Source organism: Triturus cristatus, chromosome 4_1 (genome assembly GCF_964204655.1).
Source record: "Triturus cristatus chromosome 4_1, aTriCri1.1, whole genome shotgun sequence".
Classification (NCBI taxonomy): domain Eukaryota; kingdom Metazoa; phylum Chordata; class Amphibia; order Caudata; family Salamandridae; genus Triturus; species Triturus cristatus.
In genome coordinates, this window is record NC_140585.1 from 972141421 (window position 1) to 972213509 (window position 72089).

Here is a 72089-nt window from a genome sequence, read left to right on the forward strand (position 1 = left end):
GCAGGAACTCGGGAGAAGGTAAGCAGGAGTGCCTTTTTCTGTAAAAAAGAAACAGGGGCACTTCTCTGAAAAAAAGCCTTACTCTGCTTCCTAACATATGAATGCTGTCTAATTCCTAATATCTTCTCACTCTTGAAAGCTGCACATGTAAGGAGGACACACTATGCAAAACCTTTGGAACAGTGAACTACGGTTCCAGCTGGCCACAATCCTGCACGTCTTTTGGAGAGATCGCCATCTTGAATATCAGGGTATAACATCATGGCTCACATCGACTTTGCTAGCCAATCATGACACAATATTGCTGCAGCTACAACCTCGCCACATGGATATTGGAATTCCTTATTAAGATCTGTTGTTTCCTATTTATTTATTTTAATGAACATTGGGACCACAGAGAAGTATGAGGGGCTGTGGTGAAAACAAACCGAACTATTCCTTGATCTTTTAAATGAACTCTTCTAAGACTTAGGTTTGTCACATTTTACTAGAGTTATCCTGTGGGGGAGCACAGTCTTTTGTGTGAAGATGAGTTGACTTCTGTATAACCCTAAAATAACCAATACTGTTAATATATTGTTGTTCCCTAATCTTAGCAATTGCATATGCTTACTAATACACTTTGGGGCATATCAGCAACGACGCGATAAATAATTACCGCCGCTTTTGCGTCCATTTTCGGGCGAAAAGCAGTGATAATTTTATCCCCTAATCAGCAAGGTCACGCTATCGCGTGAAACCTTGCATTTGCGCCTGAATTCTGAACGCCCAACTTTGCATCTCTAATGAGATGCAAAGTGGACATTCCTGCCCTGACATGACTGGAGAAATGTCGCTAAGCGACATTTCTCCTATCATCAAGCCCCATGCTATGAAGCATAGCGGCAAGAAAAGTAGCGATAACCCCTGTTATCGCTACTTTCCTTACGCCTGCTTCAGGACTGACTTAGCCATGATATCCTATGGAAGGTGGATATCATGGCAAAGTTTGCCTTACCCTATCATCAAGCTAACGCCAAACTTCGTGAGATTATCTCACGTTTGGCAGGTAGCGCTAGGATTTTCTCTCTTATGCCATTTCCTGTTCCTGGTTCCTAACGCTGGTCCTCATATCTCTGTGTATGTGGTCACAGGTGGAGGTGGTGTGAGAGAAACGTGGATCACTCTCGATGGGATTCTAGCACAAAGGGTAGGGCATCCTGACAACCGGTCTTTTTAGATTCTTTTTTGTGTCTGCTTTTGCACCCCAGCCTTCTTAATTTCAACTGTTTTTGGTCACTAACATACACCAGAAATCCTTCGAAATGTCCAATCGATGAATGCAGTGTTTGCTTCCTGGCTGAAACGCCCATGAGCATTTTAACACAGAACTGTGGAGCTGTACAAATTATTATTTTTTCAGTTCTATTCAAAATGGAGAGGCCACGTAAACGTATGGGTGCAAGAGGCAAAATCGGATTGCGCCCTTGCCCGGCTGCCTCTATCAACCTCCAGTGTGAATCGGGGAAACCAGTGGTATCCCAGACACACGTGCCTCAGTAACCAACTTTCCATTTTTGGCTCTGTTGTGAACGACCACTGAGGAAGATATAAACATCCAGAGGCCCAATGAGGGTGAGCTTCATCTGAGAACCAAAAGATATTTTTATAAAGTTTTTATTGCAGATAGAAACCAAGGCACAGAAAAAGTTGTCTTCATTGGGGACTCATACGGAAATGGTGATGCAAAAAGAGGAAAGGTGAAAATGCAAAATGGAAGGAAAGAGAATCAAGAGATATTTTTGTGAAAATATTTTACAGGTCTGATGTCATGTACAAGCAAGTCTGTGACAACATGTCAGAGCTGAGATTACTGAAAAATAATGTGGCTGAAAATGTCTTCAGCTTGAGTCTGAGATGCAGTGCTTCCAATCCAATCCAGGTTTTGGAAAGTGCACGCTCACATTTTTCAAAAGGTATTTGCTGAGTTAGCACAGAATTTGAACAGCAAGAAAATACATTTTTGATTCTTTTGATTGGGCAGAACTGATACTTCACAGAGTCTCTGGTTTACTTACACCAATGTAGTTGGAACATGGATAAAATGGTGCATGGGGATTTCTCGGCTTTTCATCAATGCTAGAGTGAGGTCGGATTAATGTATATTGTATCAGGTTCAGCAACAACATTTTCTGTTCACTTTAGAAGAAAGGGAGGAAATCCATCGAAGACAACTTCTGCATGTTCCAACCTCATCACAATAGGTTGCTAATCGGTGGCTCCTTTTATACCATTAAAAGGATTATGATGGTAGCAGAGCATGTGTGATATTTGTGGAAATATGATTTTTTATGGTCAATTGTGTCCCCTATCTTAGACCCCAACGGCTCCATGTACATGCTATAAGTACATGTATGTTCCCTCCAGTTCCAGCTATGAAGACGCAAATACATGTGCGTCCAATGTCAACATGCCCTCTTTCAGATCCGCCATGAATGGGTCGAATATTCCATTCCTAAGTATGAAAGGCCACCGACTTTATGTGGTTCACTTTTCTAGTTTTGTAGTTAAGGCGAGTAGGCCCTGAATTCTGCCATCAAGCCTTTTTCTGTTTCTGCCTCTGAAATGCTCCAGCTTGGACCTGCATCCGTGTCCATGAACTTTGTCTTACTCCCTGCGGCCTGTTGCCTGCCAAAAACTGTATTCAGCCTTCAAGTTATCTGCTCCGCTCCTCATCCAATGCATTCCTGTCTAGTAGTTTAGGTAAACATCCCTCCAGCTACCGAGCAAAAGGCTCGGCCTCGCTATCTCTATGCAAGTAATTCATAGCCCCTGTTACTATGGAAGATTCCTGCCCCCTCGCATCACATGTAGACACATAGACGCTTGTACACGCACTAACAGTCAGTATAGAATAGGATCTGTCCGAGAAGACCCTTCCTTCCAGATAATATAGTTCCTTAAACACGAGATATTAGATATGATTTAGGACTAGGTTGTCCTGACACCCCAGACTTCTGTCTCCACATGTAGGGCCAAATGTCAAGTTCCCTTCACCCTCTAGTTGTGCGTCAATCACACGTCATGCGGCTGCGCGCGCATCTCTGTCAAATATTTCTGCTGACACTGCAGGATTCTCTTATGGATCCACCCACTTGTGACATCATTTTTTAATGACGTTTCTAGTATACGCCTATTTTCATTACGTATGTGTATTCTTATCTGTATTATCAGCTGTTACGCCTCCTGCATCTGTCCTAATGCAATGCTTTCCATATAAATATTGTTACTTGTCAATAATGTATTGCTGATCCCTTCCTGAACCTTCGTGGTGATGGAATATGATTGCCTAGTTCGAACTATAATTCCTTTGTAAGGAATAAAGCCCTTTTCAGAACCTCTAATACCACGGATTCTGCCTCTTATTTTGACTGAGTTATTCTTACTAGACTTTACCGCATAAAAAATAGTACAGGTAATTTAAATATTTACCACATAAATTGGCGCCCGAACAGGGACACTTTCTCATCTCACGCGCCGGAGGTGCGTTGCAGGCCCGGTCTCCTGCCACAGCCGGACGGACAACAACGCGTACCCGCAGGATTTCCTGTATCTCCCTCCGACCAAGCGGGGGTGACTGAGGCTGCGATCAACACCCAGACGAGGCGGTGAGAAGTGCGAAGTATCCCGACCAGAGCCTAGCTGAGAGAGCAAGATCCGAGGTATACAGAGGCCCACCAGGTTCCGAAGTTCCGAGTCGAGTCGAGTCCAGTCCGGTCCAGTTCAGTTCAGTTCCGAGGCCTTCCGTTCCGTGCTACCCGGTGAGTACCGTTGCTGGGGAGGCAGTTAGACGTGCACATTAATTTGTGCCGGTCCTGACGGGTTTGGGTACACAGATCCGGTCTGCACTGTTTTAGCAGTGTATCTGTACTGTTTAGCAGTATATCCAGTATGTTCATGTATATAATTCAGTATTATCTAGTATTAGTATTATGTCAGTAACGAGTTTTTCTTCTAATTATCATTGTTCGTTAAAAGTTAAATGTTAAATGTTAAATGTCTTAGTGTGTTCAAAAAATTGGGGTATGAATGAGTGTTCAAATATTGTGTTTATCGTATTAATTGTGTTCAAATCCAGTTCGAGTAAGAACCAAGTAACAAGGTTTAAAGATGCCGTTCTTTTCAAAATTAAGACAGATCAAAACTAGAAAAGGAGTACTCGAAGAAGCTGTTCCCATTCCACCTAGGGACACTCCAGGGTATTTTATGTATCATAAACATGGCCTAGATGCCGTATTATATCTTGACTTATGGGTGGACTACACCAAGGATCTAGCAGAAAGTCAGAGGTGGCCCGCAGCTGGGACATGGGATGCAGATTGCATCATGAGAGTAGAAGAAGAATTATGGAAAAAGAAAGCCAGACAGTCACAGAAAGATGCTATTGAGTTATGGCGTAAAGAATCGCATAGGCGTACAGAGAAAGCGCTCAGACTGGAAGAGAAAAGTAGGGAGAACTCAAATAGAGCCCGAGAAAACGTATTAGTTGAGGAAGGTATCCGAGTAAAAACAGAACAAGTAGACAGACAACGAAACACTCTTATGAATGGTATGTATCCTCTTTTGGCCGAAGGTTTACCTAAGGCCACCCCGGAAATACCGAAAGATTTGCCACTCCCATTACTCCCGACTAAAGCACATCCTAAGACCGCAAAAGATATTTTCCTTTCCTCCTATTTAGACGACGTAGCTCCCGAATATGTTAATGATCCACCACACACGCCACCCGTCGTTGGAGCTCAACACTGAGATCATCTGCCCCCACCTCCGCAACAACAAACTCCTCCGCACAATCCAACAGGTCCATCTGTTTCCACCGCTTTTCCTGCATCCACAGTCTCTACCTTACACCCCACAAATCCTTTCATGCCTAGCACCTCAGAAGGTGCGACAGCAATTTTTGCCACACCACCATCAAGAAGCAAATCGTCTCTTAGAGATTTAGCAAACCAACGTACACCCCAAATAGCAACATCCGACATGTTTAAGGAACATCTTGTAGATTGTAGATATGATCCAGTGCCCGGTAAAAATGACAGAATGGTGCTCTCATCACTACGTATACGACGAGCCTCAATATATTTAACGACGCTACCAGGAATGATTAAACATTTAGACAATATATATCGCTTTGTCCAAACAGGGCAAGGCCCTGAAAGTATTGACGAAGCCATGGAATACCAGAAAGCGGATATACAGAGACAACTGTTACGTTTCTTCATAAACTGCTTGATCAGAGACAGAGATAGGTCCGAGGTAGACCAGGATGAAATGCAAGTACTTACCCGATGGGGTCAGAATATATCCGAGGGAAAGCATGATAAACAGACATGCATAGTAGTTATGTGCCGAAAGATCCGCAAAGAAGTAGAACGAATACATAAAGCCAGATTAGAGGCAGACAAAACTGAATCAGAGGGAGAGGAGGAGGAAGAATCAGAAATGCCCACAGGACAATTAGAAACGATAGCTTATGTAGGTAGGGGAAGACCTTGTAACAATACCAGATACTTTAATGACCCGATAGCCCGATACGTCCAGAATGTAACAGACATTTTCAAGCCCCTATGTTAAATATGAAGTCCCCTGAACACTTATTCCAGGCTGCTGATAAATTACTCCGAGACCGAAGGGGGTATCATATGCTCGATTCTATGGATGAACAAGAATTAGCCAGGTCAGCAGTACAATGGGCTGACAGTTCTGAAAAATACAGTGATGATGCGTTGGCACACACGTTTTTGAATCTTACCCCAGACGAACAACGTTTAGCTGGTATATACATGATACAACATCTCGTTATATTATATAGAAGCCAACACTCCGATCCCGGTCCCCTGCCTGATATACTGATAGAATTACTCACGAATAAATGGAGAGGTTCAGGTACTGATTTAATTAAGGAAATTCTAGAATATCGACACCAGTACATTGTCTTCGTATGCCCAGAGCATGTTTCAGTTCCCCCCAAGTTGGAAAGAAAAACGTATCACATAGACAGACAGAATCCCTTACGCGAAGTGCACCCAGTCAGAGGTGAGGACAATATTTTTAAACGCGTGTTTGTGTACGCGCCCATAACTAAAATTGAATTATTAGAGATGAAGAAAGTAGTACCTAGTCATGACAAAGACCCAGCAGGTTTCCACCGAGAGATAAAAGACATGTTACTCTTGGGAGAGTATACTTACCCGGACCTTATGAAAATATTAAAAGTCCTATTACCCGCCGGTATTTACGAGAAACTCAAAGAAAAGGAATGGGAGGTGGGAGACCAAAAGATAGATTGGACAGTATTAGAAAACGTAGAAAAGGCCCGAGCTGCGGGTTCAGGGCTTGGGGAAAGGACTACAGCATTACCAGGATTATTAGTGCAGGTACTACCACGTTTATTAACTACGAAAAAGGAAGATTGGGGTGCAATCTCAGCCTGTAAACAAAAACAAGATGAAGACACTAGTGATTTCTATTCCCGATTTGAAAAATGTTTTGGTATTAATAGTGGCATAAAAGCAAGTAGTGAATCGTATCCACATCTGTTTGTGACAAAATTAGTTGAGAATTCCCTGCCCCAAGTCAAGAGTAGAGTACTGAAATTCGAGAGTACCTGGCAAGGAAACACACCGTCACAGATGTTACAAATGTTACAATATCATCACAATAGAATTAGGGAAGAACAAGAACATGAACAAAGACGTATGAAAGACGTATGAAAGACACAAAAATGAAAATGCTTGTTGCTCAGTCAGTTCCAGTTGACGGTCATAAAAAGGGTATGACACAGTCCAATGATTCAGTAGGTCCTGTTAGAGGGACATGCAACTATTGTAAACAGCCAGGTCATTATATACACGATTGCGCAGTTCTGAAACATAATATCTCTATGGGTATAACGAAAGAGAGACCACGTCCGCCTAGACAGGATCAGATCCAACAACAAGTACCTCAGAATATACAGCCTATGCCAGCTGTACAACAGACCGCACCACAACCACAACAACAATTACAACAACAGCCACAGCCTATTGCTGCAACACAAAACACGACACAACAGATGTACCAGTATGCACAAAATGACTATCCAGAGTATCAGCGCTACACATGAAATAGCCTAGAGAGGGAAGTTGGCTTACCCTTTATTGAGGTTCCAGTAGACCAAGAGGGTCCTTATGTACAAAGTCAGTTATTAGGGAAAGATAGAAAGTTTCTACTCGATACAGGGGCAAGCAGAACTACTATCCATCACAGCGAAGTCCCAGGGGTACCCCTCTCGGGCTCACAAAATATTTCCCTTGGTTTTTCAGGAAAGCCTACTGTTAACGAAGTATCGCAACCACTTGCATTTACAGTCGGTCCATTAACACGGACTACAGATCTATTACTTACGAAATCAAGTCCAGAAAACTTGTTAGGTATAAAAACATTGAAGGCTCTAGGAGCTGTAATATGTTGTTCTCCGGAAGGAGTACGACTATTTTTGCGTGACTTTAAAGGTCACTACGTGTCTAGAGACATGGATCACCGGTTACAGAATCTACCTGCACATTTATGGGCACAAGGCCCCACTGATGTAGGTTGTATGCACATTACACCATATCGAGTCACACTCAAAACAGGAGTGGTACTACCACGAATGCGACAATACAAATTACCGCCAGATGCTGTTGTGGCTTTACTGCAAATCATTGACGAGCTCATCGCACAAGGAGTGGTTGTAGAAACCGACTCCAATATATGTAATTCCCCGATAATTCCGATTCTTAAACGAACCGATCCAAAAGCACCACCAGTATATCGATTAGTTATTGATCTGCGAGAATTAAATAAATGCATTGTACCACAATACCCCGTGGTCCCAGATATCTCTTCATTATTAACGGCCATAGATTCAGAAGCAACGTTCTTTACTGTAATTGATCTCAAGAACGCTTTCTTTAGCGTCCCAATCGATCCGGAAAGCCAATATTTGTTCGGATTCAGTTTAAATGGACGAAGTTTTAAATTCACACGTGCACCTCAAGGATTCACAGAAAGCCCCAGCATCTATAGCCAAGCACTGAAGAGTGAACTTGACAGTATTCACATGCCAGCTAACACTGCCCTGCTTCAATACGTCGATGATCTGCTGATCACCGCACGAAGCGAACCTGAATGTGAAAAAGCATCACTGACGGTTTTACATTTCTTAGCCGACAAGGGGCACAAAGTGTCCCCTTCGAAACTACAATTCTGTGTACAGCAAGTTGTGTACCTAGGGCACTTGCTGTCCAAATGGGGGAGACAGCTCACACCTGATCGCATCCAGTTAATTGTAAACATGCCACCACCCAAGACACAAAAGGAGGTACGGGCCTTCATAGGCCTCACTTCGTACTGTAGGCAGTGGATTCCCCAATATGCATTTTTAGCTAAACCACTCATTCAGTTAACAACACAGGAGGCAGCGACACCGACTGTCCTCCCTTGGACTCAGGAACATACACAAGCTTTTGAAAGCTTAAAGAAAGCTTTATGCCAAGCACCTGTTTTAGCAACGCCATGTTACAGCAAACGTTTTACACTTTTTGTTACAGAACGTGAAGGTACTGCTTTGTCAGTACTCACGCAGGAACAAGCAGGATCACACAAGCCATGTGCTTATTTTTCTAGTACATTAGATCCCGTAGCTCAGGCTCTTCCTGCGTGCCTGAAATCAGTCGCAGCAACAGCTTTAGCAATCAGACAAAGCGACGCCATAGTGTTAGGACATCAATTGACAGTACAAGTACCACACGCAGTAGAGGTTCTCCTGAACCGGACCCAAACACAACATTTGACTATAGCAAGACTGACGGGTTACGAATTAACATTGTTCCAGCCACACATAGAAATCAGACGCTGTAGTACATTAAATCCTGTCACACTTTTGCCATTAAATGGAACAGACCCATTGGCACATGATTGTATTGAAGTCATTACTATTACAACAAAACCCAGACAAGACTTGACAGATATTCCATTATCAGACCCAGACCTGACATTATATGTAGATGGTTCATGCATGAGAACAAATGCAGGAGAATTAGTGGCCGCTTATGCAGTCACAACAGACACTGAAATTATTGAAACAAATTGTATCGATACCTTGTCAGCTCAAGCAGCAGAGCTCATCGCTCTGACACAAGCCTGTATTCAAGCCAAAAATAAGAAAGTCAACATATACACAGATTCACGTTATGCATTCGGAGTCGTCCATGACTTCGGCGTACTGTGGCGAGAGAGAGGTTATTTAACTTCTCACGGTGCCCACATCCAGCACGGTCCCCTTATTCAAGCTCTGTTAGATGCAATACATCTGCCTACTTCAATATCTATCATGAAGTGTAAAGCCCATACAAAAGTAACTGACATTATTTCTCAGGGTAATGACCTAGCTGACAGAACAGCTAAACAGACTGCTCAGAATCAGACTCGTCCAATTGACACGACAAAGACAATAGTTCCGACACCAACACACTGCATGACAGTTAAGGATCCCGCCCTTGATGTAATTGACATACAGACACATGCTACACCAGAAGAAATAAAGAGATGGACTGAATTAGGAGGGATCCAAACGGATCAAGGATGGATGACGAAGGGAAAATCTATATGGTTTCTCCCCGACTCAATGGTTCAGGTCATCATTAACACAATACATAGTCCAGCGCACCTAGGAGAGAAAGCTATGCTAGACAGTATTCAACACATTTGGTTTAATAAACACTTACGAGCAGCGGCTAAACAGAAAGTACGTACCTGTATGATTTGTTGTCAGTTCAATCCAGGAAAAGGCGTACCTGTAGACCAGGGTGGATTTCAACCCCCCGATCACCCTTTTGAAGTCCTCCAGATGGATTATATCCAGATGGAACGTTGTCGAGGATTCAAATATGTCCTCGTAGTTGTATGCGCTCTTTCCTGGTGGACAGAGGCGTATCCCGTCTCAGATTACACTGCCCCGACTACTGCCAAACAGTTAGTTCGAGAATTCTTCCCACGGTATGGTTTGCCCTGTATCGTGTACTCAGATAATGGCCAACCGTTCTCATCCGAGCTCATGAAACATGTTTCACTTCTGTTAGGCTACCAATGGAAATTCCACTGTGTCCGACATCCCGAGGCAGCAGGTCTCGTGGAACGACATAATCAAACTCTGAAAATTAGACTGTCGAAAATATGTAGAGAAAAAGGTGTCGACTGGATAACAGCTTTACCAGTCGCGCTCTTTTACATGAGAATGGTAGCACACTCTCGAACAGGGCTATCCCCGTATGAGGTGATCTTCGGTAGACCACCAAATATGTGGGGGACGCCTATACCTCGTAAAATAACTGATGTTGATTGTAATATGCTGACAGATTACCTGGCTTCCTTGATGTCTGCACTACAATCTTGTCGTTCACAGGTAGCTGCAGCTTTTCCCGACAACACTGAGGTGAAGCCCCACGACGTGGTTCCGGGGGACCTCGTGTTTGTGAGGAATTTTGACAGGAGGAGCCAGCTGGAGCCTCGGTGGCGGTCGTCGAAGCTCGTCATTTTAACCACAAGGACAGCCGTGAAGATTGAGGGACGTAAAGGGTGGTTGCACTCGAGCCACATCAAAAAATTTTATGGACTACCGTCCGACGTGAACCCTCAGCCCTGCATTCCCTCACAGACTGATTCAAAACTACCCCTGGTTGAACAAACCAAGAGTGAAAACTATAAACTGAAACTAAGGTCTAGCAAGTCAGACAATTTGATTGTTTAAGTCCTCTCCAAGGTGAATCGGTTGAATTTGTCTCTGACATGTATCCTCTAGACCGAAATAGAGAGAAAAATGGACAGAAACAGCTCAGGACACATGCGTACTGTAAATCACTTCGTAGTCACTGCATAGTGACATTGTTAATTATGTTTTTTCTAAGTCTTCTGATTATTATCTCCAGTATATTATTACACATGTATTACCCTATCTCCAAGCGTGCTTCCAATGCTACTACCGAACACTCTTTTAGCGAATTACCCCCACATGAGTTGTCCTATAGATTTGCGCTGCGCAACAACACATTCATTAGTATGTTACATCATTCTCATCAGACCAGCAATGCTACAAATTGTTGGATATGTGGCCGACTCCCTCCCTATCAGAAATACAAGGGAGTTCTGCCCCTCTTTCCGTATCCATTCACACACAATGGCTCCTGTGGAGCATGGTTTAGTTTGATTAATTCCCTAGATTCAAATACAGTAGTTTACCAAGACAATTGGGTATGGGGAAACCTGAACCTAGTTTTACTTAAAGTCTGCTACCCTAACAAGGAGGGACTTCCCAAAAGAACAGGAACTGATCTAGAAAATGAAGTATATGGATTAGGTAACTTTACACTTAATCTTATGATCCTGAATATTGAATCCGAAGCTACACCAATCTTGCCCGCTATGTCAGTATTTCCAGTTAGAGGCGAATTATGTGTAAGAAAGAATGGTTCAAAACACATGGGCCATAGTAAATGTACCACTGTAATAGAATTCAGTGATAAAGGCAAATCTACATTTAGAGCTTCCCGTCACTCCTACTTCATCTGTGGTCACACCGCATACATACGCCTACCCCTAGATTGGGATGGTACCTGTTACATTGCATTCCTTCTGCCACCTGTTTTCCTAGCCCCGCCTGATTATCATAGGAACACCCATTTAGTACACAATAGACAGCAGAGAGACCTCCCGATTGTCGACTACACTGAAACTGCATGGGAGAAATACACAGATTTCAATAAAGGTTTCTTTCCCTACATAGATACAGTCACCAATAGTAAGCTGATACGTAGATTAACTAGAACCCTTGAAGCAGTAGTGAATGAAACTACTTCCGCTTTGGGCAACTTAACGGAGGAGCAGTCTGCGATGCGGATTGTTGTTCTCCAAAATCGTCTTGTCCTTGACGTCATTCTGGCCGATAGGGGCGGAGCTTGTAGGGTCATCGGATCAAGTTGCTGTGTTTTCATACCAGAAAACGCGCCGTCAGTATATAAAGCCATAACTCGACTTCATAAAATCGTAAGCCAGATACACCAGAATCCAGGCACCTGGACTTGGTCCGGTTGGTTCTGGAGCGTGTTGTCAGCCTGGGGATGGAGGATCCTATCCTTCCTAGGTATTGGCTTTCTCATACTATTCAGTTGCTGCTTGTGTCTACAATGTGGGCCAGCGATTTGTGGTCTGTGTGCCACATCGTGTATCCCGCCTTCAAATTTTCATTCAAGATCTCGGAAGAAGAAAGAAGAACAAATGATGCTATATGAACAGATTGATGGATTGATGAAGATGGATATTTCATGAGGGTCCGTAGGGGACAAGGAGGGAATGTGGAAATATGAATTTTTATGGTCAATTGTGTCCCCTATTTTAGACCCCAACGGCTCCATGTACATGCTATAAGTACATGTATGTTCCCTCCAGTTCCAGCTATGAAGACGCAAATACATGTGCGTCCAATGTCAACATGCCCTCTTTCAGATCCGCCATGAATGGGTCGAATATTCCATTCCTAAGTATGAAAGGCCACCGACTTTATGTGGTTCACTTTTCTAGTTTTGTAGTTAAGGCGAGTAGGCCCTGAATTCTGCCATCAAGCCTTTTTCTGTTTCTGCCTCTGAAATGCTCCAGCTTGGACCTGCATCCGTGTCCATGAACTTTGTCTTACTCCCTGCGGCCTGTTGCCTGCCAAAAACTGTATTCAGCCTTCAAGTTATCTGCTCCGCTCCTCATCCAATGCATTCCTGTCTAGTAGTTTAGGTAAACATCCCTCCAGCTACCGAGCAAAAGGCTCGGCCTCGCTATCTCTATGCAAGTAATTCATAGCCCCTGTTACTATGGAAGATTCCTGCCCCCTCGCATCACATGTAGACACATAGACGCTTGTACACGCACTAACAGTCAGTATAGAATAGGATCTGTCCGAGAAGACCCTTCCTTCCAGATAATATAGTTCCTTAAACACGAGATATTAGATATGATTTAGGACTAGGTTGTCCTGACACCCCAGACTTCTGTCTCCACATGTAGGGCCAAATGTCAAGTTCCCTTCACCCTCTAGTTGTACGTCAATCACACGTCATGCGGCTGCGCGCGCATCTCTGTCAAATATTTCTGCTGACACTGCAGGATTCTCTTATGGATCCACCCACTTGTGACATCATTTTTTAATGACGTTTCTAGTATACGCCTATTTTCATTACGTATGTGTATTCTTATCTGTATTATCAGCTGTTACGCCTCCTGCATCTGTCCTAATGCAATGCTTTCCATATAAATATTGTTACTTGTCAATAATGTATTGCTGATCCCTTCCTGAACCTTCGTGGTGATGGAATATGATTGCCTAGTTCGAACTATAATTCCTTTGTAAGGAATAAAGCCCTTTTCAGAACCTCTAATACCACGGATTCTGCCTCTTATTTTGACTGAGTTATTCTTACTAGACTTTACCGCATAAAAAATAGTACAGGTAATTTAAATATTTACCACATATTAATGAAGGCTCCAGTTTTGCAATTGCACATCCTTTTTTTTAAACCACAATTTTATTACTTTTGAAAACAAATGTGCAGATAAAAATATAAGGCTAGATACCCTATACATCAGGACTGCATCTTTCCATACAGTGGAGTCATCACACAAGAAGGTACCGGGTGTTGCAAGAACATTTTCCATTGATTAGGTCAGTTTGATTCGTTACCATTCAATTGGCTAGACAAGCACATTATTTTCCTGTACCATAAATTTGGCTGGGCTGGATACTCCTTTATTTTCTATTCATCGCCCATCTAAAATGATTATATAACTTTTATTTAACCATGATCTTGAATTTATTGCTAGGGACCTCAAATCCTTTCGAATTTCTGCTGGCAACCTCTTGCCCAATATACCACCTCTTCAGCCTGCATGCATCATGTAGCAGTAATACATCCACATAGAGGATAACGTTGAAGAGTAGTTTAATGGAGCATCCACCTTCTGAAGAGCAGCAGAGTAACTGAATAGAAACTGCTCTCAGAATCTGGAACAATAACAACATATTCAAGAGGATACAGACAAGGCATTACAGAAACAGTGAGCATGCAGTCATGGCAATAGAATACAATACGATAAAAACATTCTACTACCACATAGCTTCCTTCCTTACAAAAGAAAAGGAGACACAAAAGTGACTAAATAATATGATACAATTAATATAATACAAAATCTTTAAATCTTTTTGGTAACAATTTCTGTCTCTCTGTACCAATCGATCTGGAAGAAGATGAATTGGAATAAGAGATAACATCATCAACATTTAATAAAGACTGTGAACTTTCTGACTCTATTCCTTTTTCCCAAATCACCGAATCACTAGAGGAATCTGGATTGGAAGAACACAAAGATGTTTTAGCATTGGATATATTAACTCTGGCAATTTTAGAAATGCTCCACCAAGAGCCATTGTTCAAAAGAACAGATGCCTTACCAACCTTCTGAATAATAAAAATATTAGAACATTTTGATTGGTCTTTTTTTACATGTACAGGTAATCTGATTTTGACCTAGTCACCTACTTGCAATACAGGTTGTTTAGGAGAAACAGTGTTTTTGGAGTTGTTACAATTCTGTTTGGCTAACTTATGTATTTTACCCATATCCAAACAAGTTTCAGAAAATTTTTGTCCATGTAAGCAATAATTCTTGTCTGTGTTTCCTACCTCTTAATAAAACAAAAGGTGAAAACTTTGTGGTACAGTGTGGAGTGCATAGATAGGACTAAACCAATTCTGCTACATGTGTTTTAACATTAATATGAGCTTTAAGGGCTAATTGAATACCCTCCACTAAGGTTTTGTTAAACCTTTCTACAAGGCCATTCATATTTGGAGAATAAAGAACAGTTCTAATGTGGGAAATATTGGCATTTTTGACAAAACTACTAAACACATGCGAGGTAAATTGAGGTCCATTATCAGATTCAAATGTTGATGATAAACCTTTTTTTTTTAAATTTCCTGAAGAAATGTAATAATAGACAAAGAATCAGTTTGGGTAACCCATTTAAATTCACTTTGAGAAATAATCAATAGCAACTACTATATACACTTTTTCCGTTGAAATTCCTTCGTAAGGACCTAAGACATCAATTGCAATTTTTTGCCCATGGATTGACTGGAACTTGCACCAAATCTAAGTGTTGCAACTTTAAAACTTTATCAGAATCAGCAAACAGGGGACAATTTTTAACTAAGTCCACAAAGCAGCTGTCCATATAAGGTCACCAAAATAAGTCCCTAACTTTTTTAATAGTACTAGACTGACCTAAATGACCCAAATGAGCAATAGACATAAGTTTCTTTCTTATGGCTATCTGGGGTACAAAAGTGTACATTTTTAGAATAAGACCTTCATTGATAGATAGCTCTTCTCTAACCTTCCAAAACACAGCAAGTTCTTTAGGTAGATTTATTTCTGATGGCCAACCTTCAATGATATATTTCTGTAAGATTTCTAAATCTTTGTCCTCAGACATGGCTTTTGACCATACCTCTTTGGAAATAACCTGAGACATTGAGAGAACCATATCATCAACAGACGCTACAACACACTCTTCAAAAGACTCTACTTGACTTGGGGGTTGAGAGTCAGACAACAACCTGGACAAACAATCAGACCTCAGATTTTGAGAACCAAGAAGGTAAATGACTTCAAAATTATACTCATAAAGTTTAGCTAAAATGCGAACCAATCTGGAAGATGGTTTCCCAACACCATTGTTAGATAGAAGGGAAATTATAGGTTTGTGGTCAGTTTTGAGTTTAAAGGATTTGCCCCACAAATAGATTTTAAAATGTTCAACTGCCCAGGAGCAACCCAAGGCTTCTCTTTCAATGGTGGAGTACTTTGATTCAGCAACATATATTGGTCTTGTAGCAAAAGCAATGGTGACTTCATTACCAGCTTTAACTTGACGGAGAATGGCACCAAGACCAATGGCACTTGCGTCAACCGGAACAATATTAGTGGTAGATGATGAAAAGGGAGACAAAGGATTGCATCTAATAATTGCAGCCTTAATGGCAATAACTGTTTGCGAGTGATCCAAATAAATGTACTGCCTTTTTTAAGCAACATTCTTAACGGAAGAACTATGTCAGCAAACTTTGGAAAAAATCTTGAATAATATTCACATAATCCTAAGAAGGATTTAACTTGTTCTTTGTCTTGAGGATCTTTCATATTCTTTATGGAGATAAGGAGATCCTTCTTAGGAAAAATGCCATTACTATCAATTTCATGACCCAAATATTCAACATTAGACGAAAAAAACTTACATTTGTCTAGACGAATGGTCATACCTTTATCTTCTAAAACAGATACAACTTTATCTACTGTTTCATGATGCTTGTCAAAGGTTTCAGAAAATATCAGGATATCATACTGAAATACCACAGCTCCATCAGTGTCTCCAAACAAGCAATACAACAGTCTCTGAAACACTGATGCAGCCGATGACAGGCCAAAAGGCATTCTAATATATCTGAAGGTTCCCTCAGGTGTAATAAAAGTGGTGATGTGTCTTGAATCATCTGTTAACTCTATTTTGATGGTAAGCTGATTTAAGATCGATGGTGGTAAAAAAATTAGCACCATCCAATTTAGCCAATAAGTCTTGTACCTTAGGTAAAGGGTGACATTCCATAACAATTTGTTTGTTTACTGAGCTCAAATCAATGCACATTCTAAGTTCTCCATTCCGTTTCTTTACTAAAACAATCGGAGAAACCCATTCAGAAGCTTTTTTTTTTTTTATAAATCTGTTTATTATTTTGCAAGTTTTACAGGTTATAGACAAGCACTAGAATTCGATTAACAGCGACCAAATGAAGCAATAGATTAACCAAAGGAGTCGAATCATGGGACAGGAGGAGCACTCACTCCGCAGTCAAAGGATTTAACAGCCAGGCAATGATGATACGAACCCCAGTATGATACACCGTGTCATGCTTTGGTATGATAGGACCAGCGGCATAATGCACATAGTCTACACAAATCCATCAGGATACTTGCAGGCACAGATAATGAAATGTAACATTAACAGGAGGCGGAACGTCCAAAGACCCCCCCATCAACCAAGAAACAGCTGCAGAGTCCGACCTACAAAGGTACATTCCACGATACTTTACAGTAGCTCCCCCAGGCCCCCCCCTCCCCAGCACCCCCCAAACGAATAGTCCCACATGGGAGAAATGACACCGACTACCCCGAGCATCAGACATTACATTGCTGACTAATTGGCAGATTAACTGACCACATGTACACGCTCAACCGTGCCCGGGGGCACCCCTTCCTCTTTGGCAGTGATACTCTCTGTAGAGTCCCCTTCGATCCGCACCAAGGCCTGTAGGAGACTGTCCCATTGTGCTGTGATAGGTGTCCTCCTAAGTCCCAGTGTTTCCTCCCTCAGGAGAGCTATGCCCTCCGCCTTAGCCCATGCCTGAAGTGAGAGCCACCACGCCCGCACGTGTGGCGGGCCTGATGCCTTCCAGTGTTTTGTGAGCAGCCGTTTAGCCACCACCAGTTCCAAGTCAAGGAAACGGGAGGTGACCTTCACGGCCGGTGTTCTACGGAATAGGTGCAATAGGTAGACGGGCCACTCAAAAGATATGGTGCGGCCCGTACACATGTGCAGTCTTTCGTGAACTGACTCCCAGTATGAACGCAGCGCATGACAACTCCACAGCGCGTGCACCAGCCCCACTCCCGGCTCCGCACAGCGGGGGCAAGCTGCATCTATGCGGTGGAAATATCTATTAATCATTTCGGGTGTGAGGTACGCCCTGTGAAGTATGAACAGCTGTATCTGGCGGAATCGCATGTTGCGCGGCACTCGTGTTGGGCTCCGCAGTATCTTGCCCCACACCCTATCGTCTAGTGGCCTCCCCAGGTCTGCTTCCCATTTACGGCGAAGTGGTTCCAGGCTGATTGCCGCGTGCGCGCGCAAGGAGGACGCAAACCACCGAATCAAGTGGCTACCCCGCCCCATCACAGGCAGATACTGTATTGTGAGGTGTTGTCATGGTTCCACCGACATGTCCCCCCAATTAGCCGCCAATGTCGTGATCAGGGAACGATGTGTGAGGAATTGCCCTGGTGGCAGGCCCGTCTCGTTGACCAGGGATTCGTAGCCCAAGAGAGCACCCTCCCGGTAGAGATCGCCCAAGGTCTGTATGTCTGCTGTATGCCACTCCGTTAGTTCCGTGGCAGTGAGTACCCTCCACCCGCTCGGGGAGCCCTCCAGTGGAAAGGCCGGGGCATAAGAAACAAGCTGCGGCAGTAGCATTTGTAGGCCACTACCATAAGAAGCGGTGTCGGCATGTGAGCTTTTGCGGGCGGATGGAAGAGCTTAGTAACGTCCGCTATAGACAGGGGAGACGCTGTTGTTGCAGTGTCATCTAAGCTCCATACCCGCCAACCAACGGGCTACCCACTGGAGCTGCGCTGCCACGTAATAATGTTCAAAGCATGGCGCAGCCAGGCCTCCCTGGTCGGTAGGCAGGTAGAGCTTGGGCAAAGCCAACCTATGGCGCGAGCTACCCCAAATAAAATCCCGGAGTGACCTTGTGAGCGTGGTAAAGAAGGCCGTTGGGATGTATATTGGCAGATTGGCAAAGTAATACAGCAGACGGGGAAGTATCACCATCTTGGCCAGGGCCACCCTGCCGGTGACCGTGAGTGGGAGCGTGTTCCAGAAACGCATCTGGGACCTGATTGCCGACACAGCCCTGCCCAGATTGCCCTCGATGAGGTCCGCCGGCTGGCGATATATCTGGACTCCCAGATAACGGAAAGTGTCTGCGTTCCACTGCACGCGCACACCATCCAGGACGTTGCCTGGGTCCGGGGTGTCCCCTCCAAACGCGTACAAACAGGACTTCGCGGCGTTTACCTTAAGCCCCGAGATGGCGGCAAAGTCAATCAATATGCGTTCTAGAGCGACCGGAATATTTCTGACGTCCCTGACGAATATCAGAAGGTCGTCAGCATATAGTGACACCTGATGCGTCGCGTCCCCTAGAGGAATACCGTCACCTAGTAACGAGCGCAGTGCCGAGGCCAGGGGCTCCATTGCCAGTGCAAACAGGAGGGGTGAGAATGGGCACCCCTGCCTGGTGCCCCTGTAGATTGGTATCGCAGCTGAGATGTAGGGCCCCATTTTTACTCTCACTGTTGGGCTCCTGTATAGGAGTGCACCCATTCAGAAGCTTTAACAGGTTCTATCACACCATCAGCACACAATTTTTTGATCATGTCTGCCAACACCTTTCTGACAGACAAGGATACATTCCTCAACTTGTGTTTAGAGGGTATAGAGAGAAACCTTTGACCTTTCCTAACGCCTTTTTAAACACATTTTTATGTTTGTTTAGTATCTCGTGTACTGCTTCATCATTATCTTATTGCCCATTATGAAGTACTTGTAACTCTTCTACCATACACACCTGTACCTTGGCATTAGGACACAAGATAATATTAAATTTGTCCTGGTGTTTCCACCCAAGGACTTGTAATCCATCAATGGCAACATAAACCTTTCCCACTATAGTTTTTTGTTTAAAAGAAATGTCGGAAACAAAATACCCCAACATTTCAATTTTTTTACCTCCAATACCTTACCCTTGAATATCATTGGGTTCTAATGTTTTGTCCTTCCAAGACTTGTTGAAAAAAGAATTAGAAATAATAGTGTAGGGGGAGCCAGAGTCTGCTATAATTACAACATTATTACCATCAACATCAATGGTTCACATAGGAGGGACATATAGTTCAGAATCAATGTAATTATTAATATTGCAAGTAACTTGACCTAACTTGTGACAATTAGTATCACCTTCTGTTACACAAACAATGGTATTATCAATCAATCAATCAAAATGCTTTATTCGGTTTGTACAAGTACAACCATATAGCAACATACATCAATACGGTTAGAAATCATATTTATGTAAGTTAAATAATAAAACGTTTAAAATTACATCACTATCCATGCCGATATTGTTAAATCAATAAGGTATATCTCTTTTGGGTACAGAGTTAAATTTGGTCACTGTATACATTTTAGCAGTAGTTATTGAGAAGGAAGTTAATTCACTTTAGACATTTTAGCAGCAATTTGTTTGTGATAAGGGTGTGTGCAAACGCCAGTGCAAGAATAAATACACATACAGACAATATAACTCAACAGTAAATCACGAATAGTCATAGAATGTAACGGCCAACGGGTGAGCGGGGATAACGAAGGAAAGAAATCATATAATTATTGATTTCCTGTGCCAAATACATTTTAGAATGTAGGTGGCCACACGATAACACACATTCGGGGAAGCCAAATCAAACAACAATTGTATTGCGGCTCTTGTATTGTACATGTTATGTTCTAAAAATAGTTGCTTCAAATAAAACTTTCTAAAACCAGTATAAAAATTACAAAAAAGTAAAAAGTGGCAGATGCTCTGTTTAGATTTCCCATCGCATGGGCACAGACATAACCCGGGTTTTTTTACGGTAGGGAAAGCCACCAAATGGTGGACTATACCCAGCCTCAGGCGTGCTAGAACAAAGCGATGAGAATTAATGCTAACGAATGTAAGATAGGATGGGAGTCTTGTGCTAAGGTTGTACTCCAAGTATAATTTGAACGTACTTTGCATTGCATACTCCTTCATTCTGGTCCCTTTTGCATGATCCAAATAGGTGGTTTTGAGGTCACGCTTTGTTAAAACCGATTCTGTTAAAATATCTTTAAAAATATCCTGACCAAAGAGAGTCTTATACCAGGAGTGAATGTGTTTTAGCCAGGGGATTTTCGAATGTCGATCAAGTTTGATACAGTCCAAAATTACTTCCTGGGTAAACCTGGTTTCTTCTTTGGCCCATATGGACCGCCATAGGGACAGGGGACGCAATGCAATCAGGTCTGTGACATAATTTATGCCTAGCTCTCTGTGGGTAATCTCGTTTGAGGCAGAAACGGGGAGGTATAATAGTCGTTTCAGGTACTTATTTTCCTCTTGCTGGATGGACAGGGCAATCTGAGGATTATATCCCCATATCCCTGCTCCATACAGGACAGAGGACATGCACCTTGAGTTGTAGATGGAAATCATCTCTCGGATTCTACGACCCCCCAGTTTAGAGGCGAATCTGAAGATGCAATTTGTATTTCTGGTCATCTTCAGGCCAACACAGGATTGCTCGTTTACCCATCTCCCATCTCCTGAAAAGGTAATACCTAAGTAGCAAAAATGTTGGACAGCCTCAAGTTTATCCCCATCTAAAAAGAATGACTTGTTTTTCTTTATTTTCTTACCACAAGTCATGGTCATAGTCTTACCCTTGTTAATTTTAAGCTTTCTGCCCTGAATAAAAAAATATGAAACTTCTCAATTAACTTTTGCAGCCCATTCGCGGTCCTGGAAATCAGGACCGCGTCGTCCGCGTATAAAAGGACGGGTATTTGCTTTCCATTGATGATGGGGGCATCAGCATAAGATTCTTGTAAAAATTGATCAACCTGATTTATAAAAAGGGAGAATAAAAGGGGGGCAAGCACGCACCCTTGTCGGATCCCTCTTCCAATTTTAAAAAGGGGGGTGCATTCACCGTCTGTTCCGAATCTAACCTTACTTGAAAGACTACTATACATTCTAGCCAAGAGGTGGATGATTTCAGGTGGTGCGCCCATGGCAAGTAGTACTGGCCAGAGCAGTGCGTGTTCCACTAGATCAAATGCGGAACTCAGATCGGCAAAGCACATAAACAAATTCCCCTCCTTGGCTTTAGTGTACTTGCCGATAATAAGTTCAAGGTTCACGCACTGCTCCATGGTTCCTAGACCCCTTCGGAACCCAAACTGAATAGGCGAAAGAACATTGTTGTCTTCGGCCCAGGACTCTAGTCTCACCAGAAGTATACGACTCAAAATCTTTAACGACGAGTCTAAAAGTGAAATTGGGCGATAGTTTCGTGCTTCAGCCCTAGAACCCTTTTTAAAGAGTGGCACTAAAATGGATTGACCCCATGAGGTTGGTAACTTATCCTCGATTGCAGCATTAAAATAACGGGTTAAAATGGGGGCCCATAGAACAATCTCAGATTTGAAAAAGTCCACGGGGACCCCGTCCGGACCCGGGGCTTTCCCCCCCTTACTCTTTTCAATTGCCTCAATCACCTCACTTAATGTCACCGAAAACAATAATTTCTCCCATTTAAAACAGGTTGGTGTATCAGTTAAAACATTAAAATTAAAAACAGAAATAAAATCAGGGATAAAATCAGAATTAAAAATCCCAGTGAAGTGTGCTATCCAGGCCTGACAACTAACATGCGAGGTTAGTTCAGGGATGTTGTCGTTCTTCAAGAACGGGCTATTTACAATGTCCCAAAAAAGTTTATGATCTTTGGTATCTGCAGCCAGATCTAATTTTTCCCATGCCTCGTCCTGCAATTCCTTCTTCCTGGTGGAGAGTGCAATTTTGTAATTATGGCGCTCTTCCCTGATCTTACAAACGTCTCTTGGTGTGGCATCAAGTGAAATTTTTAACCTTTTTAATGACTGAGCACAATGGTCATCAAACCACACCGCCTTGACTTTCCTTGATTTCCGAGGTTTATATGTCAGGGATTTCTCAATGGTTTTTGTAATAGTTAGGAATTTGGATAACAGGATTCGTGGGCATGGTTCCGGCGATAAGCAATACTCGACCTCTCCACAACAATTTGTGATCACGTTGGCAACAAGTTTAGTGGGGTCAACTTTTGTCCATTTCACCCTCATCCCATTCGGTCTTTCTGCAGCAATATCCTGAATTGGTTGACCGTAGGTATTCCTTTTGATTCCCCAACCCAATAGTTCAACAGATACACTGTTGTGATCACTGACCGTTTGTTCAATCACCCAAACATTGATATAAGCTACGGAGCAAGATATCATAATATGATCAATAAATGATTGGCTGTTCCTCCCATGGAATGTCGGACATCTAACATTGTTTGTGTTCTTATTGCATTCTAGGAGGTCCAGGTCATATTTAGCCAATAGGTTATTCAGAGCGCTACCATAGTTGTTATGCGGGAAATGATTATATACACATGTTTTTCCCTTCCCGAGTACTCCTCCCTATGGCCACATGCCCCCTTGAGTGCATAGATACATGATTTAATGTTAAAATCTCCTACCCATATGATGGCAGCAGGTTTGGGTGTACTCAATAAAATCGCATCAATGGCCCGCTCTATGTCAGAAATAAACTTTCCCTGTTTGTACCCCGCAATGTTATTATAAAAGTTCACTATTATTAAGTCTCTGTATCCGCTATGGGCCATACGCAGAACAGAAGCATGTTCACCTAGAACTACATGATCACTAACACAAAACTCAGTCAGTGCGGTGGATATCAGGGTCACAAGTCCACCCTTGGCTCGACCAGCTTGGGATGCCACAGCCTGCACGTTAAAGGAGGTCTAACCCTCAACGTGTACTTCAGCCCTATCCCAAGTTTCTTGCAGGCAGATAATATCGTAACCCTGTTTAATAAAGTCAGCCCATATGGGGGTGTTTACCTTAGAGGCTAGCCCAGCTATATTCCACGTAATAGCCCTCAGGTTCTCTTCTAAGGCTACTTGGGATGGGTTGGTAACTGTTATGACTGATGATATTATTGGGTTTCCCAGGCAATTTTCAGCGGTACATATGATGGCATCTATCACAGTTGGATCATTAGAACTTCTTACAGTGGTGTCTATTGAAGATTCCTCAACTGTATTAACGGCCATTAGCCTAGGATCCTCAGTTACAGATGGTTCTTCGACGAGGGTATCCCCGAGTCAGTCATTTTCATCTAAAGAATTGAATATCTGAAATCTATTCGATGTTGGGACTGCATATTGACCATAAATGTTAGTTCCCGGCCCAGGGACATTATGGTTATTAAGGTAGTTAGGGTTTGGCATTCTGAATAAATTCAGTGGTTGCTGTGGAGCATACTGGTTATTTGGGTCATAAAAGGTCAAAGGGTACCCAACTGATTGCGCTGATGCCTGCTGTACTAGTGGATAAGGCGTGTTAATTGCTCTGGGGTGTTTAAAATTCTGCACGGAAATCTTAAATCCCACCAGGTTTCTGTAGAAGTAGTCCAATGGGAACAAGGTGGTATTGTAGTCATTGTCTGAGGGGATGGGCGCATTCAAGATGGAATCTCTTGCCCATTCGATGGTTTTGTAATTAATGATTACGCAGTCCCCACTAATTTCCTTTTTACTGGGGCCCACCCACCCTACCCTTTGGGTTGAGAGGATCTGGCTTGCCCCACTTAAGGGGAATCCACAATTATGGGTAAGCCAGTACAAAATTTTGTTTTTAAGTGTTTCGCTGTTTTCGTATTGGGCGGGTTTAAGTTTTGGGACATTGGCAAGAATTGCCACGTATGGTCTACTTTCTGGCGGGAGATTAATCACTGCAGGGATGATATTATTATAGTGGCTGCGTGCTGGTTGATTCCCGCTTACTGAAGTATGGCCCGTTGGCACTCCTCCTCTTACCCCAGAAAAAGAGGAAGAGGAAGAGGAAGGCCCACTTGTGGTGTTACCTAAGGTATAGGTATGTAAATTAGTGGGCTTGCCGGGAGCTGCTGTAGGGGTCGCATTTCTAGCGGAAGGAAACTGTGATTTAGTTGTGTTTGTAACAGTCATAGTAACCTTATTCACAGTAGGTACATGCAAAGGGGTTGGAGTAACTTGTGGACCCAGATGTTCAAGGATATCTAATTTAGCTAAACCCAATTTCTCCAGATTTTCCACTTTTTTACATATCTGCTCAAGTTTGTCATTTAGGGGGGCAATAAGGAGCTTCATAGCATCCATAATGTGACCCATTATAGGCTCCCCATTGCCTCTGAGACCCAGATTTGAGCTTGACTGTGGTGGTTCTCTTCCATTGGTCTGTTCAAATAATGGCAGAGTTACCTTCTTTCTTCTACCCCTTTGTTTAGCACACCCCCTACTTGGGGCCAGTAATTTTCTATTATGCGTGCGTCTAGGTCTGCGGTGGACAGAGCCGTGATCGGTCGTACTATCGACACAGCTATTATTAAGTGAATCAATTGTGAGGATAGGATCATCATTATCGCAGGAAATCGGGATTGTGCTGGTCTCGGGCGCCTTACTAGGCTCCGGTTCCTCTGATGGTGTCGCAATAATCTGCAAATTAGGAGTTAGGGACAACCGGCTATCCCTATCTTGAAACACTGCAGGAAGTGAGGGAGGATCTTCCACATGGGTTGGCACAGCCCCAGGGAGACCTGTGTAAGATTGCATTAATATAGAATCATTTGATAGTGATGTCACATTTATATTATGTTCATTATAATCAGCAGGTTGTGATATCTGCTGAATTAGACAGGTGCTAGGTGGTAACGACAATTGTCTCTCGGTATTTTCGATGGCATTCGCTACCACCACAATTGTTTGTTGGAGCATGCGATCAATTGCAGTTAGCGTTGGTAGCGGTGTTTTAGTTTGGGCAGTATTCCTTGTGACTGAGCGTGTATGGATAGGCGTTTTTTTAACCATGTTCTTAGCGGTAGGCTTGGACTCCATGGGGGCCATTTATAGTATACTTATCGATGGGTGGCTGATCGGCCGAGGGTAGTGCCCAGCCCAGACTCCTCAGGCCTCTGAGGGCCACAGAGGGCCCGCCCTTTGCCCTGGCTTAGCCCCACGCGCGGTCCCGCACGCGGTCCCGCGACGCGGGAAGGCCAGCCCCTTTAACGGTGCCTCCGGGCGCCAAGCCTCGACGCGACTTCCGGTCCAGTCGCGGAGGCTTCTGGGGACTGTAGTCTCTACTCCCCCGCTCTGCGGCAGTCCCAGTGTTGGAGGGCTGCGGCGGGGGGAGGAGACAACAGGTGCGGTGATGGTCGCTCGAATCCCTGGGCAAACGAGACTGAAGGCAGGTCAGGATCCCCAGACGGCTGACAAGCGTGCAGGTAGGCACACGCACGGGACACTGCAAGCTTTGGCGCTAACACCATGGTATTATCAAAAGTAGGTTCATTCTTTAAAGATGTGGACAGCGAATTACGCACATTACTGTGGGAGAATAGCATTAGCAAAATTACAGAAAGGAGTGACCCAGGGGGGTCTGGCCATTCCCAATCTGCAAAAGTATAATTGGGCTGCACACTTAATGGACATAAATGACTGGGTATTTGCAGATAGGAACTACCCAGCCTACAGGGTGGATCACTGGTCAATGGGGACCGGTGGGCATCTACAAGCGCTCTATAGTCGGGGGGAAAAGGTGACATGCCATCCCATACACAGATAGTAGTGAACATATGGAGGAAGGCCAATCGATATTTGGGCTGGGATACTAGATTAACAGATCAAACCCCCTTATGGGACAGTGATGCAATGCGGGAAGTGAGTAGGCTACAGGGCTTTAATAAATGGAAACTGAGTGCGTCTGGGAGATGAATGGCGGAGACAGGCCATGCTCACGCTCCCCGAATTACAGAAAGAATATCAGTTAGCGGATACAGAACACTATAGGTACCTGCAGATGAAACACGCACTGGTAGACACCTTACAACGGGGGAACAGATAGCCGAATATAGTCCCCTAGAAGACAGATTACTATTGGACCCCATCCCGGAAAAAGCACCATCGTTCACCTATAAGAAGATTATTAATAACGCCCTGGACCTCCTCGTGCAGCTGAAGGAGGCATGGGAATCCGATGTGGGCCTGCTGGAGGACGACGATTGGATGAAGGTGGTACAAAGCCCTAGAGAAGTAGCGATCCTGGCTGAAGAGGGGTGAAACCCCGAAACCGGTCCTAGGATGCTTGTTTCCGGTCCAGGGAGGACCTGGCTTTGCAGTTCGGGCTGGACTGTTCCCATGAGGCACAGGGTCAAGACAGATTTGCATATGGCCAGGTCTAAACTGGGGTGGCATGGTGAGCAAAAGCATGATGGATTTAACCAAGATCTCTTGACTGGGGGTGAATGTTTTGTTCTGCATTCCGTCCATCAATTGTGTGTTTTTTGCTTTCTCGCCCTAAGTGCGCCAGGTATGCCCGGACGTGGGTCCTGGGCTCACTGTGCCACTGGAATCAAGCTATCTTGGCTGAAGAGGGGTGAAACCCCGAAACCGGTCCTAGGATGCTTGTTTCCGGTCCAGGGAGGACCTGGCTTTGCAGTTCGAGCTGGACTGTTCCCATGAGGCACAGGGTCAAGACTGATTTGCATATGGCCAGGTCTAAACTGGGGTGGCATGGTGAGCAAAAGAATGATGGATTTAACCCAGATCACTTGACTGGGGGTGAATGTTTGTTTTGTTCTGCATTCCGTCCATCAATTGTGTGTCAATATGTATAGCAGCTCACCAACTGCCAGGTTACTACAGCGTACTCTCACAACCAAAAATGCCGCTCTCATGTAAAAGTAGCGAGGCAAACCGAATTCCTGAAATTCCTTTCTGAAGAAGAACCAAAGGCAGCCAGATTATCCATAGAAGCGAAATGTCATGGAAGGCAGACAGCAGAAAAACGAAAATAAAGGTAAAATTTGGGTGTGTGGATGCTCCAGGGTTTTCACACAAAAATCCCAGTAATCGTCACCAATATGTAGTAGTAACAAATCCACACAGAGGAGAAAGTTGAAGAGTAGTTTAATGGAGTATCCACCTTCTGAAGAGCAGCAGAGTAACTGAATAGACACTGCTCTCTGAATGTAGAACGATAACATATTCAAAAGGATACAGACAAGGCATTACAGAAACAGTGAGCATGCAGTCATGGCAATAGAATACAATAAGATAGAAACATTCTACTACCACACATCAATTCATACTTTGGGCTCATTGTGACACTTTGAGTATATATGCACTCCGCCAGAGTCGAACCATGTCCCTTTGTCCACTATGGGGACAGTATTACTGTGGGAAGTTGGCCTGATATGTAGTGCTCACTATTCTAGTGATCACTGTGTATCATTCCAAACGACCCTTATTGATGATTGGTTGTAAGTCAACCTTTTAGACCAGCTATCCTAGTAGCGTGGATACGAGCAGTCTTAGGCTAAACTCTAGAGGGCGTGTTAAGCCAGCTGTTTACCATCACATATACCCCTTGAACACCAAGTGAAAGGACACCACACAAGTTGTTATGAAAATAAAAGGATATTTATTTATAACAGGACTACCCTGGCTCTTTATGAGTCAGGGAGCTAAGCACACTACAAAACTCTTAGGAAAATACTTCAGTTGCATAATTTACACAAATGCCCGAGGGGCACGAGAAACCACCTACACTAACAGTGAAATGCGAATGGTTAGAGTCTGGAGATACTGATCCCGGAGTGATCCGATCAGTGGGACTAAACGAAAAAGGAACTGGACACTTGTAGAGCGAACCTGCGATGGAGCACCGAGATGCTCGAGTTACCTAGCCCGGAGGCTGCGGCTGCGTGAAGTTCGTCAAGATGTCGGGAGTCCTCGTGTAGTCTCAGGAGCCTGAAAGAAGAAGTTGCTGGCAGGCGACCAGTGACGATGTTCAGAGCGATCCAAGCCTGGATCGGTGGTGAAGGAAACCTGAAAGCAGAGGGGACTCAGTTCTCAACCGCTAGCCAGCGATCGTGTGGGTACCAGGAGGGTACCGGCGGAAGTCACCTCGACCAGGTGAGTGGGTGACGTCGGACTCGGCTGTTCCTCGGACCAGGAGGCGCGGCGGCGACCAGGATGGGGGGCGAGCTGTCCCACGAAGGTGTCTGCTGTCGATGATGCTGGGCCCAGGCAGGGGCAGCGGATCTTGGCAGTGGCAACCCAAGCGGGGGAGTCAAGATGGCGTCGGGAGTGGACCAGGAGGGTCCGGGGTACTCCTCTGTTGAAGGGGAGCAAGAGCCAGTCTGGAGCAACCAGACTAGTGATGAAACAAAACGTGGTGCGTCGTGAAGCGGGCCACAAGCCGGTCGGCAAGTGGTCGGACAACGCGGTGAACAGCAAGGAGCGGAAGGGCCCCCACGCAGATCTCGTGGATGCTGGGGAGACAGACTTCGATGCTGGAGCTGCTCAGGGTTTAGGGTTTCTCAAACCCTAGGTGCACTCACTCGAGGGTCCCTCGGTGGGCGTGCTAGATAAGCGTCGTGCAGGTCCTGAAGATAGCCGGTCCCGCAGGTCTCGTCACACCTACGACTCTCAGCTGAGCTGATGAGGGAGGTAAAAGGTCAGAGATGGCAGGGAACTCGGGTCTCGTCGAGCTGGGCAGTCTTGATCCGTAGGAGAGACTTACAGCAAACCGCAAGCGCTTAGGTGGTGCCTGCTGGTGCAGGGTGGCTACTCCTTAGCCACAAGGGAGAGTCTTCAGAAATAGTCAAGAGTTCCTTTCGTGGAAAGTGGTTCGTGATTCGGAGGTATCCGATTATCTGATTATCCAATTTGGGAAGGGGACTCGCTCCTACCTTTATTCTAAGAAAAGGGGCTGGCCCGTGACTAGGTTCTACCTATGGGTGGAGCCAGGAGGGGGGTGGTTACACCCCTATCCTTTGTCCGGCTTCGCGCCAGCTCAGGGGCCGGTGTGCCCCCGAAACTGGTTTGAGCCGGGCTATGCACAGTGAGCACCGGGGTGCCACTTGCAGTCACCTTCCTTTCAGCCCTGCCCACCTGGGATACACAAACCCTGTCTGGGACGGTGCTAACAGCGCCCTCGACAGGAAACCCTTTGTCCAAGCTCCCTTTGCTGGAAGGTCCCCCAGCAGCGGGAGGTCAGACTTGTGTCTGGTGGCAGCATCCATTTTGTGATGCTGAGGCTTGAGTCAACTTTAACCGGGGTTCAAGGTTACTTCCATGTCGTGTCCCTCTAAAAGGGGGGGAATGCCAACCCCGTCACCCGGACTGGCGAGGGGTTCGTATTCCCATTCGTATGACACCTTACTCGACATGTGTAGGTGATGCGAGGCCAAAGTTAGCAAATAACCGCTAGGATTATAAGGCATTAAAAGTAGTTGGCCCGCGTCACCATGGAACGGCTATTAGGACTTGGTTCCACAAGCCGTCGACGGGCTCAGCTCGCGCCAGAGCACCGTCCCACATGATCCCCTGCACTCTGCCTTCAGGATTGATAAGGCCTGCCATAGGAGTGACTGATAGGAACCCATGTGTCCATGTTAGGGTTTAGGTGTAGGAATACTACACCTACAGCACCGGGTGATTACACCACGTGGCCCCAGCTGTCGTGCAGCCAGTTGTGTCAGATTTGGGCGGCCATTCCAGGGGTGGCATAATACATGCTTCAGCCCCTGGTAGGCCCTGGGTACACCGATGCCCTGGATACCTGTGGTATGCTGAGACAGGGACTGACAAGGCGGCCCAGTTCCAATTAGTGGATGCACCTAACGTACATGTGTGTTAATTTCGAGAGAGAACAGCTAGGCTGTGGGTCTGATTGGCAGGCCCACAGCCGGAGAAAGTCGTAAACCAATGAAGCAAAAGCAAAAAAAATCTGGGTGATCATAGGATTGCAGACCCTACTCTCCTACATGACCCCCCCCCCAAACTTTGGGACAATAAGCTAACCTTGACCAGGTGAGTCTTCTTGCTCTAAGTGGAAATACCTGGAGAGCCCATCTGCATTGCCATGATCAGTGCCAGGTCTATGCTCCACTGTGAAGTCCATCCCCTGTAGGGAAATGGACCACCTAAGTAGTTTGGGGTTTTCACCCTTCATTTGATTTAGCCACAAGAGGGGCTTATGGTCGGTCTGAATCTTGAAGTGAGTGCCAAACAAGTATGGCCTCAACTTCTTCAGGGCCCAAACCACAGCAAAGGCCTCCCTCTCAATAGCTGACCAATTCTTCTCTCTGGGGGTCAGCCTCCTGCTAATAAAAGCTATGGGCTGGTCATGACCATCAAAATTCAGTTGCGATAGAACAGCTCCCACACCCAGCTCCGAAGCGTCTGTTTGGACAATGAATGGTTTGGAGTAGTCTGGACTCTTTAGGATAGGTGCTGTGCACATGGCCTGCTTTAGGTCATCGAATGCCTTCTGACAGCTTGCTGTCCACTGAACTTTTTTTGGCATCTTTTTACTTGTCAGGTCGTTTAGCGGGGTCACAATGGATCCATAATTTCCGACAAATTTCCGGTAATAACCAGTCAGGCCCAAGAAAGCTCGAACCTGAGTCTGGGTGGTTGGAGGAGCCCAGTCCTGGATGGCCTGTATTTTGCTCTCCAATGGTTGAACCTGGCCTCCACCTACAAGGTGGCCCAGGTATACAACCTGTGTCTGCCCTATCTGGCACTTGGTGGCCTTGATAGTGAGGCCTGCCTTCTGCAGGGCCTCTAACACTTTCCTCAGGTGGACCAGGTGATCCTCCCAGGTGGAGCTAAAGACAGCGATATCGTCCAGATACGCCGCACAGAAGTCGTCCAACCCAGTGAGAACTCGATTCACCAGCCTTTGGAAGGTGGCAGGTGCATTTTTCAACCCAAAGGGCATTACCACGAACTGATAGTGCCCACCCGGGGTAGAAAATGCTGTTTTGGGCTTGGCCTCCTCAGCTAACCTGATTTGCCAATACCCAGCTGTCAGGTCAAACGTACTTAAGTAGCTGGCCGAGGCCAACCGGTCGATAAGTTCGTCTGCTCTTGGTATCGGGTGGGCGTCAGTCTTAGTGACTGCATTGAGACCTCTGTAGTCCACGCAGAACCTCATCTCTTTCTTACCGCCCTGGGTGTGAGGTTTCGGCACGAGCACTACGGGACTAGCCCAGGGGCTGTCCGAGGGTTCAATGACTCCCAGCTCCAACATTTTCTGCACCTCTGTCTTGATGCAGTCTCTGACATGATCAGGTTGCCGATAGATTTTACTCTTGACGGGCAGACTGTCCCCAGTGTCGACCTCATGGGTACACCACTTGGTCTGACTGGGTGTCAGAGAGAACATATGTCGAAAGGATTGAAGAACCTGTTTACAATCCTCTTGTTGATGTCCAGAGAGGCTGCCACAAAAGACAACACCATCTACTGACCCATCGTCAGGGTTCTGAGAGAGCAGGTCTGGGAGAGGGTCACTCTCCTCCTCCTGTCCCTCATCTGTGGCCATGAGCAAGCCCATGCCCTCCCTGTCGACATATGCCTTGAGCCTGTTTACATGGAGCACCCTGTGGGGGCTCCGAGGAGTTCCCAGGTCTACCAAGTAGGTGACCTCTCCCTTTTGCTCAATGATCGTGTGGGGCCCAGACCATTTGTCTTTGAGTGCTGCTGGGGCCACTGGCTCCAGCACCCACACCTTCTGTCCAGGCTGGTACACAGTCAGGACAGCCTTTTGGTCGTGCCAAGCTTTCTGTAATTCTTGGCTCGCCTCCAGGTTTTTAGACGCCTTTTCCATGTACTCCGCCATCCGCGAGCGGAGACCGAGCACATAGTCCACAATGTTTGATGCCGGCTTTCTGAGAGGTCTCTCCCATCCTTCCTTTACCAAACAAAGGGGTCCCCTTACAGGATGTCCGAACAGAAGCTCGAAAGGGCTGTAGCCAACCCCCTTCTGTGGGACCTCTCTGTAGGCGAACAAGAGGCAGGGTATCAGGACATCCCATCTCCGCCGAAGCTTTTCAGGTATTCCGTGAATCATCCCTTTTAGGGTCCGGTTGAATCTCTCAACCAGCCCATTGCATTGTGGGTGATAGGGTGTGGTGAACTTGTAGTTGACACCACATTCCTTCCACATAGCAGTCAGATATCCCGACATGAAGTTTGCACCTCTGTCTGAGACGACCTCCTTAGGGAAGCCCACTCTGGAGAACACTCCAAGTAGGGCCCGTGCCACCACAGGTGCTGTAGTGGTCCTAAGGGGAATAGCTTCAGGATACCTGGTGGCGTGGTCCACCACCACCAGTATGAACTTGTGCCCTGATGCTGTCTGGGGTTCCATTGGTCCGACAATGTCGATCCCCACTCGTTCAAAGGGTACCCCCACCACTGGCAGTGGTATGAGGGGGGCCTTTGTCGTGCCACCTGACTTACCACTGGCTTGGCAAGTGACACAGGAGCGGCAAAACTCCTTCGTATCTTCGGACATGTGGGGCCAGTGAAAGTGTGGAACAAGTCTGTCCCAAGTCTTATTCTGGCCTAAGTGACCTGCAAGGGGAATCTCGTGGGCCAAGGTGAGAAGGAAACCTCTCAGAGACAAGGGGATGACCAACCTCCTGGTCGCACCAGGTTTGGGGTCTCTTGCCTCGGAGTACAGGAGTCCATCGTCCCAGTACACTTTGTGGGTACCTGTGGCGTTCCCTGCAGCCTCAGCAGCGGCCTGCTGTCTGAGGGGTTCAAGGGAGGGGCAGTCTAACTGTGCCTTCCCCAGGTCTTCCCTGGAGGGTCCCCCTGAGCCCAGAAACTCAACCTGACCAGGTTCAAGCTCTTGCGGCTCAGTTTCCCTCAGTTCTTTAAGGTCAGCCTCCTCGGAGACTTGATCCACGACCTGGGGCAAGGGGGAAGGCGAAGCCTTACCCTTACTGCTCCTTTTCTTGGAAGGTGCCTGGTCCGTTCTTCCAGGATCCAGCACCTGTTCAGTGGGGCATCTTTTGGCCTGTGACCTGGTCACAGCAAGGACATGTGCTGGCAAGCCTAACATCTCCATGTGAGTCCTCTGCTCCACCTCTGACCATTGTGACGTTTCCAAATCATTGCCCAACAGACATTCTACGGGGAGGTCTGAACTAACCACAACCTTTTTCGGGCCACTTACCCCTCCCCAGGAGAAATCAACAACTGCCATACTGTGATTGGTAGTGACGTTGCTGGCATTGGTCACTAGGTAACTGGTACCTAGCATGATCTGTCCAGGGTCCACGAAGTTAGGCGTCACCATGGTGACACTGGCACACGTGTCCCTGTAGGCCTGAGCCACTCTTCCATTTATCAAAGGTGTCTGTCTGTATTTGCCCAAAGTATTGGGACTGGCGTCAGGGGACATATCCATATCCCCTGTACAGACAAGGACGGCCTGAGTGAGCGTGCCGACTAAGTCGTCACTCCCCTCGGTTCCCAAGGTTAACCCAACTAATGCCTTGGGAGGCGCACTACCACTGCTGACTGTACTAGGGGGTGCAGGTGCCTTAGGGGCTGCAGTGGCAGGAGTTTGCCCTCCTTTCTTGGTGCACTCACTAAACCAGTGAGTCTTACTTTTACAGTATTGGCACCACCTTTTTGACTGGCCTTCTTGAGTCTTCTTCTTCTGCGAAGCCTGACCCCCACCCTCTTTGGTTTGTTGGGGACCTGTCGAAGACTTCTGGTCATTTTGTTCGTTCTTGTTACCCTTCTGGTCTGCTTTCTTCTGACCACCCTGGTTCTGATTCTGGTTCTGCTTGACCCTTGTTCTGACCCATCTGTCCGCCTTCTTTCCCAATTCTTGGGGAGAGGTCAGATCCGAGTCGACAAGGTGCTGATGCAACAATTGGTTCTGACAGTTGTTTAAAATCTGTTCTCGCATGATAAGATTATACAATCCTGTGTAATCAGTAACCTTGCTGCCCAGCAACCAGCCTTCCAAAGCCTTAGTGGCACAATCGACAAAGTCAGCCCAATCCTGAGACTGAATTTTCTGGGTGTCCCGGAACAGCACCCGGTACTGTTCCGTGGTTAAGCCGAACCCATCAATCAGTGTGTTCTTCAGGACCTGGTAGTTGTTAGCATCCTCAGCTCTTGTAGTGAGGAGCTTGTCCCTTCCTTTACCTTCAAAGGAAAGCCACAGTATAGCTGCCCACTGACTTGGGGGGACGCACTGGACAGTGCAGGCCCTCTCCAAGGCAGTTATCCACTTGTGGATGTCGTCCCCTTGTTTAAAGGGGGGCACGATTTTACTCAGGTGTCTAGTGTCTATACCCCTGTCTTTCTCTCTAAGGAGAATGCTGCCACCAGTGGGATCTAACCCACTTAATTTCTGTTCTCGGGCCAAGGCAAGTCTTTCTTTGGCGAGGGCAAGTTCTTCCCGCTCGATCCTCAGATTGACCTCCCGCATCTTCGCTTCATGCTCCCTCCTCTGAGGGGAAGTCATTCCTCTCTGAGAGGATGCCTGAGAGACATGTGTATGAACCGATCTGCCAGAGCCTCTGGAGAGAGACCTAGCTCGTCCGTTCCCAAGGTTAAGCCTGCTTGAGCGTGGGCCCGGGGCTCCCCCAGTTCCATTCTCATGCCTGCTTAAGTTGGTCCTTGTAAGCCTGCCGACTACCGCTGGACCTTTGTCTGCCTCGTCTCCCGATAACTCGTCCTCGTCCTCCTCCTCTGTGTGAGGGTCGAGGTCCGGGTCACCGAGGGTTCCCTCTAAGGGCGGCATGTTCCCATCTGCACTGGGGGGACCTGTGTTAGAGGACCTCCTAGCATCGTACGCCTCTAAGAGACCTATCAGTATTGCGATGGTAGGGTTAGAACCCTGGTTTAGCTTCCTGGAGGCACACAGTTGTCGCATCTCCTTGAAGCTAAGAGTTGCATATCGTGACACGACCTGTGGAGGGTCACTGACCACTAAGGGAGTCTGCGAAGACTCTCCGTGGATCGACATGCTTTTCTAGTGAGGTGTAAGTGTTGCACCTACCTACACTATGGGTTTACCTACTGATCCCTTGCTAGGAGTTGTAGTCAGGGTGTGCTAAGCCCTGTTACACTACAACAGCCGGTTCAGTAGAACTCAGAGTATTCTAAGTTAAGTTATATGTACCTGGGTACTTATGTGATCTTTCACTGCGATATTCTTAGGATACGTGTGTGGTAAAACAACAGCAAGCTCAAATCCCACCGCTGCCACCAATGTGGGAAGTTGGCCTGATATGTAGTGCTCACTATTCTAGTGATCACTGTGTATCATTCCAAACGACCCTTATTGATGATTGGTTGTAAGTCAACCTTTTAGACCAGCTATCCTAGTAGCGTGGATACGAGCAGTCTTAGGCTAAACTCTAGAGGGCGTGTTAAGCCAGCTGTTTACCATCACATATACCCCTTGAACACCAAGTGAAAGGACACCACACAAGTTGTTATGAAAATAAAAGGATATTTATTTATAACAGGACTACCCTGGCTCTTTATGAGTCAGGGAGCTAAGCACACTACAAAACTCTTAGGAAAATACTTCAGTTGCACAATTTACACAAATGCCCGAGGGGCACGAGAAACCACCTACACTAACAGTGAAATGCGAATGGTTAGAGTCTGGAGATACTGATCCCGGAGTGATCCGATCAGTGGGACTAAACGAAAAAGGAACTGGACACTTGTAGAGCGAACCTGCGATGGAGCACCGAGATGCTCGAGTTACCTAGCCCGGAGGCTGCGGCTGCGTGAAGTTCGTCAAGATGTCGGGAGTCCTCGTGTAGTCTCAGGAGCCTGAAAGAAGAAGTTGCTGGCAGGCGACCAGTGACGATGTTCAGAGCGATCCAAGCCTGGATCGGTGGTGAAGGAAACCTGAAAGCAGAGGGGACTCAGTTCTCAACCGCTAGCCAGCGATCGTGTGGGTACCAGGAGGGTACCGGCGGAAGTCACCTCGACCAGGTGAGTGGGTGACGTCGGACTCGGCTGTTCCTCGGACCAGGAGGCGCGGCGGCGACCAGGATGGGGGGCGAGCTGTCCCACGAAGGTGTCTGCTGTCGATGATGCTGGGCCCAGGCAGGGGCAGCGGATCTTGGCAGTGGCAACCCAAGCGGGGGAGTCAAGATGGCGTCGGGAGTGGACCAGGAGGGTCCGGGGTACTCCTCTGTTGAAGGGGAGCAAGAGCCAGTCTGGAGCAACCAGACTAGTGATGAAACAAAACGTGGTGCGTCGTGAAGCGGGCCACAAGCCGGTCGGCAAGTGGTCGGACAACGCGGTGAACAGCAAGGAGCGGAAGGGCCCCCACGCAGATCTCGTGGATGCTGGGGAGACAGACTTCGATGCTGGAGCTGCTCAGGGTTTAGGGTTTCTCAAACCCTAGGTGCACTCACTCGAGGGTCCCTCGGTGGGCGTGCTAGATAAGCGTCGTGCAGGTCCTGAAGATAGCCGGTCCCGCAGGTCTCGTCACACCTACGACTCTCAGCTGAGCTGATGAGGGAGGTAAAAGGTCAGAGATGGCAGGGAACTCGGGTCTCGTCGAGCTGGGCAGTCTTGATCCGTAGGAGAGACTTACAGCAAACCGCAAGCGCTTAGGTGGTGCCTGCTGGTGCAGGGTGGCTACTCCTTAGCCACAAGGGAGAGTCTTCAGAAATAGTCAAGAGTTCCTTTCGTGGAAAGTGGTTCGTGATTCGGAGGTATCCGATTATCTGATTATCCAATTTGGGAAGGGGACTCGCTCCTACCTTTATTCTAAGAAAAGGGGCTGGCCCGTGACTAGGTTCTACCTATGGGTGGAGCCAGGAGGGGGGTGGTTACACCCCTATCCTTTGTCCGGCTTCGCGCCAGCTCAGGGGCCGGTGTGCCCCCGAAACTGGTTTGAGCCGGGCTATGCACAGTGAGCACCGGGGTGCCACTTGCAGTCACCTTCCTTTCAGCCCTGCCCACCTGGGATACACAAACCCTGTCTGGGACGGTGCTAACACCGCCCTCGACAGGAAACCCTTTGTCCAAGCTCCCTTTGCTGGAAGGTCCCCCAGCAGCGGGAGGTCAGACTTGTGTCTGGTGGCAGCATCCATTTTGTGATGCTGAGGCTTGAGTCAACTTTAACCGGGGTTCAAGGTTACTTCCATGTCGTGTCCCTCTAAAAGGGGGGGAATGCCAACCCCGTCACCCGGACTGGCGAGGGGTTCGTATTCCCATTCGTATGACACCTTACTCGACATGTGTAGGTGATGCGAGGCCAAAGTTAGCAAATAACCGCTAGGATTATAAGGCATTAAAAGTAGTTGGCCCGCGTCACCATGGAACGGCTATTAGGACTTGGTTCCACAAGCCGTCGACGGGCTCAGCTCGCGCCAGAGCACCGTCCCACATGATCCCCTGCACTCTGCCTTCAGGATTGATAAGGCCTGCCATAGGAGTGACTGATAGGAACCCATGTGTCCATGTTAGGGTTTAGGTGTAGGAATACTACACCTACAGCACCGGGTGATTACACCACGTGGCCCCAGCTGTCGTGCAGCCAGTTGTGTCAGATTTGGGCGGCCATTCCAGGGGTGGCATAATACATGCTTCAGCCCCTGGTAGGCCCTGGGTACACCGATGCCCTGGATACCTGTGGTATGCTGAGACAGGGACTGACAAGGCGGCCCAGTTCCAATTAGTGGATGCACCTAACGTACATGTGTGTTAATTTCGAGAGAGAACAGCTAGGCTGTGGGTCTGATTGGCAGGCCCACAGCCGGAGAAAGTCGTAAACCAATGAAGCAAAAGCAAAAAAAATCTGGGTGATCATAGGATTGCAGACCCTACTCTCCTACAATTACAAAATAGTAAGGCAAACCTCAGTATTGTTTTGTCTCCCCAAATCCCCAACAGACTACTTGATTGGTCAAATTCCCATTCTGAACTGATGGCTCTTGTTAGGTATCGGCGAACCTTGGTCCAGGAATGTTGCAGCTTCGGGCATTCCCACATCATAGGATCCATCCTACATTAAGGCACATGAACTCTTTGGAGGTCTTTAGTTATAAAAAATCCCCAAATATTTAAGTCAAAAGAAAGATTACGTCTACAAACAAACACCTCGTAAGAAAACATTCCTCCTCCCACACTACAGCAATGGCTTGATTGCAATCATGAATTACAAGAGGGATAGTGGGCACCCTGTCTTGTACCACTGCCCAATGCAAACTACCTTTACAGCGTACCACTCACCCTCACTCGGGCAATCGGTTGATATATAACAGGTGGATCTACCCCCTGAATACGGGGTCAAAGCCTTTTTTTTTGCAATACAACTCCCAACTAAGACCTTTGAAGGGAGTCAAAGGCCTACTTGGCTTCAAGAGATAGCTAAATCGCTTGTCATCAAGAGATAGCAATATCACTTGTTCCTGTATCAGTTCTCTCCCATGTAGGATTCCATAGAGGCATCTAAAGTCATGAGTAACCATTGCATTACTGGCCATACCAGAGGGTGGTTATAACCAACAGGCCCGCATGTCATGGCTATACGTTTAGCGCTCTATATAAATAACTACCACATTTGTGGATACTTTTACATTTCATCCCTGGTAGCTCTAAACATTCGATCAGAATGACGAGTCTTAGAACCCTCCCCTCTTCCGCCTTCCCCACTTCCGGGGTACGTTCGAGCAAAAATCAAACACCTTTTGCTTTTAGACCCTCACTCGCAAAAACGGTGCACGGTTATAGCAACGTGGCATCCTTTCCTAAATATGTTTATCTAGTAAATGGTATTATCTCCCAAAACATGGCTGTTTGTAGTTAGCACTTTCGGTTCATCCAAGGAAGAGTCAGCATAAAAACGCTACGACTTACGCACCTGCGTGCAGATGCTGTAACCATTGTTCCACGCGAATATCAGAGATACAAAAACTCCAAGCAAGCTACCAGTTTTTAAACCCTCGCTCACTAAATTCAATACGGGCACACTCTTGAGTAATACTCTTTATTTTTATAAATGTTTGTATCTTTGCCCGTTTACACGATCACCTTCTTACTTCCGCTTCCGGTTCAACAGAGCCAGAATCAGCGTGAACCCCTCACGCTCAGGCAGCCATACACAGGTGCTGCCGGATTTTTGCGCGGCCGTAATTGAGGCGGCAACTCCAATTAGCAACCATACTTAAGCCCAACCCTGAATACGACACAGTTATCCAGCGGAGTCATTCTGGGAGGTTGCACGAGGCAGGGCACTGTCCCAGGAGTTGTAAGTACGGCATAGCCGACAGGAACCTCACGTTTACAAGGATATCTCCATGAACTACCTCTCTGGTAAAAAACGTATTTTCTTTCTTAGATAGATCAGGCACTCCCTCCACCCGTTCAAAGGCTCATGGTGCAAAAAACCCTACAAACTTCAAGTAGGTTTTTCTGTTTGTCCCACCACCAACATAGCACTATAATGTATGCCTATAAATTCTATGGGCTCATCAACTGAAGTCCATTTTTAATAGAGTGTGTGCTTTATGTTTTGTGTGTGTTTTGTCTTTTCGTTATCGTCCCTTTCCTTCACACCAGGACACTTCATTGCACTAAAACTAATGGTAATGAAATCTTATATCACCATTTTTTACAGGTCACCAATGCTCACAATGGATGCAGTATATAGCTTGTAAAATACGTTCTCCTTTTCCCCATTGTTGTTTTTTTACAGGTTTAAATGACTACAAAGACCGAGGCTTTATAATTTCATGCAGCAAATTCCCCTGCTTATATAACTTTTCTTACACCGTACATTTGTGACTATGCAACACATCACTGTAAGTATAGGAAGGGATCCTTAAGGTCCTGAAGAAGAAGCTTGGGGAGCTTCGAAACATGTCGGCAGATATAGGAGGTATAGTTCATTGAGGCATACGCACCTCCTTCCCCACCTTTTATTGATACCAGCTCAAAGGTATATTACATTTTTTAGACCATCGAGCCAGGTATCTTTTAACTCACTCCCCCATTCACCCCGACCCTTCCTCTCACACCCCTACACGACACATAGTTGTCTCACAATAACAGTGCTCCCACGCAAACGTAGGTCGCAGCACGCCCCATCACGTAGAGGGGCGGGAAGACCCCTGTGATGAAGCATGACACCAAGGGCCCTTTTGGTGTGTGAGGGGTATTTAAACAACTAGTGTGTATCTTCCACCACTGTGGGGCTACATACCTTATCTGGGAGGACCTGGCGTACATACACACCTGTGGGTGGATCACTATGTTTATAAACTTAACCTCGGGAGGCTGTATCCACCTCCACTACTCATGTTGAGTGGTACCTCTCTACTCTCCATTTTGTTCCTTTTTGCATCTAAAGTTTTACCAGATAGATCTATGGGGAATGAATCATGATTAAACCGCCACTACTAACTTTTCGATGATTTGTAATAGAAGACTAGTCAACACTTAAGCTACTATTCTGGCTTCAATATTAACATGAGCCTGTATTCGTCACAATCCTCCGCCAGTTTACCAGGTCTGTTTATAAGGACAATATTAGCTGTTCTAATATCACATGGTAGGCTTCTCTCCCACCAAGCATCCAGGAACATTTGGGTAAGGGATATACTGACTTTCCCGCACAGCTATTAAAGAATACAGTAGGGAAAACATTAGGATCCTTGCACATCCTTCATTCAAATGCCTCTCAGAAATTGTCTGATGCTTTCCATGACTGCCTTCTTTGAACTTCTCAAGGTTAGGCTGTAGAATAAAACTCCCTTCCTCTTGGTATTATGATCACTGCTCACATAAACTATTGTTTTCTGTTTGGACATATGTAAGCGGTGTATGAATTATCTGTGGATGTGCATTAATGTGAAAGTAGGGCTGAAAGAATGAATAGATGGATGTGACTACAATGGCAACAAGCATTGAAAATGCAATGGGTCTCGCCTTTGATTAAGATAAAGCCATTTGCTTTGCTAATGGTATTGTATAGCAAGGCAAATGGCTTTAACTTAATGAAAGGCAAGACCTATTGCATTTTTAATGCTTGTTTTATGTTGGCTGGGAGAATGATCATGTCGATGAATAACTTCTCAGGCCAGTCTACATCAAGGCAATTTATTTGAGTCTGTCTTATGTAGATAATTAATCCATGCTCTCTCGCAGTACATTTTGGTATGCTCTCAGCTTGCTAGTCAGACAGGAAGTGAGCTGCTGGAAAGACAACACTGTTTGCCAAGGCGCCTCTGGCTTCTGCAGGCCGAAACTTACACCAGCCTTATTTGGGGCCAGGTGTAAGATTGTTACTGTTGAGTGACCATACAACCCACTACTCACTGCAAAGCGTAAACATTACTCCTCTCTGATAGATTCGTCAAGGGTGCAGCTAACACGATTTTGCACGGCCTGTGATTTTACAAATGTAACTGGCAATCACTAACCAGGAGCTTAGCGTTCTGGGAGAGGTGTCTTCTGGCTTAACACTGGGGTGATGCATGGGCAGGAGGCTAGAGAAGCGATGGTCTCAAGTCGGGGCTCTCTAATTCAGTCTTACACAGTTGGCTACGTGATTTGCAGCACAATCAACCGGAGTCATATCCCAGAAACTTTGTACTAGTACAAAAAATGTGCTAGTCCACTAGCTTGTGAAACACTGAAAATTCACATGAATACCGTATATGGAGCAAACTGGTTTCATACTATCTCTGATGTTGCCATTTTAAGAAGTAGACAAAAAAAGACATGTTCACAAGTGGAGCAAAATCTGTTTGTCAAGAAATGAAAAGCGCGTCAGCCATTGTTGAAGGTAAATGCGGTAATACGAAAAAGAAGTGCTTAGCGGCTAATTAAGAGACACTGTCTCCCTCCGCAAGTAAAAGATTGAATCCCAGAGGGCGGGGCCAAAAGCGGACAGGGTGGCAACCTCAGTGTAATGATTGCCTCCGGTGCAATCATTACACTGTGTTTTGCATCATCCATGACGCAAAACGACACGCACTAATCAAAATTGTAGGCGGAGCAGCGAAACACCTTTTGGAATCATATCGATTCCAAGAAGCCCTTGCATGGCCAGAGCAGCACATGCGCGCTGCTAACACCAGGCGAGATCTAAAAATGCAGGTTTTATATGGCATTCTAGGTAATCAGTTTGAACAATGGGTATCCTCTGTACTTGGTTTTTTCACTTCAAGCCCAGAATTGCACAGGAATTTGAATACATTTAAAAAAAGTTTTGCATGGTTAGTCTCCCTACTTTCAAAGCACGATCAAGAGAAACAACCACCCAATTCGTATGTACACGGGCCTAAGGTATAGGTCCCTAGGTAAAAGCAACACTACACTGGAGCTGAGCAAGCAGAACAGTAAAGTAAGTTCAAAAGGACAGTGGTCTGGTGAGGTCAGAGATCCTCATGTAGCGGAGCTACAGTTATTGATTTAAGAAAACAATTAATTGGTATTGGTGATATGTAGAACTCAATTAGAAAACGTATGCAAGGACACAAGAAAGTAGAGGAAGGCATCACATTTTATTCAACATCATAAAATGGAGTCGCTTCCATTCCTACCATTTTTTGCATTTTAAGAAAGTGTATATTCTATATACAGTGCTCACACATACAAAAGTGAGGGTGCGTGAAGTGAAGTGCTTAGTGACAATAAAAACATTTCATCGCATTGTTAAGCAGGTCAAAAAGAACCCAATTGGTTTAAGCAATGTTAAGGGAACTTTGAAATTGAGGTCGACGGCGTTTCGATCTTAGTGAGTCAAGATCATCATCAGGACAAAGTAAGTGCGAGCACGTTAGATCTAAAATGGGGGAAAAACAGTCAATCACTGGTGTGTCCTAGATATACATAAATTACCAAGGTGGTACGTGTTGGTAATAGCGCAATAAGGCGTGTAGACATGAGGCAACATCAAGGCAGTTAATGTGATGTTGAGTTAGTCGGGTGAATGACAATTTTGAACGAACAATTTATCTAGGGAAGGAGGTGGTACCACCGTTGCTAATTCATGAAGTATTGGTGTGTCCAAAATCAGACGCGAGAATGAGTGCAACCGGTAGTGATGAAGGAGAGAGAATTACTGGTGGCGCTTGAGGAGGGGACTAGCAGAGTGAAGGAATGAGTCCAAGGCGCATGGTAAGCCGCGGCAATGGAGTGAAGACCCCCGGATTGGAATCAATGTGATCATGAGCAGCTCAATGCAGGGAACGAAATCGGGTGTTCAGAAAAAGGGAAGTGAAGTTCTCAGATTATAAAAAAACTCACGATGGAGAAATGAACTTACTACGTGAGACCGTAGTGATAGAATCCAAGACCTGCACAGATGGTCGAGGAGCCCAAAATTCGGGAGAACGTCCGTGTTGGCAGTGGCACGGAAGGGGAGGAAGGTCCCAAGGCGCTAGATGCGGGAGCAGGAAGGGCGGAAAGGAAAATTAATTAATATGGAATGAGGCGGGGGGCGCGAATTCCAGAGGGACAGCGTGAGTGGAGAGACTTACTTGTGTGGGCACTAATCACGAGAGAAAAGAACGGAGTGAAGCCGTTGCCAGTCCGTGTTCTGCGGCGTGGTTATAGATCCTAGGCGTGTGATTGACCCGGGAGTTGCTGCAGGCGAGAACGTGAATGTTGCAGTTAAAATTCTGTTAGGGGTTAACCAAGGGGGGGACTAAGTGGCAGCGTGAGGGGGCAGACTTACTTGGCAAGAAGTTTATTCGAGGTAGAATGAATCAGTTCAGGAGCGCGCTGGCAACAGTCCGGTGCGTGCTGTGTGTGCGTTTATCAATGGGAGATAAGTACGTTTGGGGAGGAAGAAGGCGCATGCGTGAGGCAACGCACGTGTGGACCGGGAGTGGTCATTACGTACAAGCGGAGTAAAAAGGCAGCCATGTTGAGTGAGGGGTGGTGCACGCAAGTATGTATCTACAATGCTGTATTCAGGGGTAAAAAATAAATAATAAAGCAAATCTGAAACAATATGAATAAAAAGGACATTTCTACAAAAATTACTGTAAATTGTGTTAGCTTGTAGAAACATGCTACATACAGGGAAACGGACAACATATTCAATGATAGAAATAGAGCTCTATTGTCATGCGAGTGAAGGCAGAGACAGCCTGAGTTCAGAAGCTTACAGTATCATGTTCCACTCGTCAATGCTATTGAGACCATGTTCAATTGAGCGACAGTTGAACATCCATTTGCATTCTAGTCTGTTTAGAGTGAGAGTCTGGTCACCACCTCTGCTGTTGGGGTGGAGCATGTCGATCACTAGCCATTCGAGATCATTTTCAGTGTGTCCTTTTTCAATGTAATGGTTCACCAAAGGGGCTGTTGTAACCCGGCAACGTATTCGGCTCCTGTGTTGTCCGATCCTGGCTTTGATTTTTTGCGTTGTCTGGCCAATGTACTTCAGATTACATGGGCATTGAATACAGTAAATTACATTTGTGGAATTACAGTTGGAAAAGAAATTAAGGTCATGCATACTAGTAGCATACGCAAATACTTTGGTGTTAGTTGTGAAAGGGCATGCTGCACAGTTACCACATTTGAAGTGACCTACAACTGGAGGTAATCCAAAAAGTGAGTGGATTCCATTGTTTTTGAGTATTGGTCTCTGTGCCCTAACTAAGTGATCCTTGATATTACGGGCCCTCCTGAAGGAAAATAATGGGGCTTCCTTAGTGATGTTGATGGATGTAAGGAGTGGCCAATGTTTCTTAACTACTTTAGTAATGCTGTTCGTAGCCGGGCAAAAGGTAGTTACACAGGTGATGCGTGATAGGGTTTTTTTGGGTTTGGGTTCCAGGAGTATCTCCCTGTGAGAGTACCACGCTCTCTTCATGGATCTTTTGACAAGGTGTCTCGGGTATCCTCTGTGAAGTAATTTGTCATATAGGATATTGGCCTCTTTGAAGTAGTCATCTTTGAGTTTGCAATTCCTTCTGATTTGAAGGAATTGTCCAAAGGGGAGTCCATCTCTGAGTGCTCTGGGATGTGCACTCTTGTAATGCAGAAGAGTGTTGCGCTCGGTGGGTTTCCTATATAGAGTGGTGTATAGGGTACCTTCAGAATGAATAACAGTAACATCTAGATAGTTTATAGAGTGTTTACTGGAGTCATGTGTGAACTTAAGATCCGGTTGGCAGTTGTTAAGCCAAAGGCAGAATTCATCGAGTTCTAATTTAGAGCCGTGCCAAATCATAAAAACATCGTCGATGTAGCGATGCCAGTTTTTAATTTTGTTGCAGTGTGGGTTGGATTCATTGAGGATGAATGTCCTCTCTATTTCATCAACGTACAGGATGGCAAAATTTGGGGCAAAAATTGCGCCCATAGACGTACCTTTCCTTTGTCTGTAATATTTCTCATTGAATAGAAAATAGTTTTCAGAGAGAGCTATTTCAAGGAGGGAAATGATGAATTCGGTCGGTACCTTGTGTGGGCGAGGTCTGCTGTTTAGGTGTTTTTCAATGACTTCTTTGCCTTTATCTTGTGGAATGTTTGTATAGAGTGACTCGATGTCTAGGGTGACCAGATGCTCACATGAAGGGTCAAAAGTCTCCTTTTCAATTATGTTGATAAAGTGTGTGGTGTCTTTGACATAGGCAATTGTGTTCGTGACTATGTCTTGAATAAAGAAATTGACATATTTGCCTAGGGGTTCCAAAATGGAATCACATCCCGAGAGGATTGGTCTGCCTGGAGGGTTGCTAGGGTCTTTATGTACCTTTGGCAGTGTATAAAGGACTGGGGTTCTAGGGTTTTTGTTATTCAAGAAAAGAAACTCATTATGGCTGATGTAACCCGCATCTTCTGCAGCCTTGGTAGATGTTAGTATTAAAGATTTTATGTCATTGAGGGGGTTGCGATTGAGTGGTTCATAGTGAGTGGTGTTGTTAAGTTGTCGCATAATCTCTTTGTCATAGTTGGACTTGTCTTGGATCACAATCCCACCACCTTTGTCACATGGTTTGATAATGATATCTTCTGCGTTTTTTAGAAGGAGAAGACTTTTCCTTTCTTCCATGCTTATATTGTACGGGATGAATTTGGGCTGGTTTCTTAGTTTTTCCTCTACTTTCTTGTGTCCTTGCATACGTTTTCTAATTGAGTTCTACATATCACCAATACCATTGAATTGTTTTCTTAAATCAATAACTGTAGCTCCGCTACATGACCAGCCTAGACGTGCTTTCATTGGTTAAATCTTGGAAGCACTCAACTAGTTCTCATTAGATACAAAGAATATGGTATGGCAACAATCTTGTGATAGTGGTTTCTATCTCCACTGTGCTTCAACTACAAGGCTGTTAATGTTATTTTGACTAGTCTACCTTCTATTTTTTTTGTAAACAGATTTTATTCAGTAGCTTCAAATAATTAGGAGCAATACAATTGGATGTCAGGGCATCCATCATGATGTTGACAACAATTATCGACAATCATAGTTGCTGGTCGCACATTGTCAGTTTCGGATTCTCACCCCGCATGGCCCTCTCACAGAAGGGTAACAGTATTTGGTGGTCAAATCAGAGTCCGCAGGTGAGCCATGCCCTACATCCCCTTGACGGGGTATCGACATCTCAATAGTCCGTTCCAATACTAACACACAAAAATCTCAGCAAACAATAAAATAACGAAACCCTCTCCTCTCCCACCCTTTCCCCTATACAACTTCTATCCCCCCTCCCCTCAGGCATGTCACTCAATCATCTACATCTCTGTGGAGTACAGTATCTAGTCATGCAAGGTATCAAGCTCAGTAATTCAAACAGGAGGAGATCCAAAGAGGGGAAGCCGTTATACAATAAATGCTTTTAATCCCCAAGGCCACCTGCCCAGGTAGGACAATATTTCAACCCCCACACACAGGAGTCGTTCATTATCATCAGACGGGTGCTTGAGCGAGTCTACTAGCGCCACCCATGCTCTTGCCGTGTCCAGCATTTTTTCATTACCCAGTCTCTGGGCCATTTGCAATCGAAAATTCCATTCACAATCAGCCCATTGTATAAATTCCCGCAGCCACCTTGAAACGCTAGGGGCACAGGTCGCCTACTAGCCTACCTTCTATTACAAGCTTTCGATAGATTTATCTTTTCCTAGCACGCTTTCTAGATATCCAGATGCTGTGTATTCAGCTGCCGATATTTCGGTATCCTTCCATAATGGCATTGCTGATGTGGTTGGTGGTACTCCTTAGCATTGCATCATATAATGGTCAATAGACTCAGCTGCCCTCATTGCAGGTGTATCCTGCTGATCCACTGCCATAGATTATGCTTTGATATTCAAAGGTCCAATCTATGAGGTCCAGGCAGGCCCTATGGCTCACTAAAATCAAATGGGAAGTGAATGTAACATTCAAATATAGTTCCTTTCCTATTGCGGTCTTGTCCTCATAGGAAGCACGTGCCAATGAAATGGGACTTGAGAACTACAAATGTTACTTTTCCACCCAAACCTAAAACTGGTTGCTACATCCTCTTCGGCCCTCCACAAGCACTCATGATCCTACAAGATAAGTGTATTTATTAGGTAAACTATTCAAGACGCTCTGTTTGCTCCTGCCTTATTTAGAGGATTTCTAATAGATTGGTGGGATATCTCTCCATTACCATTCTTAATCACTACGTTACTAGAGTCCCTTTGAACCTAGCTCCACCTTTAGGTACTTTACCTTGTATCTGTATTGCATAATTTTTACCTCTTAGAAGCAAAGCATCCTGCTTAAATTAGCCAGGTTAAAAATGCAAACAAAATATTTATGAACGATAGGCAGATATGGTTCCCCACTGACATGTTTTGAGAGAAAGGATTTAGCGCTTGGATGACAGTGAAAGCCGCACAATATGGATCATTTGGAATTGTGCAAAATTTTAATCTTCTGTGCAGCCATAATGGATGTGGCCAAAAGAATCTGGGATGGAACTTGTCTGATGGTGGGGACTGGTTAAGGGTCTTTTGGCCCAGTGCTTAATTTGTAAAAAAAAAAAAAAGCAAGTGCCTGGAAACAAAGCATTCTAGGAGTTGCTTCGGCCGTGTCCACTGACTCCTGCCATTTCACACTGCAACCTCTTATGCCCCCCCCCCCTCCTCCAGCTCTGTCCCTTTATCGAAAAGCTTGTTGTTTAATTCCTTGTGATAACACAAGGCAGTCCTGCCAAGTCCCATGCATCCCGGGTTAGACCAGGTGTCTCCAACCAGTTGATCGCAAGCTACCAGTAGCTCACAGACACCTTCAGAGTAACTCCTAGCTCCAAGTTCATTTTTCAGTAAGCACAGGGTCACATTTTCCTTTTAAAGTTAAGCTGAAGTTTGTGTTTATTTTACATTATTATCTTCAGCCTGCATATAGCAGGGCCTAGTAATGAGCAGTGCTGGAGTCAGATTAATGACCCAGGGCACATAGGTGAAGTACTGATGCACTGAGATATTTAAATCTGAATTAAAAGTCCTTGTCAACTACATTTTGGAACACAAGAACAAAATGATGTTTGTGACTGCTTTTAAATGGGAGGACATTTAAATGAAGAGTTACCTTAGTAATTAAGTTAACTCTTCATTTCAACTTTATCCAATTTCAAAGTGTTCAATTTACAAACAGCAGGCCTCTTGCTCCCAGTGGCCAGTGGACCCCCCATATTTATAACTGGATAATACTGTATTTTCTTTCAAACGGGAGAAATTTAAAGTGGATACAAATATTTCAATGAAACATTGAGTCAATGTTTTTCTCCACTTTCAATTATGCCAATAATATTTTATGAAGCATGTTTCTTCACTTTAAATTCCTCCTATTTAAACAAAGGGCTGTAGTTTTCTTTTGTAAATATGGCACCATGTCTACAGGGCATTTACACACAGCAGGCATCTTACTCCCAGTCGCTGGTAGACACAGTGTCATATTTATAACTGAAAGATTTTCACTTTTTGAAGGGGTAGAAATTTAAAGTGACGAAAAATGTTCCATATAATGAATGGTTTGTTTGCAGAACACTTTTCTGCACTTTAAATTTCTCCCATTAAAAAATAGTTGTATGTTTGTGTTATACATGTAACAGTGCCACATATGGTCGAAAGGTATGTCTTGTACCATAAGTACATATTACAGATTGATTCTGCCATACACATATATCCTATTCATATGCACACATATTCATACATTCCCAAAGACCACCCTCTCACTGACACACATGGCAGCCCCGTCAGAGTACCCTTAGTCAAAGTATTTTGTTCAAATCATAGTCTTTGGCCGTATGGACATTAGGCATAATCAATGAAACTGGGCATGGTGTTGCCTGGTAACATGGTGCAAGTGACTTGGCCTTCAGTAGCTCACAATGATTTTCACTGATCAGAAGTAGCTCTCACTGCAGAAAAGGTTGGAGACCCCTGGGTTAAACTAACACATTTCAGTGCTTCCATTCTCATTACAGCACTGAAATGCATTACTCAGGCATTTAGAGCTCCTCTCTGCCTTTGTGTTACTGTTGCTTGAGACTTGCCATTGTGTATTCATGGCCTGCAGAATGTGCTAGTATGCAAATTAAGTGTCCAGCAGGTAGGTTGAGAGGAAATTAGTCTACTGGTATCCTGAATTCATATGGCTGGGCCTTGCAGTGTTCAGAACATTTAAATTGAGGACAGGCAGTGCCTCACTGTGGAGGCTGCACCCTTTTTGGAGACAAGTGTTGCTGTTGCTTGGATGCCAAGACTGCCTGTCACCCCCTTTCCCATGAGCCCCACTCTTTTAGGGGTAAAGCTAAGAAAGATGCACCAAAGCATTCCGAGTCACAGAGCCACATTTTCTAAAGCAGCCTTGACTTGAGTGTCACCAATGATTGGCACTGATATCCTTAACAGCAACATCAGAGCAGTGCTTTTGTAAGTTGTAAGAGAAAGCATGGCATTTTATTTGTCACCTCTCCTTTAAATTTATGCCCAAAGCATTCTTTTCTTAAGTGAAACTCCTCCATTACTGGGACTGTGGACAGGAAACAGCGTTTACAACGCTGTTCTTACCCTGCAGGTAGGTTACAACGCGGATGTTACATCGTCCGCGTTGTTACCACGTATGGCATGACATCGCAAGTCGTTTCGACGATTTGCGCTAGATGACGCGCAACACCAGGGAATGTGTTGGATTTTAAATCCAACACATACCCTGCTGTTGCGCTAACTGGAGTAGGAATAGTAATTTATACTATTCCTAAATCCAGCGCGCCATCTAGTGCAAGTCGTAAAGGCATGCGTGGTAACAACGCGGTCGTTGTAACGACCGCGTTGTTACCTACCGCGATGTAATATGCGGCGTTGTAATGGCACATATTCCTGTGGACGATGGGTCGAGCCAGCAATCTTGCTTGTACGAGATGCGAGGGGCACCTTTTGTCACATGATATGGGATTGCTACCTTATTCACAACTATTGGCAAGAAATCCACAATGCCTTAGCAGCAGGGGTGTGCACCCCAAGGTACGGTGGCGCCTTTGCGGGTAATGGAGGAGAGAGATTGCCCTCAAGCCACCGACCCTCTCCCTGCTCCACTGTTGATGGATTGGTACTGAGGCATTGGCTACTGTGCTGCAGCAGAGCAAATGGTGTCCAAGTGAAGAGGATGTGTAGAAAGCCATGCTAAGATTTGGGGCCTATTGACAGCCCACCAGGGCGGTAGCTGGAGCTGCCTTGACTTTCATTTATGGAGTCGAAATGGTTGAACTCAAATGTCCAACGGTGATACTGGTTGCAATGTAATAATGGCCTCCCTCTGCTGCTGCTGCATTGACTGTTTGTCTGCTTCAAAATGGTGATTAAAAAAAAGATTTATAAAAAAAAAAAAAAAGTCCATTAATGGGCCAAATCAGTTTTGTTCTTTGGATAAATTAACCAGGTGCAATGGGATGAGAGAGAAGAGAAAAGAGAGTAGGGTGAGAGAAGAGAGACAAACAGGCTGGGGTAGAGAGGAAGAGACGGAGTAAGAGAAAGGGTAGAGGTAAGAGAGAGGAGGGAAGAAAGGCGAGCTAGAGAAGAAGGGAGCTGGAAAGAAGATGGACAGAAGGAAAAGAGGAAAAAAACGCATAGTCTAGAAGAAGATGTTGGTGAGAAGAAAGTAGGTTGGAAGACAGACAGAATGTGAAAGATGGGGATGATTAAGTGATGAAGGTGGGAAGTGAAAAAGTAAAGTAGGAAAATAACAAAGATGGAGGAGTTTATGGCAAAGTGACAAATGGGGAGGGGAAAGGAGAGAAGCTGGGTGTGGACGTTTTCTGGTCTGTAACAATAAGAGAAGGGCAGCTAGAACCTCACAAGATCCCTTGGGGCCACGCAGCCAGGGCCTGGTTTAGAAGTAAAGCAAAAACGTCTTTGCCTTAGGGGTAGCATGGTGGGAAGCACATATCTGCACCATGCTATCCCTAAGGAGAAGAAATAGGTGGAGTCGCCTCTGGTTTTGGCACTTCCCCCAGGGGTAGGAGTTTCTCCATTACTGCTCAGCTCGAAGTCAGGCCTTAGGAATTACCATTGCAGAGGCAAACAAGATCCCTTCCATTCCCTGGCTCACCTGTGGCGCATGTGGAGCTCAAGGTACTCACAATACAAGGATACCAAACCTTTGAAAGTATAAGGAGAATTGTACACATATGCAAAGGTTTGCAGAAGTGCATATTTATTTTGGACAAGATATGTCTAATACTCATGATCCTGGTCTAAAAATCTACGTACGGAGGGCTAGCGAAATACACTGTGAAGAACATTGAGGCACCATAGCTGCCAGTGCCTTGTACCATGCTTTGTGATTGCAACTTTTAACTGCAGATTCCTCACCTTAGAATATTCCCCAGGTGCCAGAGTGGATCCGGATAACATTGAGCAGTACCTCTGCATGCAGGTAGGAGGTGTCCGCTCAGGAAGTAGCAACGTGGTGTCCATATAAAAGCCTCCCCAGCACGCTGACATCAGTTCCTTTTTTCCACACCAACAGAGCAGATCTGGAGAGCTACCTCAGTCATTTTCTTATCATTTTTTGTTTTTACTATTTGTTGAATCTTTGCTCCCAGTGCGCTAAAGAAAGGTCTCCCAACAAACCCATGGGGTTTAAACCATGTGGGGAATGACACCGATAGAAATGTGTCTCTGACCCACACTTGGTTTGCCTGTGGTGCCCGGGGTTGGGCCATGACCCCAAAGTCTGCTCTGACTGCAAGTTCATGAATCCGAAGGTGAGAGTGTGCTGGCGTTGCAGCTCCTGACGGTGCAGCAGAAGAAGGTTCTGCGCCTATCCCGGTCTTACTCCCATGGGAGATCCCAAGGCCTTTCTCTGAGTCTTTCCCACCGATTATCTTCTTTAAGGTCCAAGACCTCTTCCTCCAAGTCAGTTAAGTCCAAGAAGAAGTCACTGAAGCATTCTTCTGCTTCCCCATTTAAACACCATGCTCCTAGGCCCCGCTCTCGCACATCACTAGTGGATCCAGCATACGGGCCCTCTCAGCTCTAACCAGAGATTCCCGGAGCTGGAGCGACGCTCGCCCAACTTAAAGAATTTTACGTGCTATGCATGCCATCATGGGGCCATTGATTCACTCTGGCGTGCTTTTGGCCCACATGGAGCAAGAGGTGCCCCTGCTGGGTTACCGTCAGCGGGTTCGCCCCTGACACCAGCTGATCCCTCTGGATACACCCCACAGTTCTGGTCAATGCCATCATGGGTGCCTTCTTGCGCCATGGCTCATTCCATTTTGCCACTGTCCCCGATGGCAATGGCACTGATCGACAATGAGCTCATCATCATTCCCGACTCCAAACCTGCGCTGTCCGACATTGATGCTGTGTGGTCCAGGCTCTGAATACAACTTCACATACTGCCCCTAGATCAACCCTTCCTTCCTGAAGGGGAAGGTGAGGAAGAAGGGTTTGGTCCCCTGGAGGAGGACCCTGAGATAGCAGAAAACTGATATGAGGAGCTGGGTGATGCCATTGACTTAAACACTTCACCGTACTCTGGCATGCTTTCCACTCCAGGGCCTGTGTCAGGGAAAGAGACCTCCTTCGCCACTGTGATGCGTAGGGTGTCAGAGGTCTTTGACCTTCAGCTGCTGGCTGTCGATGTCAAGACTAATGTCTTAAAGGAGATGCTTCACCCAGGAGACGGCATGGCTATACCACTGCTCCCCTTTAACCAAACCTTCACCAACGTTCTCCTGGGGGCCTGAGCCAAAACATGAACAAGGGCTCCTATGCATGGCATGATTGCCCAATGCCATCGACCTGCCCCAGAAGACCTAGCCTTCCTCTCCCATCACCGTTTCCCGAGAAAACTTGATTGTGCAGGCCTCAACAGCCAACGTCAACCCACATTCATTCCCTTCCACTCCACCGGACAGGGCATCCAAGAGGCTGGAAACCTTGGGGAGTGTATTTTCTCTTTCACCAACCTACCCTTGCAATCGGTGAACACTGCTTGCCTCTTGGGCTGATGTTCCCATGCGATGTGGGATTCAGTTGCGCAGCAACATCACATGCTTCCCAAGGAAGGCTGAACCATCCTAAACCAAGCTTTGGTGGACAGTCGGGATTCAGCTATGATCACCATCGGGTGTGGGCTGGATACCACGGACTCCCTGGGTACAGCCATAGCCTCTATGTTGGTGCTGCGCTGTCACACCTGGATGCAGTCCACTGACTTCTCAGGGGATATCCATTCATCCTTGATTGACATGCCCTTTGATGGCTCTCGCTTGTTTGGCAACAACCCCTCTGCCTTTGCCACCATCGCAAGAACGGCTGACAGAGGATCTTCTCACCTTGCTCCCTCAGAAGTACAGGCTCTTCTGGCCAAAGGAGCTATCATGAATGTGCCCGAACCAGAAGTAGGGCAAGGTTGTTAATCTCGCTACTTTCTGGTGCCCAAAAAGGATAAAGGACTCCATCCTATATTAGATCCATACCTTCTCAACTACTTTCTGAGGAAAGAGAAATTCAAACTGCTGACATTTGCTCAGGTTCTGTCTGTGCTGGATGCTGGAGACTGAATAGTAGTCCTAGACCAGCAGGACACGTATTTCCACATCCCAGTCCTGCCGGCCCACAGACATTATCTAGGTTCATGGTGGGCAACGAGCATTTTCAGTTTATTGTGCTCATTTTCGGCCTTACCACTGCCCATCTGATGTTCACGAAAGTGATGGCGGTGGCTGCAGCACATCCTCAGAGGTCAGGGTTCCAATCTTCCCCTACTTCAGTGACTGTCTGCTGAAGGCAGGCTCATCGCAGGCGGTCGCCACCCACCTCCAGATGGCGGTGGATCTATTGCATTAGCTAGGGTGTACTATCAACATGCCGAAGTCACACCTGACCCTCCTCTCAGAAGCTCCCTTTCATCAGAGCCATTCAGCACCTATCCTCAGGAACGGGGAGTGCAGGATATTCAAGTGATGATTCCGACATGTCAGCTTCTATCTTGGATTTCGGTGAGACTGAGGATGATGGGTCTTATAGCCTCCTGCATCATGCTGGTGAAGCATTCTTGATGGCATATGTAGGTTCTGCAATGGGAAATGAAGTCCCAATGGGCACAGCAAGAGGAAAATCTCTCTGACCTGGGCTAGATAACGGAGGGGACTGCATAAGATCTGCAGTGGCTGACGAACCTAGAATGGGTCAGTAGCAGAACCCTCTCCATTCTTCGCCCATGGCTGACTGTGGTGACCGAGGCATTGCTTCTGGGGTGAGGAGGCCACCTAGGAGAGGTGGAGATCAGGGGACTCTGGTCTGCATTGGAGACTCAGCTCCATATCAGTCTGCTGGAGTTGAGGCTATCCCATTGGCATTGAAAGCCTTCCTCTCAGGGCAGGGCGGGGTTCTGGACCCTGTACCAGGAGGGTCTGCGCACTGTACTCCCAGGGCTGGGGCACCAGGACATCTTCCTGGTCGTGCAGTACCTGGCGGGTTAACTGAACACCAAGGTGGACAAACTTAGCCCTTGATGCCTAGCGGATCATGAATGGTGACTACACCCGTAGGTGGCACAAGATCTTTTTCACATGTGGGGAAAACCTTGGCTCAATCAGTTTGCCAACTACAAGAACGCTTAATGTAAGCACCTCTGCACGTTGGTTTTTCCAAAGAGGTTTTCGCACAAAGACTCATTTTATCCTAAGTGGATTTCAGGACTCCTCTACGCCTTTCTGCCTATACCACTTCTACTCCAAGTTGTCAAGAAGATCAGGATCAACTGCGCCCAAGTCATTCTAGTGGCTCTAGATTTAGCACAGAGTATACGATATACCAAGCTCCTGAGCATGAGCATCCATCCTCTGATCAGGCTGCCCTTTTTGTAGGCTCTCCTGATGAAGCAAGAGGGCAGGGCCCTACACCTGAATCTGCGCACTCGCCACCTTTATGCTTCGAGATTGAGTGGAGACAGTTGAGGGTTTTCGATCTTCATCCCAAGATTTGTGATGTCATCTTGGCAGCCAGGCGTCCCTCCACAAAAACTGTACATACCTGCCATTGAGATAAATTGTGGCTTGGTCTTTGTCACACCAGGTGAACCCCCTTTCTGTACCACTGTTGGAGGTGTTTTACCATTTGTTCTGTCTTTAGCCCAACAAGGCCTTGCCCTGGGCACTGTTAAGGGTTACATACTGGCCATTTTGGCTTTCGTGCTGCTGCTTGGTTAAACTTCCCTGTTCAAGTCACCTGTTGTGACTCGTTTTCTGAAAGGCTTGCAACACTTGTTCCCTCCTATCTTTTTTTTGTACCCCAATGACACCTCAATCTGCTCCTCACATTTCTCATGTGTTCCCCCTTAGAGCCTCTCCACTCTCTTGACTCCACCTCATCCTTCCAAGGAGGAAGAGACTCTTTACTACTTGGACCTGAAGAGGGCTTTCTTTTTCTACAGTGATTGGACCAAAGACCATCAGGTGGACGATCAGATCTTCATCTGTCTCTATTGAATGACAAAGTGCAAGGCTGAGCAGAAGTGGACTATCTCTTGATAGATTGTACTCCGCATTAAGATCTGCTACACCTTAGCTAAGAAGCAGCCTTCTGAAGGTTTCCACCAGGGCCAAGGCTGCTACTAACTGCATTGGCACGCTAGGTACATGTCCTGGACATCTTCCAAGCTGCTGCCCATGTTCACTAAGCACTACAGCTTGGACACTCAGATCTGTCGAGACAGGTATTTCGCCCGTTCGGTCTTCCAGGGTTTTCTGATTTGAGCCAGTACGCACACCCAACCCCGGGGAAATATTGTTTGGGTACCTATTCTAAGGTGAGGAATCTGCAGTTAGAAGTCTCTATCAGTACTGGTAGTGCCTTTTCTGGTAGAGACTCTATCTAACGGCAGGCTCCTCACTGGCCCTGCTATCCTCCCCACTCTGCCAACTGATCTCTTCACCCTAAAGATCCCATTAGACTCTGCACACTGGTCAAAACATTGGTTTTTACATGGCTCCACGTTTTTGGTGTGGAAATAGTCACAAAAGAAATTGGTGTCTATATGGAGGCTCATGGCAGAGGGAAACTACTGGACACCATGAAAGAGGTAGTAATAATGGTGGTTCCCAAACCGGATAAGGATCCTACACAGATGGGGTCCTATAGGCCCCTTTCTCTGATAAACACTGACACAAAACTATTAGCAAAGGCGTTTGCCACTAGGCTCTGCAGGGTGGTGGGATCGCTGGTGCATGAGAACCAATGCGGCTTCATGCATGGAAGTAACACAACACACAACATCCGCAGGCTTACACATGACCTTCTCTTCACAGAACACATGGAGATTAATGGTGGCGCTGGATATAGAAAAAGCCTTTGACACCATGGGATGCAAAGAATATGTTTGAGGTTCTGCAGGGCATGGACTTTGGCCCCAACTTCAGGTGATGGATTCAGCTTCTCTCCACACAATTCACAAGCAGAGTATAACTGGGAGAGTGGGGTCGGAGGCCTGGAGCACAGAGAGAGAGACTAGGCAGGGGTGCCTTTTGTCACTCCTGTTTACGTTGTTTGTCTAATAGAACTGTTAGCGATTAAGCTACGGATGGTGCTGTATGACTGGGAGATAGTCATTGGATCCACCACACACTGTCTCCATGCATGCCAACACACTGGTCTTTCTCCGGGACCTGCAGGAGTCCATGCCAATATTGGTAGCAGAACTGGAGCTGTTTGGTGCAGTGATAGGCCTGCACACCAACTGCAAGAAATCCCTGGCATTTCTGCAAGGGCGACTTGAGACTGTGCTAGCAGGATCCCTTTCGAACATAGCGATTAAATGGGAGTAAGAACAATTTAGAGACCTGGGGACACAGGTCGAGCATGAAGCAAATCTACAATATGCAAACAACATGGGCAGGGTCCTTAACGGTCTGCGAATATCCACTGTGTTCCGGAATACACTCCCTTACTCGATCATGGCCGTATTGCGATTGCCAAAATGGTACTCCTGCCTCTGGGTCTTTACCATCTACAAAACCTCTTGTGTGACGTTCCATGATCCACCTTTAGAGAAACTGACTTCCTCCTGATATCACTAGTAGGGGCTGGCAAGCGTAGCAGGGTACGACTGAACATTCTTAGATTGTATAGATCCAAGGTGGGCTAGGTCTCCCAGATCTTGATTTATACTATTACGCAGCGCACAGCATGCAACAAGATGGTGCGATGACATGGATAACTGCAAAAGGAGACTCCTGCTAGGCTGTGGCAGAGTAAATACCCTCCCGGTGCTGCTGATGAAGGGCAGAGGAGTACCCAGTGACTGCCTATATGTAGCCAGAGAAACGGCAGCTGTGGGGGGCGTAAAGTGAAAACACTTTCCCATTATCCAGATCGCTAGAGATACGGTGGCTCCAATCACCGGGGAAATATCTGTGGCGCAGTGGAGAGAGGCAGGGCTTTAAGTGGGCTGGGTCTGTCAGGTGCTGAGCACCGGCAGTTATTTTCAGGGGGCCTTGAAACTGGTCTCTATCGGGCTCTATTTTTGAGCCTCGCAAAGGTAGTCCGTTTTATTTTTCCTTGGACTGCAGTGAGAGCATGCACATCGATGTGCGCATGCTCATTTTGCTCACTTCTGAGTAGTGGAGGTCAAGGCATGACATCATGACGTCATGCCACGGTGAGCCGCGTTGAAGGAGGAAGGAAAATCCTTTAAAGAGTCGTCGTGGTGCCAGTCTTGACATCATGGGATGATTAGGAGAGAGACGACCACAGGCAGCCTGCTCCAGCACGGCCCTGCTCTGACCTTTCACACTGAGCTTCAATGCTGCAGTGTAATCCAGAAACAAGTGAAGCGCAGAGAGAGTAAAGTAAATAATTTTTACATGTTTTTTAAAGTGTTTGGTATTTTTATGGCTTATACCTTTTTGCCTATTTTATTATCCTTTGCTGGATGTGACTTTATGATTTCCTTAAGCACACAATGCTAGTTATCTTGATTTAGACCACGCCCCTACTTGGAGAGGCCACACCCCTTAAAGAGGTTAGCTCCGCCCCTTTTAGAGCACCCCCAGGGTTTTTTTCCCACTTAAAGCTCTGGGGAGGGTGCATAATGTTTGGAGATCTTTTTCGGGAGACGGCTTCCTTTCGGGGTGGGACCAGGAAATGTTTTACAGTATGCACGACAAAAACAGTGAGAGAGGTTTGGCTGGGGTTTTCTGTCGTACCGCCCACCTCGCACACTCTGATAGAAACCTTGGAATCAGGGTGTGATGCACATGAAAGGGCAGATTTACAATGAAAGTGACTCAGTGCATTCCGCAAGCCATTTGGCTACGCCGCACTGAGTCACTTTCAAAGCTCAGGGATGCAACATATTTACAACAATATGTCGCATCTCTGTGCTTCCCCCTGCGCTGGCGCACAAACTGCAGCCATGCGCTGGCGCAGGCACTCTTGCACCATGGTGCAAGGATGCCTGCGTCGTGGGAGATTGTTTTTGTGCAAGAAGGGGCACCTTCCTGCACAATAACAATCACTACAGGCATTTTCCTCTTTCAATGCGTGCTGTAGAATGCAGCACGCATTGAAAGAGGAAAAAACGAGGAGAAATGAAAAGATTTCTCCTCGTTGCGCCTCCCTATGCCTACCCAGGCATTCACACGCATTTCCAGATTTACGATTCCTCGTAAATCTGGAAATGTGCCTCGTTCCATGGGTGTTGCATGGGAACACCCACAGCAACACCCATGAAACACCCTTTTCACGCAAAGTGCTGTGTGTAAAGGAGCCATATGTACAAGGCCAGGAAAAGCCCGGCAGGGTGGCTTTTCCTGTCCTTGTAATATGGAGCAGTAAGATACGCCACCAGTACGTCACAAAAAGTGGCATACTAGTGGCGCAGGGGGCTTGCAAATCTGCCTCGCAGTCTCCCAACTTTACAAAGTGCTGAAAGCGGACAGGCAAAAATAGTCCTAGCAAGCCGACAAGCTTGGAAAGAATGGCTGGCAATGCCATTAAGAAATGCAGAATGTAAATAAACCTACAAGCATGCTTAGTCCCTTTCCAGCAATGCTTGGTTTCAGCTCACACATTTTAATTATTTACATAGAACATACTTAACCCCCCATGAAGCTGTCTTACATCTATCCATCCAGATCGCTGGATTGCCCTAGATGTGGCGTGAAGGGAACTGACTTTATGGCTATGATATAGAACTGGGTGCACGTGCAGGGATACTGGCAATATATTATTACTAAGATGTGTGCATTTACTGGTCTTCATATGGACGTGTCTGTCAAACATTGTCTACTTAATGTTATACCCACACCTAAGCTGATGAGAATCGACTATAAATTGTCATTGTTGGGGATGCTCCTGGTGAAGAGACGAATAGCCATACGATGGCTTACGCCACAGGGCTCGATGGGCACCTCCTGGGAGCTGGATCTGTTGGTACGTGCCATCGCTGAAGAAATTTGAATTAAAATGATCCGTACAGATGATAAGTTGTCTGATGACCTGGAAGGCTGGTCAGATATGATCAGAGAAATGCTGGTGGGGAATGGAGTGGGGAGGACATGTTTGTGGGCACTGCATCTGAATGAATATTGTTTATGTATTGTTTATGATAGACTGGTTCCTTCCACGCAACGGACTATGTTACACGTTGCCTTGTTTATCTATCTTTCAAAAAGGGACTCATAAAGTTTTTTTTTAAAACAATCTCCGCTTCAATGGGACTGTATTTGCACAAATTGGTTGTCGCCACTAAGTATGGCTGGAGAGCATGCAACAGCTGTAAGTACCTGTAGAACTGGCAGTGTCTGCCCGAAAACTTCTTGCAGTTTGATAAAGGGTTTATTGCCAGTGCTACGTGCGACATAACCAGGCAAGTGATACCCAGGGAATCCCAACCTCGAAAGCCCTCTAGTGCTAAGATGTCAGGCAGAAGGGCTCCCTGCCACAAGGCAGTCTTGTCAGTTAATCTGTCCTCCCACTGTAGATCCCTAAGTGATGATTTCCAGATTTGCAGAACCGACAAAATTAAGTAAGGGGGTTGTCTGTGCAGCAGCAGTTTGCCCCTATAACTATAGTGAAGGGGGGATTACTCATCTATCACCCAAAATTCAAGACTGTAGATAAGGTTGTCAATGAGACTATAGAAGTAGGTCATTCAGGACCAAGAGATGGGATCCCCTGTAATATGATTTTAAGTCAAACATTGCCAGTGCCTCATCATAGGTCGATTTGCTGCATGTATTGACTATATAACACAAGTTATCTGCGGGTCTAAGAGGCTTCACCGAAACCTTAAAGACCTAGAACACAAGCATATGAACTCTCAATCATGCATATAGGGGATACTTAAATATGCACTGTTTTTAATCCTGACACCAAGAGTTAATTAATAAAGTCTTTTTCTCCCTTGGTAGTTAGTTTTACAACACACTTCAATTTATTTGCACTGCGCCCATCACTCAAAACCTCTGGTGCTATACCTCTTTTTGGATTTTAGTATATCCTATGCAAGAATAGTATCACAAAACATCCCTGAGCTCCTCCCTCACAGTGAGGGGGTTGTAGCCCTTGGCTACACTAGGTGTTGTAGCCAAGAGGAGAAATCCCACTGATGAAGCATGCCTCCTCGGTGGGTGATGGGATTCCGTCCTTATTTAAGGATCCCCTATATGCATGATTGGGAAATCATATGCTTGTGTTCTAGGTCTTTAAGGTTTCGGTGAAGCCTGTTAGACCCGCGGATAACTTAGTGTTATATTATAGTTGTACTGGGGAAATTATCCCCACCGGTCTTTAAATTTCCCTTCGACCCTCCACTCCTGGTTTTGTAGCATTTATTGATTGCCACACATTGGGGCTGATGCAGCGCAAATTTGCCTACCGTTTACATGTCATAAATATGTCACCAATACTTAACAATTACTTAGCATAAGCGTGAACTTTGCACATGCTTCTTACACAGTTCAATGGTTAATGAAAGTAACTGTTAGACCTGGCACCATTGGTGTGGGTCTCCCTTCCATTTTTTGCTATTGCCTTTCTGTGTTTTTGCTATGTTTTTGCTAGTCTAGATGCTTTGGGCACTTTGCCACTGCTGTCCAGTGCCAAAGTTCAAGTGCTCCATGTTGTAAATTGGTGTAATGGATTAGTGATTCCATGATGGGCTGATTTGATTTACTTGTCAGACGCTAGTACAGTACACCATGTGTGCCCAGGGCCTGTAAATCAAATGCTGCTTGTGGGCTTGCAACACTGATTGTGCCACCCACAGAAGCAGCCTGTAAAATGTGCCTCAGGCCTGTCATGGCAGCGCCTTTGTGCAGTCTGGGACTGCCATGTCGACTTGGCAAGTGCACACACTTGCCAGTCCCTAAACTTTCCCTTTTTCTACATGTTAGTCACCCCTAAGGTAGACCCAAGGTGCCCATGTGTCAGGGTGCATTGTATGTGAAAGGTAGGCCATGCCCTGATGTGTGTGGCATGTCCTGATAGTGAAATACTGCCAATTTTGTTTTTCACTATTGCAAGGCTATCTGTTCCCATAGGCCAGAATGGGAAGTTAGTTTATAACATCTTATAAACATAACTGGCCCTAGGAACAAGTTAGGAATATAAAGTTTAGTATGCCTGAACTCAGAATGTTAAAGTGCATCTTTTAGTGAGGGTGATTTTTACATTCTGTGTTTGAAAATACCACTTTTAGAAAGTGGGTATTTTCTTGCCTAACCATCCAGTATGCCTCTACTAGGTTTGTGTATTGCATGTCTGGCTTGTGAGTGACAGGAGCTGAGAGAGGGCTGTGGCTCCAGCAGTCTGATGAGTCAGGACTGGGCTGAATAGACCTGGGTTGAATTTAGTGTAGGGGGAAGATTTCCTTTTTACCTGCATGGACCTGGTCTGCCTTCAACAATGCTGTCTCCACCTCCTGCCAGGAAGCTGCACCAGTGAGGACAGAACTGTTTTTGGCTGGGTACAGATACTCTCTGCCTTCAGAAACAAAGGATATTGGTGTATAAAAAGGGGGACCCAGACCCCAGAACTTTAGATTACTTCTGGGACATCAAGAGGAACCTTTGCCAAGGAGAAGAGCCGGATGAGCTGAGGAGGAATACTGCCCCTGTGCTGTTTGCTGTCTGGGGTTGGCCTGCAGTGGCTGCTTGCTGCCAAGGAAAGGAGAAGAAGGACTTTGCTGTTTGCTTTGTCACCTGATTGAAGAAAAGATCTCCAAGGCTTGAAACTGAGCTTGCCTCCTGTTCTAAAGTCTCAGGGACACAAAGACCTCGAGAGACATTGGCGCAGAGACTACAACTCCACCGACAAAACCCTTTATAAGGAAGCAATTTCCAAATATAAGCATCTCATTATCCTGGAGAAAAGCAAATACTACCTCAATCAGATAGAATCGGCCCAAAATTCCACTAAGCAGCTTTTTCAAGTAGTCACTAAACTATCAGGGTCTACAACAAACCCTCCAATAGCTCCCACCCAACACCTTTGCAATGCCCTGGCCAAATCCTTCCTAGAAAATTCAGCAATATTTACGTCAACTTCACGGCCCAACCTAAATCTGACTCGACGGTCACTCCTGGCATCAAAGAAAACACCCTTTCCTTTTCAGCTTTTAGCCAAGTCTCACCAAAACAGATCAAGGATCTCATTTTAACCCTTACCCTTCTGCTGTTTTAAAATTGATTCCTGACATTCTAGCCCCAAACCTAACAGACATCTGCAATGAAATGTTTAACACTGGCACCTACCCTGCTATATGGAAAAACGCTATCATCAAGCCACTACTGAAAAAGCAGCACCTTGACCCTTTAGAAACTAAAAATTACAGACCTATTGCAAGCCTTCATTTCCCAGCCAAAATATTTGAAAAATTAATGAACACACAATTGGCCCTCTACATCGAAGACAATAATCTTCTGGATGAGATGCAATTCGGCTTTAGGAAAGGACATGGCACAGAAAATGCCCTCATCAAAGCAGCAGATGAAATTAGAACAATCTTAGACCAAGGTGGTACGGCTGTGCTAGTGCTGCTTGATTTATCGGCAGCCTTTGACACGGTCGATCACTCTACTCTGATAGATCGTGTCTCAAACATAGGCATCAAACTAAAGGCCAAAGAACTACTGGCATCCTTTCTCTCTAACCGCACACAACTATTGAGTCTCGGCGATTACAAGTCCTCCCCTTTTACCCTCCCGTTTGGTGTACCATAAGGTTCATCCCTGAGTCTGACACGTTTTAACATCTATGTGTCGGACCTAGCAAGGGTCATCAAAACCCACGGGATGGGTCTCACCTCCTACGCCGATGACACACAATTGATGCTAGCAATCCTCAATGACGGAGGAGCAACTGCGGCCAGATTCCAAAGTGGAATGCTTGCTATCAGTACCTGGATGGCCAATAACTGCCTCAAGTAAAATTCCGACTAAACTGAGGTTTTGATCTTTGGTAAGCTCTATCCTGTCTGGTCCTCCATCTGGTGGCCCACTGATCTGGGTCCACCTCCCCCCCCGCCCCCCCCCCGGGTATTGAAAGTTAGAAACCTAGGTGTCATGTTTGACGACAAACTGGCTTTCACCTCACATGCCAATGCAGTCGTCTCGTCATCCTTCTACACTCTATGGATGATTAAAAAAAACTCCTACCCTTTCTTCCACCCAATGCTGGAAAAACCCTTATTAGCACCCTAGTAATGTCTAAAATTGATTACTTTAATGGTCTTTTTATCAGCGCTCAGAAAAAGGTCACTAACAGACTGCAGATGGTACAGAACTCGGCCGCTAGATTGATAACAGGCACCCCCAAGTATTGACCAATCTCATCTGTAGTTCGAAAACTTCATTGGCTATCTATAATAAGCCGAATCAAATTCAAGGCTCTTTGCATTGCCTTCAAGGCCATCTATAAAACTGGACCTGACTTCCTGAAGAAAGCCTTGTGCGGATATACTCCCAATAGAATCTTGCGCTCATCAACAGCCAACCTTCTGAAAATCCCTCGCACAAAAAAAGTTTCCTGGGGTGACAGAAGATTCACTGTCGCCACTGCCAAACTATGGAACACCCTTCCTCAGCAAATCAAATCCTGCCCAACGCTATTGGCCTTCAGGAAGCTGATAAAAACTTGGCTTTTTAATCAATAGGCAACCCACCTCTGGCTCCATCTTCTACACAGTCCGCAGCGCCGAGACACCCAAGGGTATTTGCGCCCTCTACAAATTGCTTAAATAATAAATAAAAATAAATAAATAAAGACTTCACCACCAGCTCCCCTGAATTCCCTTGCTAGGATTTCCAACCTGCAAAAACGTGCCTGCTGTTGTTTATGACCTCTAGAGACTGTTTGTCGCTGGGAGCTGGAAGATTGACACAATGAGAAGAAGCGTGTCGCATCCGCATCGATTCCCGGTGCATCACCGAGTCACGGGGAAGAAGCGTGCCGCATCCGGCCTTGGTTCCGACGCCTCGCCTTGCAACCAGGAAGAAGCGCGCCGCATCCACACCGGGTCCTGACGCAGCGCCGAGAAGACCGTTGCAGCAACTGCTGTGCGGCTGCAAACGTGCACGCATCGTACCGGATCATCGCATCAAGCCACCATTCTGTCGCATCGCACCAGATCGTCGTTACGAGGTGCCATCTCGTTGCATCGTAACCGGAATGCAGTAAGAAACCAACACATCCCCTCCTCTCCAGTAAGGAACCAACGCATCATATCCCCTGCACTGCAGTAAGGAACCAACGCATCACCTCCCCTAAAGCAAGGAACCGACACATCACCTTCCTTGCGACCCTTTTCTTTGTTTTGCGTGACGCATCCCAGGTACTTTGTTGGAAAGTGTCGCATTTACAACTTGCATTGAACTGAACTATTTCTACCATTTGAAAGTCTTATTTTTAATACTGTTTGTGGATTTTTGTCATTTGGTCTTGTTTAGACAAAGGTTACTTATTTTTGTAATCTTGTGTTGTGTCGATTTGTAGTGTTTTCACGGTGTTACTGTATGTGTTTACAAATGCTTCACACACTGCATCTGAGATAAGCCCGTCTGTTCGTGCTAAGCTACCAAGGGGGTGAGCAGGGGTTATTTTAGGAGTGTATCCCCCTTTCCCTGACTAGAAGCAAGGGTCCCTATTTGGACAAAGGTGCAAACCATAGCCAACTAGAGACCCCAATTTCTAACAGTAACCTTACTATTAAAGAGTGCATTCACTGTAGGATCAGGGAATATACTCATGTTGAGTGTTTTAACCATGCTAATTGACATATTATTTGAATTGTGGATTGAATGAATCATCCTTACTTAGTAGTTAAATATGCTGACTATAAAGATGAAATACGACTTTCATAATGTGTGCTGGCACGACTATGGTGTGGGGTTCACTCTCTGTACTAATAAACCTTATGTATACGAAGAGTGGTCCAGATCATTACAAACTCCCACCTTTCTGGATACCCTGTGGAATACCGCAAGAAAGGGTGTATTATGGTTTAAATCTTTTGTTGAGTTTTGCAAAGATAGCATTATTCACCACCTACATCCGTTGCCCGGTGGGGAAAAATCATAATAGAGAGAGTCAAAGAAAAATAGAGCAGGGAACAATAGTGAATGTAAAAGAGGAAAGGGACAGAAAGAAAACCTTGACAGCCTGTGGGAGCAAGTGCTCAGGGGGGGAGAAATATGCCATCACTACGGTCAAGGCAAAATAGGTTGTATTAAAGCCTTATCTCTGCAGGCAACAACAATGATTCTCCAATAGGCGAGTCTCTTGAAGCAGGAGTAAGTCTATACCCAATTCTTAAGCCCGCCTAATGATAGCCCCTCTCTTGACCTTATTAAAGATCCCATTAACATTACACATGATGCAGCAGAGTGGGGTGTCAGTGTCATGGGGCATCATTAATGGAAGTCAGATAGGTAAGCACAAAGATAGACTGGATTCTGTCAGGGTTGCAATGAGGATATAGAATGCACAAGTGAACAAAGTATACCATATAACTGTCCCTTCTCTCCTCTCTATACATCAAACAGTGAAGTACCGGTCATACACAAACTGGGATGATCCAGACAGCGTAAAAACCTTCACACCAACCAAAATACCCCAACAAATCAATCCATAAACATATTAACTGCCTACAAAAACTAAGCTAAATGAGTGGGTCCAGTTAATTTGCCGCCAGGGTCTATACAATCTCAAGCACAAATGGGCAAGTAATTGTATAATTTTGACAGCCATTTATGAATGAAACGTGGACCGAGAGTGTGCCCAATGGCTAGCAGTGTTCATGTAATGGAGGCATGTCATCTCACCATAATACAGCAAGCCACAGAGGACTAAATCTCTAGTAAAGACAGAGATGAGGATATTGCCAAAATCAAATGATGGTGAGATGAAGTTAAGAGCATGAACAGGGCAAGGGTGGGCCACTCCCCTGCAAGTAAGTTGATAATCTTTCAGGAGACCCAAGTACATCTGCCCGGTCTCCATCTGTCATGGAGGGCCTGTGCATATCTGGAGGGCTGGGACATCGTCCGGTTCACCTACCATGTCAGCAGGATCTGCTGCACCAGTGGCAATCATTACAGTCTGCTATTTCTCAACATTTGTTTGACAGCGCTAAAGGATATTTTTTTGTTTTCGGACATATCTTGTATAGTCTGGGAAGACCATAATAGTGGGGAATCATATTGGACTTTGCTTTTTAACCTAATAGTGCAAAGGACTAAGCTATTAAAGCGCGTCCACCATGTTGGCTAGTTGGTCATGGCCACCTGCAATTATTTTTAAGGCAAAGGCCCAACATCTATCATGTTAAAATGAAAATACCTTCAAGTGATATTTCATTATCTATGATTGCACTTTGCGTTGTCAACGCTATATCCTCATGAAATTTTAAGTTGTGCTCATGGTACCACAAGTAGTCAAACATAGTTTGAAATGATCTTGTTGCCTTAAGACCGCTGTATGCGTTGCTTTGCAAACGAGCAACACTCACACATTTTTCACCTATATATAGGTGAGAGGAAAATACAGGCCATTTGTTGTTGTTTCAAGAGTCTACAAAGGACTGGACATAATACTAAATAGGACTATAACCCCATACGTGGGGGCGTCTGTCAGTGACCGACGATCGCACTACCTCCCCAGTCCATCTGTCAAGGATTCTCCGGTATTTGCACTGGAGGATTCCTTATTTTTTTAAATGGCGGTGATGAAACAGATTTGCTTCTGCTTCATCCACCCCTTCTGCCTATCTGTTATGTCAGCATGTTCTGAGTCGCACTGACGTCACAGTTTTCGCACGCATTGGATGTATAGGAGAAATCAGGTAGGAGCTCACTCCCGCTCCAGTGCCTCCCCATGTTTCAAGGAGACATCGTTGGAAAGGGGAGAGTCCCGCCTTTCCAACAATGCCTCCCTGAAAGGTTTTCTTGATTGTGGATCAGGATTGCATCGCGATCCACAGCCAGGAAAGGCACTAGGCCACCAGGGAATAGTGTATTTAGGGTGTGGTCCGCCCTTGTGGTGGACAGGCCGACCTGCCTGGGGTTCAAAAACTTTAAAAATGAAAGCTAATTTTAAAATAAGAAAAAATAAAGTGAGTTTGAAAAAGGATCTTTTTCTTATTGGTTGGTTTTGTTTTCTTCTTTCTGAAAAAAAGCAATAAAATGAGTTATACATTTTTTTTTTTTAAACAAAGAAATTATCAGGGGTCGACCGCCCTCACATATGTGCCAATCTCCTTTGGCCCCATTTTTATTTTTTTTAAAATGTGTGTTTCCCATCAGGGGGCAATCGCTGCCTGCAGGGGATACCACCCCATTTAATTTAAAAACATTTTTTTTTAAAGAAATGTAGGTGGGGGTCAGGCCTCTTGGCAGATGGGTCGACCCCCTCATTGAGGGACATAGATATATTAATTTCTTTATAGAAATGTGTGTTTTCCCCTGGGGGGGCTACTCTGCCCCAAGGGTAAACGCACATTAAATACAAATTGCTAAATTTGCCACATAATCCATCATCTGCTGCCTAATCTGCCTAATCTGCTGATTTTACCCAAAAATTGTTTCCAAGTTAAACGGCCCAGAAGTTCCTAAACACATAGTGACGTGTTCGCACACAGTGGAAGGACTGGTCATCTTTCAGTTTCTTTATTTCTGTATTTGGTTGCTAAACTGAAACTAATGAGGTGACATTTTGCCAGGCAGCATTATCATGTTTAGAAATCACAAAATAATGAATACTATAAATAAAATGTGCTGCTTTAGACCGCATAATTTTCCTTTTCTTGCTGCATAATTTAGTCAACGGTGTTCTCCTGCTGCATAATTCCACATAAGTCTAGTGGCCCTGGTGGTAGCACTGTGAGGTTTTACAAGGAGCATGTCTGCACACAGGGTTGCAGGGGCTACAATGTGAATGTGTGCTTCTTGAGATTAAAGGTAGATTTTTGGCATCAGGAAATTACTTTTATACTGGCAATGGCCCAGCAGCTCCTCCAACAATAAAGTTATGCATACGCCATGACAAACGTATGATGTGGTATTAGGTATGTGGCAAGGTGAAGTAATACTTTGGGCCTGAATTAGATTTTGGCAGATGGGTTACTCCATCACAATGGTGACGGATATCCTGTCCGCCAAAATATAAATCCCATTATATTCTATGGGATTTATATTTCGGCGGACAGGAGTAACCCATCCGCCAAGATCTAAATTAGGGTCTTTGTCTTTTATTGTCTTTTTTTAGTGTCATTGGAGAACCAGCTGAATTGAAAAAGCTACGTGTTTTTTTGTTTATTTACTGTTTCACACATCTCGCGTTTGAACACATGTACTGATTTAGAACCATGCTTCTGCCTTCTACATGGGACAGTATTTTAGACGGAAGGTTTTAGCATGCCAATAGAGATGACATCTCAGTGGATGACCACTACCCAGGCCCTAACTCAAGTTATGGAGGATAGCTGAGGCAGGAGTAGATACTGAGAGAGCATTTGAGTGTGAGTAAAAAATAGAGCAGAATCTGGATCCGATTTTTCAGTTTGCAGAGTTCCAGCCGATGACTTGTCTTCCAACGATTCTGAGGAACATGATCATGGTAGTCGTGATGTCCCTTTGCAAGCACAGTCTGTGCAGCAAGTGACTGTGGCAGAGTAAAACAACCCAGAGCAGGCATGTGTGGTGGCAAGCACAGACGGAGTGCTCTCTTGGCAGTCCTCCAATTTAGAGCAGCCCTAAATTCCCCAGCAAAGTTTGCCGATAGACTACCTCCATCTCTTTTGGAGATTGAGGAAATAGTGCAGCAAACAAATTTGCATGCAGAACAATGTCTGAAGAAGCATGGAATTAATAGTGTTCCTCATTCTAAGGCACAATGGTGGACTCCGACTTAACTTGGAGAGCTCAAGACATTTTTGTTGAGAGCAAGGAGGTGCACCAGGAAAACAAATCTAGTCTCATACGTTTTGTAAAGAGATCCTTTATTCCAAATTCATTTATATTAAGTGCAATCCAGCCACCCCGTTTCGTTCCAAAAAAACACTCATGGAACTTCGTCATGGCTGTAATAGATCACATAAAACATTAAAATTCAACAAACATTTTTTCCGACCAACACCATTAGGCACATGTTGCCATAAACAATTACATAAGAAGGCACATACGACACAACATCAAAGAAAGACAATATATTTATAAGTCACTATATGAAACACAAGGCATGCACATTTAAAAACATACATTCATATAGCATAACAATAACACCGCATATAAAGCCCGAGACTGAATTAAGAAGAATTCACACTCAATTCCATGATTCAGTTTGTAGGTTACCAGGACACATGAGGATTTCTCTTCAGAACCACGAAGTAATAACTCTCATATGTAAGAAAAGAGTAAAGTGAAAATAGATACAGCTGACAGACAGTGCAAAAAACTAGAGAGAAAGAGAAGAGAGGGAGGGAGAGTAAAAGAAAGAGTGAATGAGAATCAGCAAGACCCATGTCTAAGACATATGTTACCGAAACAAGTCATACCACCAAATGTGATGGATATATCATGGCAGTTGACTGAAGTTTCAATACAAATTCTCCCCTTTATATTTAAGTAGGCTAATACGCCTCTAATATCTCCAATGTTCCAGCAACATAAATTAGTCTACATGGGCATTCCCAGGCCCCAACACTGCCAGCTCGTACAAAAAAATAATAATTAAATACACTTATATTTAGCACTCGCGGGTAGAAATCCCTGCTGAGTAGGTCCCAAAGCAATAGTACATCCACAGACAGACCTAAGTTAGGGCTAAGGTCATTCCAATATTTAATGGCCATGGTTTCAACCGTACGAGAGATCGACCGGGTCAACCACAATCACTTTTTTGGGCCTACACTCAAAATAGGGTTAGTGCACAAACAAAGCTTGCAGTCCTACTGGACTCGCATGGTTTGGGTAACACCCATCTTCACACTGTATATGAGCAGAGATCAGTTTCTACTATTGCAGCACATGCTGTACTTCAATTAGAATTAAGGCTTTCAGTTTCCCATTTTTACTGATTTTTACAGATAAATACAGACAGAAAACAATCTATTTACTGTCTGTATTTATTTTTTAAAATGGAAAAATACAGAAAATTGTGCTACTTGTTAGTGCCTTTCCTTGTTGTCTTTCATGAATTCCAGACCAACTGCTAAGCAGATAGACACCATGGGGATTTAAAAACAAGATAAGATTCCCTTAAATACAGGCATATGTTTGTATATAATGCTAATATCACCTGTTAGTGTAGTGTTTTGTTAGATTTGGCTGCTTAATTTGCTAAAACACGACAGACATCAAAGTAGGAGTGCATATTTAACAGTTAAATAAATGTGGCAATATACAATTTGGGGACTCCATTTATTCTCAAAACATAAAAAATCTAAATTAAAT